Below are 72,089 nucleotides of genomic sequence, written 5' to 3' on the forward strand. Positions count from 1 at the left end.
CCATGATTATGTGTGTGCAAATGATAAGGTCAGAGGCCTTGAGATCCCAGTGATATTATTTATTTATTTATTTATTTATTTATCATAGTTATACCCCGCTCCTCAGCCAAAAAAGGCTCTCGGAGCGGCTTACACTTAGCAAAAAAGACAGTCCCTGCCCTCAGGCTTACAGTCTAATGATATAGGGTGGGATACAAATGTAAAAAATAATAATGCATAAATTAACATGTATTTATTAATTGTTTATTTAAAGTGTGTATAAATTGCTTTTCTGCCCACCAGGGTCCTCAAAGCAATGTACAAAACAATACAATAATACACTAACATCACAAGGACTGCTTTAAAACAGTCCAGTATTAAAATCCATCAAACCTGGTGAAACAATACATTTTTTACTGCCTGTTTGGATACCTGTTTTTTACTGCCTGTTTTTTACTAGTACTTGGTAAGGATGGAGTTAACCTGACTTCATGCTTGGAGGTATCCAAACAGGGTCCTTAAATAGGGAATGGACTCATAATAGATTTCTGCATGCAACTTTATGTAAGGCAGAGGTGGAGAATGTGTTGCCTTCTAGATTGCAACCTCCATCATCCCTTACAAGTGGTTATGCTGGTTGATGGGTGTTGCAGCCCATTGTATCTGGGGGCCCAAATGTTCCTCTTCCTTGTTGTTGGGCAACACAGCAGCCCTTGTTCATATAGTGTGGACCGCAAGCACACACTGCAATAGCTGAGTCAGGGCTATGTGAAATACCGTAAAACCTGTGATTGGTTGGTCTTTTCTTGGAAAGGGAGCATCAGTATAGAAGAGAAACTCTGAAGTCCCTTTATTGGACTCCATCCTTTGGCCAGTATTTTGAGAACCCTCAGGGATCTGCTTAAAGAAGGTTCAAGGAAGTTAACATGTTGCTCAACGTGTATCATATACCATATGCTAGGGTTGCTGATTATGATCTCATTGAAATTGTCTGCATTGGGGAGTATCTTGCTCTTGTTCAGATTTATAACACCTCCTTACACTGTAAAATGACAAGTGACATTGAGAAATTCTGTTGTCAGGCAATGTTAATATTTTCCCTACGTCTTTCACATAAATGTACATAAGCAATTATATTCAGTAAAATGTTTGACGTTTGAATGTCTATAACAATATCATTTTTGCCTACACTGAAATCAGGCAATTAATTTCCTAAAGAATGAATATGTCACACTGAAAATTAAACTGAAGGAAGTATGTTGTGGAATAAAATATTTTTGTTCTATTTATGAATTATTTTAGGTGTGCTTTAACAAAACAGGAGAATTTACTATATATGATATTAGGGATGTGCATCCAATTCAGCTAAAGCCTGGGCTGAATTGTGTCCCTTTGGACTAATTCTGGTACTTCCTGAGAAGAAACAGACTTCACTCTGAAGAAACCAGAACTAAAACTGGACCCTGCATGAGACTTCATTTGCAAATTGGCTTTGGAAAGGCAGACCGTGTCTTTTGAGTATTTAGTTTTCGTTTCTATAAATGAGGGGGAAATAGAAATCGAGAGTGGGGTTGAGTGAATGACAGGCACACCTTTTAATCAAAGGACCACCTCTATGCTGCCATAAATTTTCAGAAGAATGGTCTACAAGGAACATAGGGAGATAAGCACATCATTTTCTAGATAACCCCAAAAATGTAAATGCTATTCACATTATCTGCACCTATTCATCTGAAACTTGGTGAGCTTGATCCCCTCCAAAAAGGCAACTATCCCTGAAAAATTCATCCAATTCTGCCAAGAAATATAATAATAATAATAATAATAATAATAATAATAATAATAATAATAATTTTCAGCAGTTCCCTAAAAAGAAGTATCAAAATATAAAGATGTGTGTATGTATTTTTCTGATACTTGGCAAGCCTGATACCTTCCTAAGAAGTTACAGTGCCTGCAAATATCTTCCCATTCTGACCAAAAAAAAAAAGAAGTCTCCCTCTCTCTGTGCATATTTAAATTTCCCATAATACTCAATAAGAAGAACAAAGCCTTGGATTTTTGAATCTCAATGCGGGCAATGAATTGAGGCCCAAGTCAAATCCTGTGGTTCGTGCACATCTCTTCTATACATTTACAGTGCTGTGCTGAAAATTTTGACCATTCCATTTTCGGCATTTCATAGGGGGTGGGGAGAAAACAGTTGTTGAGGGGGGTCTTCTTTCTTTCGTTTTAGTTTTTTGTAAAACACCCCTGGCTTTTTCAGGAGCCCAGGAGTGCTTACTGGATGCTTACTGGAGAGGGAGAGGTCACTTTGGCCACAGCCAGACCTAAGGTTTATCCCAGGATTGTCCTGGGGTCAAACCTGTTCATCTAAGTGCCACACAGGGCATCCAGCGCTGAGGCAGGGACGAACCCGGGATGATCCTGGGATAAACCTTAGGTCTAGCTACGGCCATAGTCTCCAATAGACATGCACTAGCAATTGCTGGGCTCATCCAAATGCTGGAGGAAGATTTTTGGGTGGCGGGGGTTAACTAAAAGAAGAAAAAGCCCTCAGCAATCAGCTATGCTTTAAAAATGTTTGTGGAAACCCTGTCCCCTCCCCAAGGAGAAAATTCTCTGAATTCCCCCCTCCCTGTGAAAGAGGCAGAAAAAACAATGGCTCTTTAGCAGGGAGAGAGAAAGTTCACGAAAATAGGGGGCAGGTTATGGCCCAGCACTATTATTTAGAGAGAGATGAAATGAATACATAGGAGTGAATATTTTATCATGTGCAGCAAAACCTTACACATGTCTATTCAGAACTAAGTTGAATGGGGCCTTCCCCCGGGGATAGGATTGCAACATAAAAGACAGAAGAACATTCGTTCTAAGGCAGCATCTACACTACTGCTTTAAAACAGTTTATAACAGTAGTGACAACTGTTGGGGCCCAGGACATGCTCCATATACAGTTTTCAAACTGTTTTCAAAGTGTCATATCCTGCTTGGTGTAGATTTGGCCCAGGTGTGTTTAAGGCAAAGTGTTGTATTTTTGATATACTGTATATAATAATTTGATGGCTACAATATTCATTGATGACTTGCACATGCGAATTGGCCTCTACAGATCTGTCATCATAATAAATATAACTTTCACATCACTTGAAATACAACACATTTTCAGGGAATCAGTTTATGTACCCAGCTAACAGTCATCAAACAAGTACAGAAAGCAGGTGAACCAGTATCGAATGTTTTACATCCATGTGGAACCTGTCCCTAGTCACCACCTAAAATGAAGTATTGCTTTGACATCTTGCTACCTAATAAGATATGAAAGAGAAATGTTATTGGTGAAGTACTATGAAAAAGAAACAGTGTAAGTGCATCTGAGTGTTTGCTTAAAATTATGACTGTGTTATTAATTTCAGCTAAGGGTCTTTCAGTCATTTACAGGAGAGGAGTCAAAAAGAAATCGCCCTGAAATTTTTGGAAATTTAGGAGAATGTTTTGGGAGTCAGGGGTTGATGCTTTACAAGATGACTTAACACTGTGTATTCTTCCATTAATATATATATATATATATATATATATATATATATATATAGTGCAGTGCTCCCTGGCTGTTCACACTTTCTGGAGTGCCGTAGGACTATGTTACATCACATGGAATTCCTATGGGCATTCCAGGAAGCCAGACATTTTGAGTGATGCCTGTAAACATTACAATTATTATGCTTATTATGCTTATTGTTATTTTGCTAAAAGGATGCCAATAGATAGATAGACCTACAAATCTCAGAACAAAAGCCTATATAGTCTAGTATTCTGTTCCCACAGCGGCCAATCAGATGCCTATGGGGAACCCACAAGCAGGAGATGACGGTAATAGCTCTGTCTTGCTGTTAGCCCAAGTAATTTGTATTCAGAGACAGGCTGCCTCTGATACTGGAACAAATATATAGCCATCTCGACTAGCAGCCATTGGTGATAGCCTTGTCTTCCATGAATGCGTCCATTCCTGTTGAAAGCTATCCAAGTTGGTAGCCATTGTTACTTCTTGTGATAGTGTATTCTGTATATGCTGTGTGAAGAATTGTTTCCTTTTATCTGTCCTAATTCTCCCACCATTCAGCTTCACTGGGTGATGTATAGGATTGCTCTGCATGTAAGTAATGCAATCACCCCCACCTGAGTCTCCATCCAAACCCACATCACAACACAGGTTCTAGCATTCTTTCTTGACACTAGGGATGTATGGATTTTCTGAAATCCATTCCGCCTGTATTTTACAGATTATCAGGTGCCTTTTGTTCTGTCATCCGCTCATTGGCGGAATGGGATTTTTCCCAACTTTCCAATTCGTGCACATTCACACTTGTGCAAATGCATAAATATATACCCCTGAAATGTGCAAATAGCGACCTACCACAACCACCCCCATGCAAATTTTCATAGTTTAGCCTATGGAGAACATGTGCATTTGGGTTTGTTTGTTTTTAATAATACTTATTTTTCTATAACTACATTGGTGTAAAATTCTGGAAAGTAATAAAACCGGTCTGCAAACCTGCAGAATCTGTGTAATTTGGGAAAAGCTGGCCCACTGCTAAATCTGCAGGTCAGATTCATAGAAATCCAAATTCATTTGATTCTTTTGCAGACTTTTCGACAGACCTATTTGACACCATGCAAAATTTGACACATCTGTATCATGTTCCCCTTTAATCACCTTTCCCCCACAAATCCCCAAACATGTTAACTTTTCCTCATAGGGGAATTGCTCCAGCCTCTAAATCAATTTGGTTGCTCTTTTTCCCCCTTCTTCTTCAACATATGAAACAATGTAAAGATCCAACTGGTATTTTTCTCCTGGTGCTTCTCTTCTGCAAAATGCACAATATAAGAATTCATATTATGAGCGGACAGGAGACTGTGGAAATGGTAATCATTTCTGACTGAATATGTGGGAGAGCCTGAAACCCTTATCCTAGTTCCCAAAAAGGAAGGCGCCAAAGATGATAACTAACTTCTCCCCTTCTCTGTGCCTTTTTTTTTTAACAGCCAAACCAGCTCCCATGGATTCTCTTTTACCTCACGCTGATTGTGCTGTATACTCTGAAACAGTTTCCTTACGTGGCAGATTCAGGGGAGTTGCAACCGATTCTGTAAATTGCCTTTCAGTGGAAGTTAATGATGCAGGGTCATCCTGAGATATTTGAATGTACTGGCATTTAAACAAAATTATACAGAAAATGGGTTTGTTTGAGCCAGTCAGCATGCAGGATGTTATACAGTTACTGAAGCCTAACTAAATATTTCCTCCCTCATGCAATTCCCTGCACTTTGATAGGCTGTGCGCATTTAATTAGCATAATCACCATAAGGTTATCCTACTCCCTCTGCCCGCACTTGCCACCTCAGAGGCTAGTGAGTTTCTCATTTTCACCACGACAAGCATGTGTTCTTCATCATTTCAGCAAAAGACATACGCTTAAGAAGAGAAGTTCAATCATCAGGAAGTTAAATGCATTCTTCCAGTGTTTAGTTTTAAAATGGAAATGGACAATTTTGCCAAAGTTGAGCACATTTTCAAAATCAAAACCCAGCACACTTTGGGGGAACATTCTTTTAAGGTTAATGGGAAAAATATTTAAAATGCACTTTACTGTCATAGCTATTGCCAGTTTCAAAAGTGAAAAGCAAGTTATTTCTGTTTTGTTCCCACAATGAAAGATGCTGTTCGGTAGTGTAGTCCTCATCAATGCTGTGAAATTTCTATTCACACTGAGCAAAAAAGCAGCAAAACCTGTTTACCTGACGTGATTAGACACATACCTCTAAGCACTAATCACTTATTTAGTTATTATTTCATTATTTCTATCCCACATGCCAACAATGCACAATAGTTAAATCCACACTAGAAATATACATTGCAAAATACAAAATGTACTGTATACAAGATCCAACCTGAAACCAATCACTTTGAAAGAACTTTGCATCATCATCATCAACAACAACATCATCATCATATTCTAGAGCTCTGCAAAACATTTCATAGAATTCCTTGAGGTCTTCAGGAGTGAAGAGTCTCCCAAAGTTCAGGAAGAGGAAGGAAATGGTCATCCAAGGCTGTGGGGCCTATGCATGCATAAGATGCATAGGGTCACATAACACATAGCATAAGACATAAGTCCCACTGCGTTCAATGGAACTTACTACCAGATAAGTGTGTATAGGATTGAGCCTAAGTGTTTTATGATGTGGACTAAGGGCTGACATCTTAATTTTGTTCCTTTCTTTTCTTTTTACTTTTAATATGAAGCCATGGCTTGGCTGCACAATAACTGCCAGCACTGCTGCTGCACACTTGGGAAATGGTGTTGCTAACCCCCCTAGGAATATCTCTACATAATCACAGAACACCATTAGAAGGGCACCACATGGATGGTGGTGCTAATGGCACACTGTTGTTAAACTATGGCTTATTTTTACAGGGAGAGGAAGAAGCCACTACCAGCTCTTGGATCACTTCATAAAACATTCAGACTTCTATATCTCTCTGGGTTCCATCCCTTCTCAGGGGTGAAGACAACATTTCCTCTTCTTTTCACATGAGATGGTTTTGAGAGCACTGAACATGCCATTCCATCATAGAAATGGTGAACACATCCACATCACCTAACAAACCCACTACAGAAAAACACCCCAAAAGTAAAATAAATGCACAACAGCACTCCTTAGCATCTTTTAAAATAAATAAAAAGAAGAATCACAGATCAAAACAAAATACATACAACCAGTACCTTGACAAATGAAAGCAAGAAACCAAACACACACCGAGGAGAAAGAGAGATTAGCATTTACCATAAATTTCCATTCTCAGCATTTCTGAGTGAGGGCAATCTTTGCTCTTAGGAAGTATTATTTTATTTATTTATTTATTTAGAGTATTTTTATCCCACCCCTCAGCCAAAAGGCTCTTGGAGCGGCTTACAATGTATCAATAAAGAAGACAGTCCCTACCCTCAGGCTTACATTCTAAAAAAAAGACATGACACACAAGGAAAAGTGTATGGGGAGGGAAGAGGGAGAAAATAAAAAGAAATTAAGGAGACTGCTTAGGCTGGTGGGAAGGCCCTGCTCCGTCCTCTCATCTCCCAATGGAGGGGCAAACCAACAGCTCCTTCTTCCCCACACGGTGAAGATGTTAGCCCTGGGGGGGGGGGTCCAACTGAAGCAGGCTGTATTGTCTTCTGGTCAACAGACAGGGTGTCCCACAACAATGGCACCAAGGGGAGGGGCTTCCCACTAATTGCCAGACTGAGTTGGAGTCTGGAAGAAAACCCCTCAGTCCTAACAAGTGAAAAGTATGCATAAAAACAAAAACATCAATAGTACAGGTGCACTAAGAAGTTCACTTTGAAGAAAAAAGAAACAATAAGACATTCTTTTGACCCAGAATATCTAAGATGGATGCTGCTAGTTCAAAGTTAATATGCAAAACGAACAAACCAGAGGCCACTGGCTCACTTCTCCCTTTGATCATCAAGATCTCTCTCCCCGCCCCCCCCCTCTCTCTCTCTCATGGGTGGGAAGATTGCCCAGCCCAAAACCTTTGGAAATGGAAATGTGTGGAAAGTTCAGGTCTTTCTTTCTCAGGTGGTTCCAGAGTTGGGGTATGCTTTCCTAAAAGAACAAGAAAATAGAGAAACCTAATAAGAAAATAAAGATACCCCTGGTGTGTCTTGATTAATAAAGATGAGAGTGACATGTTGAAAGCATGCCACAGTCATTCCTTAAGGTGTCATTCCTGCTGAGCCAGCCTTTGGTAATATTGCTTTGTACTGTTTTCAGTACAAGTTGCAAAAACTTTTACCGAAATATTTGCAAAGGCAATAAGAAAACCTAAACCATTTGTAATGACATGTTCATCTTTTCAAGGTGAAACTGCTCAGAAGAGGGCACAGCTATGCTTCTTCATCAAACCACTGCAAACCAAACATAAATATGAAAAACCTAAGAATAAGGTGTTATGATTATTGTGATTATTTTATGATTGAATCATAAAGAAGACACCTTCAGAAGTAGAAGAGGCTGAACCGCAAATAGGCCTCTGCTAGTATTCAGTCTATCAAAAGGGAATTTCTGCAGGTGTCATTTGTATATATGGAGAACCTGGTGAAATTTCCTCTTCATCACAACAGTTAAAGCTGCAGATGCCCTTCCCTCTTTTAAATCTGGTCGCTCTAATATAGCTCCTGCACTTGGTGCCAACTGTTATGATGAAGAGGGAATTTCACTAGGTTCTCCATATGTACAAATGACACCTGCTGAAATTCCCTTTTCTATGCAACTGTTAAAGATACAGGAGCCCTGTCCTCCTTTTCATATGGTCACCCCTTATATATCCTGTCTTAGAACAGGGAATAAAACTCAATACCCCATCCCATCATTTCAAATTCTGTGAACCTTGTATTTAATGTAAGAGCTTAACAGCACCACATATATCTCAAATTCAGTTATTTTCAATGGGGTTGGTTCATCTGGCAGTCCTTATGTATAGAGAAATCAAGTTCTAGATGCATCTGTGAACCAGATAGACAACTGATGATAGCTGGATTTATAAATTTTCATTCAATAACATTGCATTTTGAGATGATGTGAATGTTCTGTTGGTGATGTTAGATTTGCAATGAACCCATTCACACATTGCTGTCACAGTCAGTGAAGTGACTGACTGTGTGCAAATCAACCCTATGATTAGTCTCTTCCATACGTGATCTAGAATCATAGAATAGCAGAATTGGAAGGGTCCTACAAGGCCATCAAGTCCAACCCCCTGCTCAATGCAATCTAAAGACCACATAAATAAAATTTACTAACTAACACAACTCTAATAACTAGATTTTTTTAAAAAAGGGGGGGGAAAGTACATGGTCACTACAGAAAAAGGAGATGTGAGGAAATGACTATGCAAAAATTCTATAAAGGGAAGCAAGCAAGAATATGCCTACACATCACTCTGTACATCATCGACATGTCATCCAAACATTCTTCAGCACCTCTTGAATGATATCATTTGGCTTGAAGAAATACAAAAGTCTTTCACTTGCCATCTCTGAAATCATTTTTGCTGCAAGTATTTTTTTTTATTGCCAATTAAAACTGTCCTGCCTGTGTGTGTTGCATATTATCCAATTTCTAGGCTCTCCAAGTTCATTCCAAAGTTTTGCTTTTCTGTTGTCATAACACAACATCTCTCACCCTACCTATTTACCTTGTGAGAAGGGATGAACAATGGGCTCATGTGCTTCCTCTCTCCATGATATGCAATCTTAAACTAGCTTTCCCCAACCTGGCAGCTTCCAGATGTTTTGGATATCCCCTCCCATCAGCCCCAGCCAGAATGGGTAATGGGCAGAAATGCTGGGAGTTGTCATTGAAAACAACTGGAGGGCACCATGTTGGGGAAGGCTGGCTTATGCCATAGTTTTTGACATAATGGGGAAACTAGTTTTGGCTGCATTCCTGCTCACATTTATCTGGAAATAAGTCCCATTGAACTCAATGGGACTTACTTTTAAGAAGCATGCTGTTAATAAATTAGGAAGTCTCATCTGAAGACAGACATGTGAGAGTAGGACAGAAGTGGAAAAGGAGTGCTCCAGCTCTTTGCTCATTCTTCCTCCAATCCACCAATGAATTATAGCAGACTGTTGTCCTCCAAATGTTTTGGACTCCAGCTCCCATCACCTTTAGCCAGCAAGGCCAATGATAAGGGATAATGGGAATTATAATCCAAAACGTATGGAGGGTACCAGGTTGCCTATCCCTGCTATAGTTCACTGGAACGGAAAGGAATATTTGGGAGAGGGCTGCACCAGCCATTTGTTGCAGGATTGTATCACAGTTATCACTAGTGGGGCACATGATATTCACTGGCTTCTGTGGTGATCTCAGTGCCACCGCTCAGTTATACTGGAATATCCCTGACTGTGTTTATTGTGTTTTTTCTGGCTCTCTCGCTTCCATTCCTAAGTATGTGTGCTGTGTGCCCCCCCCCCGTGATGTCATTGCTGTTCATCGCAAGTTGCAGGCTCAGCGAAAAACCAATCAGCTGTGAGGGGTGTGCCCAAGGGTATCGACATGTTTCATTGCCAGCTTTAGCCCCACCCCTCATACAACGATACTCTGCGCAGGAGGGCACATTCGATGGAGTGGTCCGTGTCTCATGTCTCATGAGTCATTAAAGTGAGTGGCAATCATGGAAGCGGGGAACAATCAGAAGCATCCCTCTTCCATAGTGAAAGGGTTGCCGGTGTAGATTAGCCCTAGGTCTGAACCAGGCTAGAATGGACATATAGGTCGTTTCTACAACTGCCTTTTCCCCCGGGATTGTCCTGGGATCATCCCTGTGCATCCAAATGACACACAGGGGATCCTGGGAGCAGGCAGGGACAATCCCTCCATTTGCCTGGGATAATCCTTAGGTGTAGAAAAGGCCATAGTCTCATTTTGCATTGGAATGGAAAAACCGAATTGCATCACTATGATCCCGCACCATATGCCTGACATTGCTAGCTATAAAAAATAACAAATCCCACAGAGATACGGGCCTCAAGTTGTCTGTCCATAAGCAACAGCTGGGAAGTTGTAGCGGCGTGTTTGGTTTCCCTTTTGCAGGACTACAGCCTTTACCTGGAAAACTTTGAGTCTAATCAGAGGTAAATGCAAGCATCAGCAAGTCAAATGGCTCCCAGGAGTACCAGCATCATGCATTGCCATAATCTCTGTGGTACCAATTACCGTCTATATGTGTGCCATCAGTCTGGCTCTGACTTTCTCCAGCAGGTGCCTAATCCCAAGTAGGACATAAGTAATCCTATTGAAATAAATGGCACTACTTATGTGCTACTTAAGATTAGTCGCTTGTATTCAAGTCACTAAGAGTATTTATGCATTTGAAATCAGACACCTGGTGAATTGGAAATTCGGATCTACTTCTACTGCTAAGAGGAAAATCCAGCGAAAATAGAAAAAATGGGATGGAGGGAGCTCAGAGCATTATGATCCCAATGTAGATGTCAGAAAGTTGTGAGATTTCAGCATGAAAGGGCATTTTTCCTCTGCCTCATTTCTCTATTTACAAAGTTAAACCACGTGAGCTCATTGCATCCATGCATTCCTGAAATAGTGGATGTGCCTGCAGCTCTGGACCACAACATGGGCAGGATCAACACTACTGCTTTATAATAGTTTATAGTGATATTGACAACTGTTGGGGCCCAGGACACGCTCCATATACCGTTTTCAACCCGTTTTCAAAGTGTCACATCCTGCTTGGTGAAGGTCATTGCTTTTGACTACCTATTCAGTTGCTTGCAGAGGAGACCCTTTAAGCAACATCAGCGTCATGTTAGTAAGTCATAACAAGGCTGCCACTGTCCAGAGGTCATTCCCAGAGTCTCCTCGGGCCAGTAACCTGGGAGTGGTTGGTTTTTGCTGCCTCAGGGTGTTCATCATTGCTCCCTTTAGGCAGTAGTGGGGAACCTGCAGCCCATGGGGTGCATGTGGCTTGTGCCAAATTTCATGTGCCCACAATATACAGTGTACGCTTCCATCCCACACAAAGCCTTCTAGGAAAGACTGGATGGGCCAGGAGTGTTGGGTGCTGCTACCCAAAGTCTCCCCATGTCCCTTGGCAAGTAGTGCCCAACTGCCTATTCTCTTGCCCCCACCTCGCTCACCCTTTCCCTCTGATTCCCTCACTTTTGTGCCTGCTGTGTACTTGCCTGGGAAGCAAAGAGATCATCCCACTCCAGCTCAGAGGCAAGAGAAAGGCAGAGAAAGGGGTGGCAGAAAGAGGACAATGCAAGGGAGAAAGGAGTGGTATAAAAAGAGAGAAAGTAGGAGTAGCTCCACTCACCAATGTTTGGGTCTGACTTCACCCATTATCCTTGGTGGTTCGTGATTGACTTATTCTGCTGGACTGGTCCTCCATATTAAAAAAATGTCCCCATCCTTGCCCTATGCCATTCTTCTTCATTCAAACCCACACTCAACCCACACCACCAAACTAATGAGCTTCCCATCACCTCCAAACTAATAACACAGGAAAATAGGCCAAAAAGAAATAGACCCCACTTTCCTTTGACCATTTCAGGAAGAGTGTCCCAAAATTCCTACTTCAGAATGTGGGTGGGAAGACAGGTCACTGCCATGTCAAGAAGAGGTCCTGCTGCTGCCTTAGGTAGCACAGCTACACATGTCCCCCATTGGCAGGGTATCAGCAGCTGTTACCCTCATGTCTAGGGTAACCATATTTTGGAAACCAAAAAGGAGGACAACAAGTACCAAGGGGGCGGGCCCACCCGAACATAGACTTGGTCACATGTCTGATTTTACAGCACACATTTAAGACAAATCTGTTCTACATAACATCTTAATGTTAAAATCACTGAAATAAAGAACAAGTGAGAGATTCAATATATCTGAAATTAACTTCACTCACTCCTACTTTTGTAGGTTTTGCTGTACTTTGAAGCTTTTGCTATACTCTGTGTGTTACATTCTCCCCTTCCCTCAAATATCTTTTCTGACTGTATCTTCACTCATTGCAAGCTGCTGTTGTTGTTAACAGGGTTTGCTACTGGCCCCAGATCTGTTTCAAATTTGGTATGGCTAAAGCTCTACCTAAAAGCTATCATGGTGCCAACTTTCAGCTCTTTATCTTTAAAAATGACAATTTAAAAAATAATAATTTTAAAACCTCATTTTTTAAAAAAATCCTAAAAAATCAATGAATGAACGTATCTGTTTCAAATTTGGTGTGGCTAAAGCTCTAAATCCTACCATGGTACAAAGTTTCATCTCTTTATCTTTAAAAATGATGATTTAAAAAATAATAATTTTAAAACCTCAATTTTTAAAAAATTCATAAAAAATCAATGGATGAACGGATCTGTTTCACATTTGGTATGACTAAAGCCCTTCCTAAGAGCTACCATTGTGCCAAGTTTCATGTCTTTATCTTAAAAAATGACGGAGTTATAAGCATTTTTGTTAATTCCCATTAGAGCTGCTCTCCCGGATTTGCCATAAAAATCCAGGCAAATCCGGGCAAATCCGGTCATACGGTCACCCTGCTCATGTCTCTGTGCCTCCAGGAGTGGGGTTGGGAGTGCAATTCCTCTATGTATTGACTGCGTGTGCTGCATGTATGCACCCTATGTTTAAGTCTCTGGCCCAGTCCAGATGCCGCAGGTGCTTACTTTTCTGCTTTCATAACATTCATAACATTCTGTTTTCACAAAAGGACAGTAGCAGGCTTACAAACTTGTGGGAATTGCACAAAGTCACCAATGTTTTGTACTTGTGCCTCCATATCATGCCATATTTAAATGGCTGCCATCATTGTAAAATCATAACAGTCGTACAAAAACACACAACCCCACTGTGATCAAGCAAATTGTGACAACTGTGTGTTTAGGCCTCATGGGATGATGGCATCTCATATGCAATCAGTAATGCTGTATCAGAAATTTCTCCCACATATTTTTCAACCGTTCTCATACAATTTCATAGAAAAGAAATCGCTTTTGAAAAACTATTCAAGGGAGAAGAGATTTTGGAGAAATCAAAGAACACTTTTTGACAATGAGGTAGAAAAATAGAAGCCACTTTCATGGGGGAAGAAAATTTTCAGGAAATTGGAGGTCAGATTATTATTATTATTATTTATTTATTTATATAGCACCATCAATGTACATGGTGCTGTACAGAGTAAAACAGAAAATCGCAAGACCCTGCCGCATAGGCTTACAAACTAATAAAATCATAGTAAAGCAATAAGGAGGGGAAGAGAATGCAAACAAGCACTGGGTAGGGTAAACAGGCACAGGGTAGGGTAAAACTAACAGTATAAAGTCCAGGCAGCATCAAGTTTTAAAAGCTTTAGGAAAAAGAAAAGTTTTTAGCTGAGCTTTAAAAGCTGCGATTGAACTTGTGGATTTCAGATGTTCCGGAAGAGCGTTCCAGGCGTAAGGGGCAGCAGAGGAAAATGGACGAAGCCGAGCAAGGGAAGTAGAGGCCCTTGGGCAGGCGAGATACATGGCATCAGAGGAGCGAAGAGCACGAGTGGGGCAATAGTGTGAGATGAGAGAGGAGAGATAGGAAGGAGCTAGACCATGAAAAGCTTTGAAGGTCGACAGGAGAAGTTTATATTGGATTCTGAAGTGAATTGGAAGCCAATGAAGAGATTTCAGAAGTGGAGTAACATGGTCAGAGCGGCGAGCCAGGAAGATGATCTTAGCGGCACAGTGGTGGACAGAAACCAATGGACTGATGTGAGAAGAAGGAAGGCCAGTGAGAAGAAGGTTGCAGTAGTCCAACCGGGAAATAACCAGCGCATGAACAAGCGTCTTGGCAGAAGAGACAGACAGAGATGGTCGAATCCTGGCAATATTATACAGGAAAAAACGACAGGATTTAGCTACTGCCTCAATATGAGGAATAAAGGAGAGCGAGGAGTCGAAGATAAAGCCAAGGCTACGAGCTTCCTTGACCGGAGTAAGCGTAACATCATTGACAGTGAGAGAGAATGAAAGATGAGGAGAAGGTTTAGGCGGAAAAACAAGCAATTCAGTCTTTGCCATATTTAGTTTCAGACGACGATGAAGCAGCCAGGCTGAGATATCTGAGAGACATGCCGAGATACGATCGTGAACATCAGGAGAAAGTTCCGGAGATGAAAGATATAATTGTGTATCATCGGCATACAGATGATATTGGAGGCCATGAGATTGAATAAGATTGCCCAAGGGCAACATGTATAAAGAAAACAGCAACGGGCCAAGCACCGAGCCTTGCGGAACCCCTACTGAAAGGGGAAAAGAGGAAGACAAGCTGCCATTAGCCAACACGCTGAAAGAGCGACCCGCTAGATAGGAGGCAAACCAGTTATAGACAGAGCCACGAAGTCCAAGGTCATGAAGGGAATCTAAGAGAAGATCATGATCAACCGTGTCAAAGGCTGCAGTTAGATCAAGGAGAATAAGAATGGAATGAAGGCCTTTAGACTTGGCAGTAAGAAGATCATTGGTGATCTTAGTAAGGGCTGTTTCAGTGGAATGCAAAGGACGGAATCCAGATTGAAAAGGATCTAGAGCAGAGTTACTAGCAAGAAAGTCAAGACAGCAAGAGTAGACCACACGCTCCAGGATCTTTGAAACAAAGAGAGCTGACAGCTCCACAAGCTCCTGCAGACAACTGTGTGGTGGACAGTCAAAATGGGGCTTCAGTGACCTCATAATCATTCTTCCCTGAATGCTTTGCTATACTTTGACCAATGGTGAAATTCTTGCTAGGAAACCAATAGGTGCAAATCTTCCTCCTGATCTGAACAAAACATATCTGAACTGATCTGAACAATCCCTGCTGCGTGGGATTGAAACCCAAGTATGTCGTGAAGACCCATGGACTCGCCAGGTGTGCTGTCTCCCTGGAGCACAGATTAGAGATGTGACTGAAGGGTTACCGAAGCTCATAAAGCCCACGGACACATACCCCTTTCTTCTCATCCATGTGGGAACAAATGATGTCGCCAAGCAGAGCTACAAAGAAATCATTTCAGACTTTGAAGTTCTGGGAAGGAAACTGAAGAACTTTGGGGCCCAGGTAGTTTTCTCATCCATCCTCCCGGTTCTTGGAAGAGGATTAGAAAGGGAAAGAAAAATACTCCGGATGAACGACTGGCTTCGAAAGTGGTGCCGTCGTGAGAGTTTTGGATTCTGGGACCACGGGCTACGCTACTTGGAACATGGACTGCTGGCAAGGGATGGGTTGCACCTCACAAGGGCTGGAAAGAATGAGTTCGGCCACAGCATGAAGAACTTCATCAGGAGGGCTTTAAACTGAATCTTGCGGGGGTGGGAGACGTAAATTTTGAGGCAACAATGGATGAAGGCCAATGCACCACAGTACAGAGAACAGCTCCAACAGAGTCCCAAAATAGTGTCTGCAACAAGGTAGGAACAAAGCCAGACTATAAAACACATGGTCTTCGATGTCTATATACTAATGCCCAGAGCATGGGAAACAAACAGAATGAACTTGAACTCTTATTACATGAAGGCAAATACGACTTGATAGGTATAACTGAAACTTGGTGGGATGACTCCCATGACTGGAATATAGCAATTGAAGGATATAACTTGTTCAAAAAGAACAGAAGAAATAGAAAGGGAGGTGGAGTTGCACTATATGTTAAAAATACCTATCCCTGCACAGAAATACAGGCGGATGAGATTGGGAGCCCCGTCGAGAGCGTCTGGATTAAAATAAATGGGGCTAGGAATAAAAAGAATATGATAATCGGAGTCTACTACCGACCACCCAATCAAGGAGAAGACGAGGACGAAACTTTTGAGAAACAAATTGCCAGTGTTTCAAGGAAGTGTGATGTAGTAGTGATGGGGGACTTCAATTACCCTGATATCTGTTGGGAGACCATTACTGCCAAAAGCGGCCCTTCCAAGAAATTCCTGACATGTATGGGTGATAACTTTCTCCTACAGAAAGTGGTGGAAGGAACTAGAGGGTCAGCAATCCTTGACTTGTTATTGACCAATAGGGATGACTTAGTGGATAAAGTGGCAGTTACGGGAACTCTGGGGGAAAGTGACCACGTCATACTTGAATTCTTGATTATGAAGGAGACAAAAGTCGAGCGTAGCCATACACGTACTCTGGATTTTAGGAAAGCTGATTTTAATAAACTCAGAACTATAATAAGTAAGGTCCTGTGGCAAGGGAGCCTAAAAAGAAAAGGAGTGCAGGATGGGTGGGAGTATCTAAAAAATGAAATTTTAAAGGCACAGTTACAAACAATTCCAACAAGGAGAAAAGATAGAAGACAACAGAGGAAACCAATGTGGCTCCACAAAAAGCTTATTGATGAACTGAAAACAAAAAGGGATACATATAGGAAGTGGAAGGAAGGCCAGGCTACAAAAGAAGAGTACAGACAAGTGGCGCAGAAGTGCCGAAATGGCGTCAGGAAGGCTAAAGCTGTGAATGAGCTGAGATTAGCGAGGGATGCTAAAAGCAATAAAAAGGCTTTCTTCAGATACGTGAGTAGTAAAAGACAGAGGAAAGAAATGGTGGTTCAACTGCTTAATGAGGATGGCAAATTGATAACAGACGACAAACAAAAGGCTGAAGTGCTCAATTCCTACTTTGCCTCGGTCTTCTCCCAAAAGCGGATCTATGACCCCCTGGAAAAAGTGAAGCAGAAGTTGAGGGGGCAGGATTGCAGTGAGATTGATAAACAAATGGTCAAAGAACACCTAATTTCCTTGAATGAGTTCAAATCCCCAGGGCCCGATGAACTGCATCCAAGAGTAATGAAGGAGCTAGCGGAAGAACTCTCAGAACCTTTGTCTATTATCTTTGCAAAATCATGGAAGACGGGTGAGGTGCCGGACGACTGGAGGAGGGCTAACGTTGTCCCTATCTTCAAAAAGGGCAAAAAGGAGGAACCTGGGAACTACAGACCAGTCAGCCTGACATCCATCCCTGGGAAAATTCTGGAGCAGATTATAAAGAAGTCAATCTGTAAACACCTTGAAATCAATGCAGTGATTACTAGAAGCCAACATGGATTTGTCAGGAACAAATCCTGTCAGACTAATTTGATCTCATTTTTTGATAGGATAACCTCCCTTGTGGACTGTGGGAATGCTGTGGATGTCATATATCTTGACTTCAGCAAAGCTTTTGACAAAGTACCACATGACATTCTGATTAACAAACTAGCTAAAAGTGGGCTAGATGGAACAACTATTAGGTGGATCCACAGTTGGCTACAGAATCGGACTCAAAGAGTACTTATCAATGGAACCTTCTCAAACTGGGGAGAGGCAACGAGTGGGGTGCCGCAGGGCTCAGTCCTGGGCCCAGTGCTCTTCAACATTTTTATTAATGATTTGGACGAGGAGGTGCAGGGAACGCTGATCAAATTTGCAGATGACACAAAATTGGGTGGGATAGCTAATACCCTGGAAGACAGAAACAAACTTCAAAGTGATCTTGATAGGCTGGAGTGCTGGGCTGAAAACAACAGAATGAAATTTAATAGGGATAAATGCCAAGTTCTACATTTAGGGAATAGAAACCAAATGCACAGTTACAAGATGGGGGACACTTGGCTCAGCAATACTACAAATGAGAAAGATCTTGGAATTGTTGTAGATCACAAGCTGAATATGAGCCAACAGTGCGATATGGCTGCAAGAAAGGCAAATGCTATTTTGGGCTGCATTAATAGAAGTATAGCTTCCAAATCACGTGAGGTACTGGTTCCTCTCTATTCGGCCCTGGTTAGGCCTCATCTAGAGTATTGCGTCCAGTTCTGGGCTCCACAATTCAAGAAGGACACAGACAAGCTGGAGCGTGTTCAGAAGAGGGCAACGAGGATGATCAGAGGTCTAGAAACAAAGCCCTATGAAGAGAGACTGAAAGAACTGGGCATGTTTAGCCTGGAGAAGAGAAGATTGAGGGGAGACATGATAGCACTCTTCAAATACTTAAAAGGTTGTCACACAGAGGAGGGCCAGGATCTCTTCTCGATTCTCCCAGAGTGCAGGACACGGAATAACGGGCTCAAGTTAAAGGAAGCCAGATTCCGGCTGGACATCAGGAAAAACTTCCTGACTGTTAGAGCAGTGCGACAGTGGAATCAGCTACCTAGGGAGGTTGTGGGCTCTCCCACACTAGAGGCATTCAAGAGGCAGCTGGACAACCATCTGTCAGGGATGCTTTAGGGTGGATTCCTGGATTGAGCAGGGGGTTGGACTCGATGGCCTTGTAGGCCCCTTCCAACTCTGCTATTCTATGATTCTATGATATTGCCACACACACAACAAAACCCTTCTATTTTTTCTAATATCGCAGAATATATTGAAGCTTTGTAATAGAGAAGCAGAGGACAAATAGTTCCACCACTGCACATTCTTCACATACCATCCAACATCTTTTTTTCAGAAGAACCTAGTGGTGCTCTTGTATGTTTGTAATTGCCTGAGTGCTCTCATCCACTCCTACACATCGTCTCAGGCATTTCATGATCATTTGCATGCTGCTTCCATTTCCTCTACAATAACTCTTCTGCACTTGTTTCTGAAGCAAGTGGTCTAGTAAACTAACCATAACATTTCCTTTATTCAAATGCAAGAACGTTTAATAGAATGTTTATTCCCACTTATTATGGAGTTCAAATACATTTGAACAATGCCGTATTTCTTCAATTGTAAGACGCCATCGATTGTAAGACGCACACTAATTTCAGTACCACCAACAGAAAAAAAACCCTAAGGCATACCCGCGATTCTAAGACGCACCCCATTTTTAGAGATGTTTATATGGGGGGAAAAGTGCATCTTAGAATCGAAGAAATAGGGTATTTACTATCTGGAATGGCACTTATGAGAAGGTAGTGTGAAGGGAAGCTAGAATCTGTAAGTGCACCATACTCTTTCTTTTTTTTTTTAACAAAGGTATCCACAAAATCTCCCCCAAAGATAAACAAGGAACAAAATAGGATGGTTGCAGAACTCTGCCCCCAGTGCAGCTTCTCCTTGTCTGAGTTGGAGTTTGAATCCAGGCTACTGTTCAGGTTGGGCATTATTACAATCATTCCCATGAGTATTATGGTTAAAAAAAATGGCTGCCCCTGCTGGCAAGTGAGGCGGACATTTTTTACAAACAAGCAATGCACTTGAAATGACACTGATTCACTTCCTATAATAATCCTTTTTTTTAAAAAAAAAAAAAACAAGTTCATCCCATCCTCTTGCTACATCAGTTTTTGAATGTTTTATTAAAAGTCGGCACAAAATTTTTACACATCTTGTGCACACAAAGATGTGTACATGTTTTTAATATGCATTTTTCTCATTATCTACATTTTTTGCAAGCAATTTCCTATCATAATATGCCTTTTTGTACATTATTTCCCCAAATACTCTCTTTTTTGAATGGCTCTTTTGAAAAGAGAACTGCATCGGAAAATTCAGAGAAGTGCAAAAGCCAAAAGGATGATTGTGTTCAGGTTCAGGGAAATAGTTCTTGAAATACAAATTAAAAGCAACCCAAATAAATGTCTCCCCCATTCCTAGGTACAACCTTAGGAGTGTCATTCACATTAGACTATTCTGTTGTTAATGAAGAGGAACACCACTGGAATGCTGCTTATTGCAGCACTTCTTTAAAAATTTTAAAAGAAAAATACTGTGAAACTCTCTACTATCTTATGTTTCATGTTAAGTGGGGAATGGGGGGGTGGCTTACCTGCTCTGCTGCCATTGCCGTCTTTGCATTCAGTGGCTTCCACTGCCACCGATGCATAAGACAGGAAGTAGGCCACGGCCATTGTCTTTCCATCTACATTGTAGAATTTGCCAAGGTCCCATCGGATTGGGTGGATATTGCTTTTGTAGAAGGGAATGCTCCTTGATCACAAATTATTGTTACAGAAATTCAGTTATTTGTAACTAGATCTAGTTTGTGATAATTACATCTAAGAACACAGATGGCCATTCTAACATTGTTAGAATGTTGTTTATCAATTTGAACTGATAATCATGGCTCAAAATGTGTGATGGGTTTTTGTCTTTATGTTTGGGTTTGATGGTTGGCTTCATTTTACTTTAGTTCTGTTTTAGGAAGTCCTTTCATCCCTTCTAGCTAATGTATAAGAATGAAAAAAATTAAAAGATGTGGGGGAAAGACATGACAGAATTATGCTCACACATGTAAAGAACTATGAGATGGGAAATAAAATGTGCAATACAATGTTAAGGGGGAAATAATTTGACTTACCCTGAAACCCTGTCTTTTCCAATAATATCTTTGAAATATCTTATTTCATATTCTCTCAGTCATACATTTCCAAGGGCAAATATATTCATAGAAAGCCTACATATTATTGTGACTTGAAAAGTCTTCTTTCTTTAAAGATATTGCAGCAATATGTGAGGGAAAATAGTGAGGTTATTGTTCTGGGTAGTATACCAAGTACCACCAAATATAGTGAATGTACAGTTCCCAGACTACTCACAGATAACAATGAACATAGCTGTTGTTTCTTTCTTTCTATACATGTGCATTTTTTTCCAGCATGAGTGCTTTCCAACCCATTTCTTTTTCAGTTTGCAATTTTGTTTAAAGTCCACTTGCAAATTCCTATACTTGTTTTGTGCACATTTTCATGTGCACAAAACACTGTACACTTAAACACTGTACACATTTCTGTATACATTTCCCCATAATATATCACTTTTTTAATTAATTTATTTGAGTTTTATAACACATACAATAATCACACTACATCAACTCAATATAACACAGTAGTGAAATTAAAAAACGTATTAAAATAATATAGTAATATCTCGTGCACAAGATAATATATCACTTTTTACAACCAGTTTCTGCTAATATATGCAGTTTTGTATGGGCTTTCACCTAATGTACACATTTTTGTTTTGTTATTGTTGTTATTTAATCAAAGAACTGCATCACAAAATTTAGAGAAGTGTGAAAACTGAAGGATAATTGTGATCTGCCACATGTATTTGTTTGAGAAGTGTAAATTAGCTCAGTTTGTATTAAAATATGAAACAAACCTACTCTTGGAAAGGATTAGAAAAAATGTATGCACTGGATGGTTCAGATGCAATCATCTCAGTTTAATAAACCATGGATTATTAGACTGAGAAAGGCATTATGTCACATGCTCCCTCCTCCTTTCCCCAACATGCCATAATGGCTTAATTAAACCACAGTTTCTTATTACATATGATCTCAGCAGCTGTGATTTAGAATGTAATTCAACAGACTGAAGGCTAAGGCAGGCAAGGTGGGAAGAATGACAGAGTCTGAAATAGCTCCTGTTCTACCTTAAAATCCTCTTGATCCATCTAGCGGACTTACCTTGCTTTGAAGACACCCGTAAAGACTAGTCAATTCTGGGAGGCCTACCCAGATGAATTTTAAACTAAGAATTTTAAGATGCTGTGATAGTTATTTTAATATTGTATTGGTTTTATATGCTCTTTTAATTAATTTTATGAACTATATTGTGTTAAGTGTTGTTCCCCGCCTCAATCCAGAGGGAGAGGTGCATCATCATCATCATCATCATCATCATCATCATCATTTGGATGATGGACAGATTATGGATCCAGCAGATCTACATCTCTGCTTCCTTCCTTCACTCACAGTCCCACCTCCTTTCCACCATCCCAACCCTCATCTGAGGTCACAATAGTGACCTTGGAAGTGGAGCTGCTGTGGAGCTTTCCATGCCAGCTGGGAGGGGAGAATGATGGGTAAGTATGGGAAAACCCACTTTGATTCCTCCCTGAGGTCATATCTATGTCTACAGCCTCAAGTCAGGGGTTTCCACACCATCCTAGCATCAAGCTTATGCATGTGAAAGAAGGGGAGCAAGAGAGAGATGAGGATGAGCACATAGAACAAACAAATTCATGCTCAATCTAATAACTATGTCTCAACCATTAATAACCAATAACTCTTGCAGCCTGGCCACCTCGTGTTCAGGCACCTTGAACTGCTCATGGGAGTGATGAAATAACCGAGGGTGGATCCCACTTCAAAAGGGTTTATATTTTACTATACACAGGATTCTCAAGGCAATAATAAGTATGGAATTTTAAATGATATAGTGTCTTGGAAAATGTTCAGAGAGGCTTTTGATCATTGCTTTCAATCTGGCTGCTCAAGCCTAGAACTGAGGGCAAAGTTAACTAGACTGTGTGCTCTAAGGCAGACTTTAGTCCTTTCCCCTCGAATTTTATGAAATAAGCTCTAGTATTGCATTTGTTTCAAATGGGGCATCATTCCCCAAAGCCCATCATTTCAAACAGGTTGCCCTTCAACTGCCTTGATCACCAAGTTTTCCAAACAAAATGCTTAAAACGTGAAGTTTTCTCACCCAGCCCATGTTTATACATGCACTAATTATTCTAATATGTGTTTAAACTTTGAGGCCAGAGCCAAAGGATGATATTTACCCCAGATTAATTAATCAGTCTGGCGAAACAGGCTGTGATCAGGGGAACAACCCCACAGAGTCCTCTGTTTATAGAAACTGTTGAATGTTCATATGCGTTCCCGTGAATAATTTATATGTTTTGGAAATCTGCATTTGTTATTCTATAAGGGAAGCTATACCATATTCATCGATGAACATTTGATGCAGTTAAAATTAAGGGTTTGATTTTGTTTTATGCACATTTCTGCTAGGAAAATAGGATCAGTAGGTGGGTTGTTGTTGTTTTCCCTCCAGTATTCATACTTCTCCATAATCTCTGTTCTTATTAATTCTTCTATAGGAATGGAAAACAAATAGAGCGGGTTTCTTTTATGCAAGGCTATCTAAAACCTGCTTTCACTCTTCCCATTTGGTGTGTGAGTGCGTGTTTTAAAATTGCCATTTATTCTTTTTTCACTCTTGTTTGGTTTTGAATGCTCAGTTCTGTTGCTTTGCTGCTGTTAAAATGGTCACCATTTGGTCATGATATGACCAAGTCTTTTAAAGGTAATTAACCAATATAGGGCACCTGGCAATATTTAAAGAAGTAGAAACTGAGAGCAGTGGCAATAACAATGGCAGCCAATACTGACACAGGAATCACAATTGGTAGAATAAACATAACGGAAAGGTGTTGCCATGAGAATGGGAGGGACCACGAATGTGTCGAAAACTGGAAGCTGTTCATCACTGGGATTTTTTATTTATTTATTTATTTTTGGCAAACATTGAACTGAACCATCCCTTTGCAGAAAGTGCATAGTTCAGTAGTAGGACACATAATTTGCATGGATAGGGTTCTAAGATGAGTTCTCTTTAGAAATAATCCTAAGATTCAAAGAAGTTGTGGAGGCATGATTAGGTCTGTGCACATGCCCACTGGCATAAGTCCTAAAGGAGGTGCATTCATGATTTAATGTAATTAACTAACCAAAAGTATTCCTAGGCCACCTTTAACAGTGGAACCCTCTCAAAGTGGCAAATGTATGTAGGGTTCTTCATCATGCCACCAAGAATCCCAATTATCCAGGGCTTGGAATTATGTGGATAGCCTATGTGCATTTAGAATAATGTGCATAGGTTCCCACTTCAAAACTCCCACCCAATATGCAAAGAGTGGACCCAGCAGGAACGGTGACATTGAGGTAAGGGTAACTTATCCCATATCATCCTGTCCATTCCCTAAGATCTTACGGGGAGGCTCTTCTCTGCATCCTGAATATGGTTGAGGCATTGTTTGGGACACTTAGGAGAATCTCCTCTGTGGGTAAATTTAAACTGTGAAACCCCCTTCTTTCAGAAGCCTATTTGGCCCACTCTCTCTCGGCCTTCTACCACCTGGACAAGACTTTTAAAGACAGGCTTTAAAGTGCCTCATTAAGCTTTTAATGGCTCATCCCATCACTTTTTTTCCAATTATGTAAGATGAGTGTTGAAGTATAAATCAACGTAGGAAGTTGATTTATACTGAGTGAGATCATTGGTCCATCTAGTCCAATATTGTCAACATTGACTGGTACTGGCTCTCCCTGATTTCATGCAGGATTTTTTTCCAGTCTTACCTGGAGATGCTGCAGATTGACCATGGGATCTTCTGCATGTTCAACCACTGATCTATGGCTCTTCTTTTAGAGTGGAAGATGGGTATTAATTTTCCAAAATACAGAAGAAAGTAAGGAGAGCTCCATCCCCAGAATCCCCAGTTTAAAACATCTTAAGTAGCTGGGCAAAGAAAGACCCCCTGCTTCAGATCTTGGGGAGCCGATGACCTTCAGAGGACACAGCAATGGACTAGATGGAATCAGACTCAGTATGAGGCAGCTTCTTCTGTTTAGGAAACCAGTTTCAGTTTAGCTTCTTGAGAAACTGGGTAAACATCCCCATAGGTGTTTCTTTGTCTACATAACTCTGGCTTTCATTATGAAGTGCAAGTTTGCCAAATTCACATCAATTATGAACCCAGATTTTTTCTGTGTGGCACCCTCCAAAACCATTTCATTGAGGTTCCCAGTGAACATCAGCCTGAGCCAAACAATCAATTTGGTTTCAGTCTGAGATCAGTTCTAAGGATAAAAGAAAAATATATGCAACAATATCAAAGAAACATGTGTCCTGTAAAATTGGTTTAAGTGGTGTACATCTTAAACAACACTTTTACTTTATTGGTTATTGAACGTTTTCAGTACATGATTTCTATCATATCTTTACAACTTTTGAAATCTGTACATATAAAAGATCAGATTCAAAATAACCAATTTTACTTAAGGAAAACCAGTTATTTCACTACATTTGGTTTTACATTTAAGTGTATTAAATTCCTCCTTTGTCTGTACTTAAAGATCATGTTGTATGTAAATGGCCAAAGCAGCAGTGACCCATGGACAAACACCAATGAGCTCAATGAGCTGTGAGTCAATATTGTCCTTTTATGCATTGCTCTGAAGCCATTTAGTGATGTCTAATACAGAGTAAAAAATGTGCAATGACACTAATAACCTGTATTTTAAATGACACAATATATCCTAAGGAAAAGCCACTCAACTGTTTTTATTCTATGATCGCTGGGCGAGCATCCCAGGGACCATACAATTGCTCTGATTTCCCCCTCTGAAGTCAGAGGGCATGTCTACACCAGTCTTTATCCTGAGGATCATCCCTGTGCATCCACATGACGCACAGGGGATCCCGGGATCAGGGAGGGATGATCCCTCCATTTCCCTGGGATATCTGCAGGCCTGTTTCTCCCAGTTTTTCCCACGGTCCTGGGATGATCCCAAGGACCGCAGGTGGTGTGGACAGCCATCCTGGCTTCTTCCCTCCTCTCTGAGAGTAGCAGGGGGTCAGCAGAGGGAAGGAGCTAAGATGGGGGGGAGTCCAGGACCATCAGGAGTGGGTGGGGAGTGGGGTTGGTTTGGTTTTTTTAAAAAATAACTTTTTCAATGGAGCACAAGCACACTCCAGCTCCTCTTCTTTTTTAAAAAAAAATGGTGGGCGCCATGTCCTGCTTCCTTCTTGGACTTCGCGCATCACATGTAAACCCAGGGGGAGGATCTCATGATCCACATATCACGAGATCCTCCCTACTCCCTCTTCTGGTGTAGACATGCCCAGAGACAGCACTACAACCTCGGAAGGGAAGTCACAGATCTGACCTCTTGAGTCTGACTTCTCGCATTGGCTGCTTCTCCGAGGTCGCAAAAGCAACTTTAGAATGGAGGGAAAGGAGGCATTTCAGTTGGCAGGGAAGAGAAGAGGCTGGAGAGGCCACGATACAATTTATCCTGAGCCTCTTCCAGCTTCCTTCTCTACCCCTCTGAAGCACCCTTAGGTGCTTCACCATAGGATTGCACCCTTAATAAACCAAATGTTACAAAATCACAAAAGCAGCATAAAACAGCCATCTAATAAGTTGGGGGGAAAGGAAGGGTCTTTGCCTGATGCCAAAAGGACAATGTTGTGAAATCTGTCTGGGGTGAGCATACACAACTAGGGTGCCATCAACAAAAAAGTGACCTGCCTCACCTTAGATGGTGAGAGCCCCTGCAGGAGGCCCTCCACTATGCAGATAGGTATAATTTCCATCACTGATGATTCTTCAAGTGCCATAGAAACACACAGGGCATGTCTACACCTCCTGGTGTTCCGGGAGGGAGGAGCGAGGATCTCATGGTATTCTGCTCATGAAATCCTCCCCGTTGGACAGATGGTGTGTGCGAGGAATGAGGGATGTTGCACCTGCCATTATTATAATTTACTGAAGGTGAGCACACAAGCGATCCTATGCAAAAGAACATTTTTTTAAAAAAAACTAATCGCGCTCCCCTCTCCCACCCCAGATGGGCATGGAGCACCTGAAGTGCTTAATGCCTTGTGCTGGTTTCTGCTTCCTCACGTTTATTCATGAGGAGGCGGGACAAAACCAGGACAGCCGCCCACACTTCCCGCGGTCTCCGGACAATCCTGAGACCATGGGAAAAATCGGGCCAGAAGCCATCTTGGTTATCCCGGGGAAATAGAGGGATCTTCCCTCCCTGCCCCGGCATCCCCTGTGCCTCATGTGGATGCACAGGGATGATCCCAGGGCGATCCTTGGGATAAGGCATGGTGTAGACATGCCCCCTCCCCCACAGAGAGCACGAGAGAGATTGAGATTAAAGATCTAATATAGTTCCAGGGATGATTTTTTAAAAAAATCTATGATTGGGAGTCACGGAATTGAAACCAGGTGTAATCAAACTTAGAGTAGTTTCTTTGTAATTGATGTGTTTATTCTGAGTTTGATTAAATCTGGATCCAACTCATTTACAGAAAGTCGTTATACATAATTACAAGGCTGTACTGGGTCAGTGGTGGTTTATACAGCACTTATGGTTCAGAAGAAGAGTGTCATGGTGGTTTCAGGATAAGATACGTAGGTATTGTGTGGAGGGGGAGAACCACCTCTTTTCTGTTTTATTAGACTCACTGAAAGACCACTACATCATAAAACAAGGGACAAGTCAGAGCAAACGTTCACAAAATCCCTATAGCCACTTTATGAATTATTGCAGGAGGTAGCTTGGAAAAGCCCTCGGGCTAAAGTAAGCAACAAGACAGGACAAAAGACAAATCTTAACTATGTTCCCTCAAGAAAACAGACAAACAATAAAATTAGCCTTTGATAAGCTGGAAAAAGTCCCTGATGGCTAAGACAAGCAAATACAGTATTACAGGACAGTAGAAAAGAAAAAGCAACAAACCTTTGGTTTCACAACCTCATGGCAGCTGTAAACGTAGTTGCAAGAAGAGCAATTTAAGGTTTTCTGTGTTGGATTTTGAAATGTTGTAGGAACATAGTCAAGTAATGGCTTTCAACATAAATCAAATAACAAGAATCTTGACTTTTTGGAAACTGAGGTGATTCAACGTGGACGAAGGTGAACTGGATGAGGGTGAACAAGCTGAGGTTAAACCCAGCAAAGATGGAGATTTTTTGGTCAGTAGAAAGTCTGACATGGGAATTTGGATTCAACCTACTCTGGAAGGGGGGTTGCACTCTCCCTGAAGGATCATGTCCATAGCTTGGAAGTCCCCTTTGACTCTACACTATCCCTGGATCTTCATCTGATGGTGGTATTAAGGCACATGACGTGCCAAATGCGACCCCTCCTCAGTCAGTCTGACTTGGCAACAGTTATCTATGCCTTGGTTATGTCATGTTTAAACTATTGCATAGTGCTGTGTGTGGAGCTTCCCTTGAAAAGTCTCCAAAATGTATCAGGACCATATTAGACCTGTCCTGAAAGACTTCCACTGGTTGCCAATTGCGCTCCAGGCCCAATTCAAGGTGTTTGTTTTAATCTTTAAAGCCCTAAAGGATTACATGGCCACAGCTAGACCTAAGGTTTATCCTGGGATCATCCAGGGTTCACCCCTGCCTGAGCACTGGATTCCCTGTGTGTCACCTAGATGAACAGGTTTGACCCCTGGACGATCCAGGGATAAACCTTAGGTCTAGCTATGGCCCTAGTCTCACTATGAACCTGCCTAAGTATTAAGATGAGCAGGTCAGGCCCTTTCATGCATGACTGACAAACGGAAAGTCCTGTGTTGCCCTCAGACTATGGAAAGTGCTCCATCAACTATTACAACTGGCCCCCACTGTCTTGACCTTTAGAAAAGGTGTAAAGGCTCCTCTTAACAATTTGGCCTTTCAAAATGTGTACTTTTAATGTTTTGACTGTTTTTAATTTCCTTTTATTGTTTTTTTAAAGAATTTATTGTTTTAAATGGCTGTCTTGATAGCTTTTTAGCAGATAAGGTGGTATATAAATATAAATAAATAAATAAATAAATAAATAAATAAATCTGGACAGTTTTGATAAGCATTGCTGTACTGGATGGCTGTTTCCAACTGCTCCCAGTGTTCAGCAAATAAAGCAAAATGAGATATTCCATAAAGCTAAAATCTAGGAGTCACCTGGTGAAATTTCTTCTTCATCGCAACAGTTAAAGCTGCAGGAGCCCTGCCATCTTGTCCAGATACAAAAGAGAGCAGGTTTAACTGTTGCAATGAAGAGGGAATTTCACCAGGTGCTACATGCACACAAATGACACCTGCTGAAATTCCGTTTTCTATACAACTGTATGAAAAGGAGCCCTGTCCTCCTTTTCATATGGTCACCCTAGTGGTAAGGAGAGATTTAGCCCAAGAGCTTCTTGTTGCTTGCTTACAAATATAGTCTGGCTCTGATATGATAGGAAGGATCTGAAACCAAACATCAGACCTTGCTCCTGGTAAGAACACAGTAAGCCAACCAGAAATAAACAAAGCATCTCTTTATTCACATTTTCTTTCTTACAAATGCTTGAGTTTGCTGAGATTCTCCCAAATCTACTTTGAATCGCTCCCTGTTGAGAAGGAAACACAGAATAAAGCACAGAATAACGACACAGACACCATAGGTTGGGCCTCTTTATAGCTTCAGCTTTCCATGGACCTGCATGTGAAAGTGCACCTAGTTTGTCATTATGGGTGAGCCACTCTCCAAAGCCAGGAGTCGGGTAAAACCGGCCACCCTCTTATGTGACACTCTGTAAGTGTGGGGAGACTGCCCTGCATCACCCCCGCCTGGTGCCAGACAACCCCGAATAGGTGGGGCAGGAAAGTCTCCAAAGGCAAGCCATATCCTGGCACAAAAGTCACACAACTCTTAAGGAGCAGGCCTCCAAATATGGCAATCACCAGAAGCTGCCAGATTGCTCACCATCTCTATTGTAACATCGTGCAAATTCCCACATGCTCCTGCTGATCCAATCCTCCTATTTACTCACCCTCCACTAATCGTAATTCCAGTATGGAGTAGGCAAAAAACCTGTACACAACTGAAAATTTGTGGCAGGTAAAATTCCTACTCAGTCTCCCCTCCCCTCCAAAGAGAGTGACTGGCTAATCCCATGCTAGTTAAAGGGAGGGAGGGTGGAAGTTAGAAAGTGAAAGAGGCTGGGCTTTGGCATGGCTGGCCTTTATAGGCTTAGCCCTGTCCACGCTGCCCACATGCACATTGCACGTACAGCATCTTTCTTCCCCTCTTTCCCACCCAAAAAAGCCACCCCCTGCCCAAGTCATTCCAGCTGGGTGGGAAGCGGGCTTCTTTTTATTCAAACAGGGAAAGTATGTACTTTCCACCATTGGCTAGAGCATTTGAAAAAGGCATATTTTAAAGTGCACATTTCCCCCCAAATATGTATTTTTTAAAGGTGTCTGGAAGTTTGGGAATATCCAAACTTCTTCCAGACAATGTGCACCCATTCGGAGTTGCAAACTTGGCAAGTTGTGATGATTTAATCTTCCACCAGTCTTCATTCTCCCTCCTCCTTTCCACCCAAAGCCCTCTAGTGACAAAATTCTGAAAACAAACTGGGAAGAGACAATGGCTATAAGGAATGACAGTATAACAGAGAAACAAAATAACTTCTGCATGGATTTTGCCTTTTTTCTAAAATTGGGAAACTCTTTGTTGGAAATAAAAGTAAGATGTATACATAGTGAATTCTAATGCAGATTTCCCTCCCTCCCTGCTTTCTAGTTTTGCCTGTAATTTGGTGACTGATTTTGTGTGTCACCAAACAAACAAATCCTTGATAGAGTTGTATCAAGGTAAGCATTTATCACATAAATATTGTATAGACTTAAACTGCAACTGCATTTTCTATACTTGACCATCTATTCATGTCAAATAAGTAACACGAACAGGAATTTTTGTCCAAATTGCAGTTTTAATGATGTCTGATGAATTCTTCATTTCCATGTTTTTCCTAAAATGTTCCAGTTGTGACAGCTGTAGTTGAAAGCTGGATTAACCATCGCTATTATTTCAGATCTGCCATCATTTTCTGCTTAAACCAGGCAGCTTATCAGATATTTCTAACTCAAGAGTATTACTCTGCTTGCAATAAAGGCTTTGCAATCTATGCCAAAACCTGCTTACATTGATAGGTTTACAGCAAGCAAACAAGCAAGCGAGAGAGAGAGAAATAATAATCATGATTTCTGCATGTAGTTGGAGCTCATATTTCTTTGAATCAATTAAAAAGACCTTTGATTTATATTTAAAACAAAATGGAAAATACCTATAGTACTTCTCACTAAAACCATGAATATAGATCAGAATATGAGTAAAACTTGAGTTGGTTGAAGTTCTCCAAATTCTACCTTGAAACTCATTTTGTCTCATGTCCTTATCAGATTATGAAATTTGTTTATTTCTTTTCACATGAAAATCTGTGTGAATTCTTGTACATATTTGTCCAAATGTATGCATTGGTTCTGTACATTTTTGAAATGTATGCATTCTTCTCCCATTAATTATAACATGCATGTGCACATTTTTTCATGTGCCTTTTTCAAATGTATGCCTGCTGTCAAATACATTTTTTGGGGACTGCAAATCACATCGTAAGCTTGAAAATGTACAGACGTCAATCACAGATTGTCTTAGAGCTCATGTGTGCTCCAGAAATTGCAAACTGGTGTTAAAAAAAAAAAAAAAAAAAAACGAGGTCAAAATTGAACAGAGATGAATTTCTCATACATCCCTAACAATGAAAACTTTCTAAAAAAAAATTAAAGTACTTCCTTCCATCTTTCAAGATCCTGGGACATGATGTACATATGACTGAGGCCCTGTTCAGACAATATTTCAGGGACTGTGGCTAGCGAAACTGTGGTTCTCTGTCATTTGCACTAACCACATGGCCTGTTTCCCAGTTTCTTAATCCACATACTAACAACAAACCATTCAGCTGTGCTCCCGAGTCCTCTGAATGCTCCATCTTGTATCCAAGCATCCTTTGCGTTATGAACACCTGAGCAGCCATTATCAGACCGCTCCTTTTGTCCAATTCGATGCTGTTTCCATGAGTGTGTTGGCATGTAGGATCCATTCAGGAATATGTGCGCTGCCCGCTTTCTCCCCAGCAGGATGCTTACCACCAGTTACAAGTGCAACACCCTCTTTCTGTTTCCTCGTGGCCATTTTGATTGGTGACTGATGGGTAGGAATAATAAACTTACGGGCCCTGGGGGTAAGAGCAGGTCAGTGAGAGTGAATTCTGAAGGCCTTTCACTTGGATACACGAGGGATCATAGCAATTAATAGACAGAGGTCCAAAGATGGGCTTGCGAAATGCATGTAGTATGCTGGAATCAGCTTCAAGATCGGGAAATGATGGCCAGTGTAGCTGTAGCAGCATGGCAGGAATCAGCAGCAGAGATCCAGCTTGTCAGCTAGAGTGCCCTAGCCAATTTAGGCTGCTCTTGCCACCTAGCCTATAAACCCTGGGGGGAATTGCATACAATGCTTTAAACCAGGGTTACAGCCACTAACCCTGCTGCAGAACAGGAGTAGAGTTACAAAATGCATCACACATGACATGCTAAAACTTGCTGCTTTACCGAATCCCTTAACCAGCAGCGTTTAGCATGTTGTCTGAACAGGGCCTATGAATTAGGTGGCAGTCAGGTCCACTGAGTAAAGGCCAGTACTTTAAAATACTGAGGGCCTTGCTAGACCTACCTGAAAATCCGGGTGTGTGGAGGGGCCAGCCCGCACTACAAGTAGCACGGGCTGTCACTCCTATCCACACATCAGATGTGATGGGCTACAGGAAAGCCCCGTCACGTCCACCATTTTGTTTTTGACTTAAAGGGCCGGGTGCACAGGAGCACACCACCAGCAACTGTAAGTGTTTTTTAAAAAAGGGTTTCCCACTCCCCCAACCCCTGATTTCCCCACTACCCCCGCGATCTCCGCTTTCCCCCATGACCCCCGCTTTCCCCTGCAATCTCCGCTTCCCCCGCCCGCAATCCCCGCTTTCCCCTCGCAATCTCTGCGTCTCCCGCCCGCGATCCCAGCTTCCCCCGTGATCTCTGCTTTCCCCGCCTGCGATCTCCCCTCCCCTGATCTCTCCTTCTGCTCCATTCTTATTTGTGCAGTATAAACTCTAATTCAGTTGAAGCTCAGTTTAGTGATTAAGGAATATATATAACTCTTTATCAACATGAACTTCAGTGTTTTCTGTAGTTTAGTCAGTTTCATCCAAAAGGTTAACATTTCAGAGGCCAAATATTTAGTTAGGAAGTAGAGGTCAGAAAGTTTAGTCAAGAAGCCAGAAGCTTATAAAGTTCAACAGAGGTCAGAGGAAGGGAGAAAAAAAGATTTGACTCAAAAATAGAAGCTTAGTTTGCAGAAATGCACAAGAAACTAGCTACACTTATGGTTGGTTGGAGTTGGGGAGAGAGAAAACTAATTTTAAGAGATAAAAGGCTGAGGCAGAAAAACAGAGAGGCAGAGACAGAGGCCTTAGCTAGACCTACCTGATAATCCAGGATGGAGGAGGGAAGATCTCTCATTGCGATTAACGTGAGATCCCTCCTCCGTTTACACGTGATGTGCGACGAGGAAGACAGGCATCGCGCCCGCTATTTTTTATTTTTAAAGAGGATGGCGCGTATGAACGCTCGTGCTCTGAAGTGAAGCGTTTTTTAAAATTTAATGTAGTTCCCCACTCCCCCCACCCTAAACCCAATGGGCGCAGCTCCCGGCTCCACACGAGTAATCACGTGGAGCTGGGTCAAACTGTGGGAATGGGCCACACGCAGAAAAAGCAGGCCCAAAGTAGAGGGCTCTATCCCGGGACAAGGGAGGGATGATCCCTCCCTGATCCCGGGATCCCCTGTGCATCATGTGGACACACAGGGATGATCCTGGGGTTTGCCCTGTGATAAAGCCCCATCTAGCTAAGGCCAGAGAAGAAGAAAGAAACAGAAAGAAGAGAGAGTCAGAAATAGAGAAGAAAAGAAGGACAGAGTTAGAGCTCCACATATTTGAAATGTGCACGTTTAAGAAATACACACAAATTATCCATACTTTCAGAAAAATGCACATGGAAATATGTATGCATGCATTCCTGTATGGGGGAAAAAATCAAGCTCGACATTTTTTGTCCATCCCTAGAATAAAGAAGTGGGATCATATGACACACATGTTGAAACAACTGCATTTATGGTGATTGAGTTTATAGCATTTCGTAGCTTAAGACTGGGGCCACAGCTAGACCTAAGGTTTATCCTGGGATCATCCAGGGTTCGCCCCTGCCTGAGCACTGGATCCCCTGTGTGTCACCTAGATAAACAGGTTTGACCCCTGGACGATCCAGGGATAAACCTTAGGTCTAGCTATGGACTGGGATACTTTCTGGTCTACCTGCTCCTGAATTAACCTGTAACAATCTACCCATATACTAAGATTTTCATATGAGTCTTTTTTCCCAGTTGCCCCTGCCATCTGAAGTAAGGTGAGTCTTGACTAGGAAAAGAAACTTTTCAGAGGTGACACACTTCCTGTGGAATACTCACACTGCTGTTGTTTCAGTTCCAGGTGAAGACTTCCTGTTTGTTTGTTTTCTTAGGCTTTGTGGTTAACAGTAGGGATGTGCGAATCCATGTTCGCCCCACTGCCATCTGCAAGTGCTTGCAAGACAGCCCAAGCCTCTCCTGAGGTTTGGCTTGGACCAGCAAGTAATCTTAGCAGCCATCCTGAAATCACACACTTCCCCCTTCCTGCATCAATGGGGGGAGCCTCCATAAATTGTGCATCTTCCCTATGCCAATGGCAGCATTAAAGGCCCCACTGGTGCAAGGGTAAAGGCATGAATGTTCCATTATAATTTTGGGGCACATGCAAGCAGCTGCCGAGCGCTTGTCCAGGTGTTGCAAGCACTTGGGGGTGTCCATCCTCACAAGAGGAGCTCTGCAGTGAGTCCGGGTGGGGTGGGGGAGAGACCCTGGGTCTGACGTCTGGACACACTAGGGCACTCATACAATCATGAGTGTTGGAAGGGGCCTATAAGACCAATGAGTCCAACCCCCTGCTCAATGCAGGAATCCACCTTAAAGCATCCCTGACAGATGGTTGTCCAACTGGCTCTTGAATGCACTCATGATAACCCTACTTTTAAGCTGTTCAGTTCTTGCTTTTATTGGAGTTTTATGTTGTGTCATTGTCTTATTGTCCTTTTATTTTGTCTGATATTGCATTTTTCTCCTGTAAATTGCCCTGGGAATACCAAATGTCTTGAAGGACAGTATGTAAAATTTTAGAAATAAACCGCTACCCTTTTATTGTGTTGGGGGACATAACAATCAGCGACTTGAGCAGTACCTCTGCCCTGCATGGGCAGAAAATAAAATCTTTGTTAAATAGAAAGTCTAAATGCCAGCAATATCACTTGGACTTGTACGACCTTCTTCTCATTATAAAATTAATGATGTGGGGCAGCAAGATGGTGTCCAATGTGGAATCTGGAGATATGACCAGTGTGATGTTTACTTTGTAAACTAAAGTATGGTGGAGAATTGGGGAACCACTGGAAACTTTAGGAACATGCAACCAGTCATATTAAAAACAAACAAAAACCCAGGAATTGGATAACCACAAATGAGGTTCTAACTCTCTCTACTTAAATTATTCAGCACCAAGTCAAATGTTGAGGCATTAAAGGTAAACTTTTACTACAGCTTCACATTTATTGCTCTGATTTTTTTTCTGCAACAGCAAACTTTGACAATGTGGTATATAGAGTACAAAAGAGATCACAACATACCTTATTTGTATTTTTTTTTAAAAAAAGAAAGCTGTTAGATATCTTAATTATAAATTAGAGCCACAGATCTAAACTGCAGGACATGAATCTTTTAAAATGTTACAAATAATTGAAAAGGCTGGAGGCTTTTTAGGACTTCAGCTTTCCGTAAAAGGATCTGGTTCTTATTTGATATTTGAAAAGCTGCATTCCTAGACAAACAGGAATACAGTTTGCTGCTGAAACATGTACATTTCCTAAAATTGTTATGCAGTTCACAAAACGTGTTAAAAATGCATACATATAAAAAAATGTGCACATTTCAAAAAAATGTGCACATTTCAAAAAAATGCGCACAAAAATGCATATATTTGAAGGAATATATACAAAAATAAAGCAGAGGGTGGTTTTTTTTTTAATGACAGAATCCCACATGTTAAGATCTCTGAAAGAAAAATAACAGTATATCTCACAGTAAAACTGCCATACTGACCAAATATTCAGAAATAAATCATATATTGATTAGTTTAAGTTTTTTTTTTACTATAGCATGTATTTGCCAAATTCTAATTAGTATTAGGAAAATGCTTTCAAACAAGGTAGAGTCACTATACAAGCATTTCCTTGATGTACAGATTAAAAAGACAGAACACTTTCTTTAGAAAACAGTTACTTTTGAACAAGTGCAAGCAGAACCAGCAAGGTAGACTCTTAGGGATCATCTACACCAAGCAGGATATTCCACAATGAAAGTGGTATGAAAGCGGTATATAATAGGGATGTGCTCCGCTTCTAATCGGACTGGTGAATTAGAAACGGAGCGGGGTGTTTCACCTCCCCTTAAGGTGGAGGCGAAGAGGATTGGGGGGCCGGCGGAGCGTGGCAAAGAGGATCGAGGTGAAGGTGGATCCTTTGCCTCGATCCGGAGCTCCGCCGGAAAGGTAAGTGGGGTTTACCGGGCCCTGCCGCTGTCGCTGTCGCCCATGCGGCGACAGCGGCAGGGCCCGGTAAACCCCCCCTCCTCTCCCTTACCTGCCTCCGTCCGCGGTCCCTCGGCTTCTTCAATTGAGCCCGCGGTTCAACCAGGAAGTCTAGGCCGCACTTGCAGCCTAGACTTCCTTGTTGAACCGTGGGCTCAATTGAAGAAGCCGACGGACTGTGGACGGAGGCAGGTAAGGCCCCCTCCCCCTTGGTCCCTTACCGGGCTCTGCCACCATCGCCGCATGGGTGGCGACGACGGCAGGGCCCGGTAACCCCCCCGCCCTCCTCTCCCGGCCTTACCTGGCACCACTCCCCTCCACTGCGGAGCTCCGATTCGGAGCCGGAGCTCCGCGGCGAAGAGGAGCGGAGTATGGGCGGAGTGGGCCGATCCGAAATTTTCGGATCGGCCCACGGGGCAGAGCGGGCGGTCCGTGCACACCCCTAGTATATAAAAGCCAGGAGCCACACTACTGCTTTATAGCGGTATTGAAGTGCTCTGCAGGATGTACACTACTGCTTTATAGCGGTATTGAAGTGCAATTCAGGATCTCCACTACTGCTTTATAGTGGTACTGAAGTGCACTGACAACTGTTGGGGCCCATGACACATCTACATCAAGCAGGATATAACACTATGAAAGCAGTATGAAAGTGGTATATGGTATGTGTCATGGGTCCCAACAGTTATCAGTGCACTTCAATACCGCTATAAAGCAGTAGTGTGGCTCCTTCCTTTTATATACCCCTTTCATACCCCTTTCATAGTGGAATATCCTGCTTGGTGTAGATGAGCCCCAAGTGTAAGGAAAGTAAGAGCAAACTGAGACACCTGGGCTCTGTACACCTAGGAAACTCAATGCATGCGAAGTAGTAGTCTAAAGATCCAAAAGATGAAATTTTTAACGATGAAGCTCCTGATTAAGCTGGGTGTTTTTTTATTGCAATCCATTGCATTTGTAATATGGAATAAAAGAAAAAAGAAGCAATGGATGTGGTGGGATTAATTGATGAGTAAACATCTGGACAAAAGTGGCTGATACCAAAAAGCAACTTGCATATATGAAGACAATGTGCTGAACATTAAAAACCTCAAAAAGATTTTTGCAATCAGCACAGAAATATTCTGTCAACCAGATTCAATTCACAAAAAGAAAGAGGAAGTAAACAAAGACCACGTGGCCCATTCAGGGGGCATTTTTATCATGCTGCTTTCCCTGCACACAGCAGGAAATGGCAGCACATTTTGTTTTTTAAAAAAAAGTTGGATTTTTTTTGATGGGTGTCTATTTTGTGATGGAAATAAGGCAAGAAAGTGTGAGAGGATCGCGAGAGGCAGGCAGCGGCATCTAAAGGATGTGTGAAAAACCATGAGTGGACAGTAACAAGTGTGCAATAAAATGCTCATCGTTATTACATTATTATCTCACTGTTTTCCCTCTTGCAAGGAACTGAAGGCAGCTCACATGATCCTCCTCTCCATTTTATCCTCTCAACAACCGTCTGGGGTAGGTTAGACTGAGGCCATAGCTAGACATAAGGTTTATCCCAGGATTGTCCTGGGGTCAAACCTGTTCATCTAAGTGCCACACAGGGCATCCAGCACTCAGGCAGGGATGAACCTGGGATGATCCTGGGATAAACCTTAGGTCTAGCTACGGCCTGATAGTCCATGACTGAACCAAAGTCACCCAGTGAGCTTAATGGCTGATTGGGGACTAGAACCTGGTTCTCCTGAGTCCCAGTCCAACGCTCTAACCACTACACCACGACTGGTTCTCCAGTTATGCATTTATTGCCACTGTGCATAGGACTGAGGAAATCACAACATGACATTAAGTGAATGATGCTGTGGCTGAGGCAAATAGAAATGGGACAAAATTTAATTCATGCAACTGTAAGATTAGATTCCTAAGAACTAGAAGTAAGGAACACATTATCTGCTGTAGATTCATTGACTAGAGTGAACAGAGGAAAAACAGCTTACCGTCTTCTTACCAAGCTTCATCATAATACTCAAAGCAGCTCCCAGGATATAGCTTATATATCCGTATAATTTACACCTTTCTAAAATAGAGCACACAGTACCACAATATAGTAGTGCATTATTTTCTACTTAACAATGGCCCTTCAGGTTCCAGACCCGAGCCTGAAGGGCTATGTCTGAAAGGAATTCACTAGTATATTATAGCACTGGGAGCTCTACTCTGGCTAGCAAAATTGCCTGGCTTATTTCCATAGATATTAATTTCAAGTTAGCAGAAAACTGATGTGAGATGACAAGGTGCTGTCAAAAGCTGCATAGAAACTACTCCAGGTTATTGCCTGTCCTTAGGATGACGGGATGGGAGACCAGTTCTGGCATCCTCTTTGTTAATTGTTTTTGTAAATTTCTCTTGGTTGTGCTTAATGTAAAGTGATGGCAAATGAAGACTGAACATGTCCTTGGGAGAAAGAGGAAAAACCCTAAACTGTGGCTTTATTGACAGTATTCTGACCAAGCAAATTGCCACAGCAGCTATAAGAGATTCCGGCATACAAGACGAACTGAAAGGTGCATATACTTGTGCCCATAAAACCACAACCTCTGGGTGATTTATATGACAATCATACATTGGTGCCTGTAACTATGTTGATCCCACAGAGTGGAATCGATGAAGTGAGTAGGCATTGGTGAGAAATTTGTTTGCTTTGCATTTTAATGTAAACTTAACAAATTTGCAATCCCCAAACTATTACATAGGGTGACCATATGGAAAGGAGGACAGGGCTCCTGTATCTTTAACAGTTGCAGAGAAAAGATAATTTCAGCAGATGGCGTTTGTATGCATGCAGCCCCTGGTGAAATGCCCTCTTCATCACAACAGTTAAAACTGTAGGAGCCCTGCCCTTTTTGTACCTATCAATGGTATTAAGCCAACTACTCTCTTTTTTAAGCAAGCTTTAGAATTAAATCTTTCTTTCTTTCTTTCTTTCTTTCTTTCTTTCTTTCTTTCTTTCACAACCCCACCTCTATTATTATTATTATTATTATTATTATTATTATTATTATTATTATTATTATAGATTCTGATTGTCTGTAAGCTTGAACATGGAACATTTACAATGTGCCCCTATTCTCATTTTATTTCTTGCTCTTCCAAATACCTTTGACTGATGAAGAATACATGGCACAATCATACACATTTTAAGGGTCAGAACTGAGGTGAGGGAACTAGCACAGAACACACTGAACATTTTCTCAAGATGAACCCGAGCGGATAAGAGCAGTGACCACATAATGTGATTCTTAAAGGTCATTTCAAAATATCTGAAAAAATATTGGTCTGAGATCAAGCATGTCATGCTGCCGGTCAGAATTAGAGGAACCGTACCAGCCATTAGGGGCAGAATTGCCCAACTTGGAATTCCCTTGGTGTCTCCCCTCCCCATTAAATTATCTTAACGTTGTTCATTAATTCTGTCAAGAAGCATTTGGCTGTCTTTGCTGTTGTGTTTATCTAGGGTTTAGGCTGCAGTCCTATCGTTCCTGGAAGGGCCTCTCCAAAGGCATAGTGGGAGGCCTCCAGGTTGAGAAGCAGTTCTTCCACCAGAGGCCTCCTTGTTCTTGGCACAGAAACCTCCATTGTTTTTGCTCCTCTACCATTGGGGCTCCAATGTCATTGGGGTGTATTGAGATGGATCTATAGTTGTTCTCTCAACATGCCCCTAATGAGGTTGAGAAAGATATGACAGCTTTGGGTAAGCAAATGAATTCTGTCTTCAAAATGGGGCTAGCGTTATTTTGTCTCACCTAATCATATAACTATTCTATTTCTAAAGCATATGCTATTAAAACATCTAATACTGTTGCATCAAACAGGATGGAGCAAATTACACATTTTTTTCATGCTGCAGGTCGTTGCTCACTTGCCTATATACATATACTCCAATAAAGTCAAAATTTCCATGGTTTAAAAAGACAATTTTATTTCCATTTTGATTGTAGATATTTCTTAGGTAATATAAAACTATTTTTTCATGTCTAAAATTTGTATTATTTCTATAAGCTTTCCATGCACAATCAAGACAGTCACAATTATCTGAAATTCCTGGTTGTCCAAATTAATTGACATAAAGCTATACAGGAAATGTGCAATGTGACCTATATATATATAACTTATATATATTCATGAGTTATTTATGAGTCATGAATAAGTACTTATCATTATGCTATATTTTACCATCATGGGCTTATAATAATGCACACCCAAGTGGTCTCCAGTAACCCATGACAGAAAGAAAGCCACAACCTCATCTTGCAATTCTTAAAGTGAAGATCTTTAAAGACAGCAGAATTATGCCGTCCTTTGGATGCCTGTGTCCCATGTAAGCTACATATTGTCTTAATTAATCAATTAATCAATTAATCAGGGCAGTTCAAAACAATTAAAACCATAACATACAACATGATAACATATAACGTAAAAGTTTAAAACTACAGTCTAAAATAAAAATAATAACTAAATAGAACCTAGCAGCAGTACAAAGATTAAAAATACAGTAGCAGATTTTAAACAGAAACTGGAAGACTAAAATGACTGGAGAAATAGGAAGGTCTTCACTGGTGCCAGAAAGAATACAATGTAGAGGAGCTCATTCTTTGGGGAGCTCATTCCACAACCAGGGGGACAAAACAGAAAAGACTTCGCTTCCTTTGTCAGGGGCTCCCAGAGAAGTACAGTTAAGGATGGTTTTAGGGCCCAGGCAGGTGTTGCCTGGGCCCTAATGGGAGAAGGTGTTCCTTTAGGTAGCCTGGCCCCAAGCCATTTAGGACTTTGTATGTTAACTTAATATAAGCACTTTGAATTGGGCCTGGAAATGGACTGGCAGCCAGTGCAGATGGAAAAGTACTGGCGTGATAGGATCACTTTGGCCAGTCCCTACTAACAAATTCACGGCCTTGTTTTGGAACAGCTGAAATTTCTGGACCATTTTCAATGGTATCCTCTCAGGTGATACATTGAAGTAATCCAGACAGAGCATAGATAACTGTAGCTAGGCTATATCTGTCCAGATAAGGACATAATGGGCATATCAGTTTAAGCTGATAAAAGGTTCTCTTTTCTGGATGCTGTAGTTAACAACAGTAGATCTACGGCAGGCCAGAGCAGCTGCCCTGGAGGAGAGGGCAGCTTGCCGGCATGAGTGGAGGCTTCAGGTAAGTCCCACAAGCAGTTGGGTGGGCAGTTGGGTAGGGGTCAGTGGCTGGACATTTGGCTGAAGAGATGCAAAGCACTTCAGCTGCTTCAGGCTGAGGTGGCCCAATCTGGTTCCAATTCAGGGTTCAGGAAACTAGGCGAAGTACACACATAGTTTATTGACCCTCATCCTGTCCATTACTATGCCCAGGCTGATTCAGAATATCTACTGCCTCACCTGGATTTGATGAAATCCTCTGGATAACCTCCTCCAGCTGTTTCATGTAGATGTTGAACAGCATGGGGACAGAATAGAGCCCATGGAACCCCATAGTATAGCTGCCAAAGCACAGACCAATAATCTCTAAGCACCACCTTCTGGAAGCGTTCATCCAAGTAGGAGTGAAACCACTGTGCAGTGCCTCCAGCTCCCAACCTAGAGAACCTATCCAGAACTATACCATGGTTGATGGTATCAAAAGCCACTGGGAGGTCCAAAAGAATCAACAGGGACACACTCTCCCTGTCCTTCCCTTGGCAAAGCTCATCCCACAGAGTGACCAAGGCAGTTCCCATTCCAAAACCAGGCCTGAAGTCTGATTAGAATGGAACTAGACCACAAGTTGCATTCAAGCATGCCTGGGGTTGACCAGCAACCAGCCACTCAAGCACATTGCCCTGGAGGGATGTTGGCTACTGGTTTGCAGTTGTTGATACTATCCAAATCCAATTTTTTTCAAGATGGGCCAAATGAACATCTGCAGTTTAATTATTCCCAGTTTATTAGATAATCTGTCCATACTAGTTGATTGTCCATGATAATGGATGTCTCACTCACAAGTCATTCTATATTCATTTCACTGGGCAGGTCTATTTGAACCCTGCATCCCTCCATTGCAATGAATTGAGATGCCTGTGTGCATATGTGCACTGTGGAAGACACAGAGAGCTCTGGAATGAAATATGGAGCTGTGTTCCCTGCATAAAATTAAGAATACATTAAATCTCCTCTCTCTCTCTCTCTCTCTCTCTCTCTCTCTCTCTGTGTGTGTGTGTGTGTCTTTGTGTTATAATTGAAAAATCTCATGAGAGTGGATGTTCACTGCTCTCCTGAAGCATCTAATATATTCCACAGGCTGGAAGTGTGAACTGTAAATGTTCTGGTTTTTAAAATGCATCCTGTTACTAGTTGTTCCCGCAGGTAATATGCTAAACCATTAATAATAATGAAAATATTAATAATTAATTATTGTTAACAGCCCTTGAGTATTTGTAGACTATTATGACCTACTTTGTTGTCACATAGCCAAGCATTAATATCTTCTTAAATAATTTCCTTTCTCCCTCTGATCACATCAGTCCTGTTTTTACCTGCAGCTCTCGGGCAGTCACAGGAAGAATTTCATTTTCCCTTGTCACAAACAATGATCTTATGTTGCTTCCTCATCCCCATGCATCAATGCTTATCATCACACATGTATAGTAGCTCATTTAAATACTTCCTAATTTGATTTCATGCTCCTGACCACACCATGATTACTTTATTTATAAGCCCAGTCACAGTGTCATCATCACCAAGCATGGTCAGGCAAATGCTCAGGTCAACATACTCTGGAGGATTGACCATAGCTAATGTTGGCCTACCCCTATAAGAAAACAACACATTTTATTTTTATAAGAATTTACCTCTTTCTCCAAGTAATTAAAAATGTTGAAGAGTACAGGGCAGAGATCTGTGGCATCCCACTCAGAAGCTCCCTCCAGTTTGATGAGGAACCATTGATCACCATTCTTTGCGTATGGTTCTCCAGACAGCTGTGGGTTCACCTAGTAGTAGTGCTATCCAATCCACACTTAACTAGCTTGCTAATCAGAATATCATGGGGCTCTTTGTTAAACGTCTTGCTGATGTCAAGATATATTATGTCCACAGCATTTCCCCAATCTACTAAGGAAGCTATCCAATTGAAAAATGAAATTATATTATACTGGCAAGACTTGTTCTTCAGAAATTCATGCTGGCTTTGAGTGATCACTGCATTAATGTCATGGTTCCTACAAATGGAGTGGTTTTTAATCTGCTCTAGAATTTTCCCATGTATTGATATCAGACTGGCTTGTTTATAATTCTCCAAATCTTTCTTTTTGCCCTTTTAGATTTGCCCTTCTCCAGTCCTGTGGTACTCTTCCTGTTCTCCAGTGTTTCTCAAAGGAGGGAGGGAGAGAAAGATGCACCAGTTCCAGAGTTAATGTTTAGTGCTGCACCAGGCAGCTGCAGGTGATATGTTCTGCTGTTTCTTTATCTCTAATGACTTGTTCAGGATGGGGCTGTTTACCCTCTGATGCTTGCCCTCATCCCTATACACCAGCTGGTAAGCTTGAGGGGGGCACAGGGAGTTACTTGAAGGCTGCTGGAGGACACCTGAACCAAGGCCCCATCAAATCTGGTGCCAGTATGGCTCAATCTAAAGCCGTAATTTACTGTGACTTCCAAACAGAAGGGTCAGTGCAGATAAGGGTTGAGGAACACAAAGAAACTATTTGCTATCACATGTACAATCACATCATGATCTTCTTTTTTCAATATTGCTTCAATGGGCACATCTACATCAATAATATAGGGTGTGTGTGTGAGAGAGAGAGAGAGAGAGAGAAAGAGAGAGAGAGAGAGAGAGAGAGAGAGAGAGAGATGCTCTAATTCCAGAATTAATGTTTAGACATTTTCCTAGTTAAACTAGAATCCAGAAATAGTGGAATGGCAGAGGGGAAACCATGAAAAAGGTAATCCTCACTAGAAAGTGAGAAGAGGCAGCTGCCATGAATTATCCATCAAAGGGCATGTCTAAACCATGCATATATCCTGAGGTGGTCTCTAGGTTGGCCCTGTGCATTCAAATGATGCACAGGGGATCCCGGGGTCAAGCAGGCTTTTCTCAGGATAATTGGGACCATGGATTTCCCAGTTTTTCCTACAGTCCCAGGACACTCCCAAGGACTGAAGCCAGTGTGGTGCATGATCACAGGTAGACCCTTCTTCCCCGTGAGTAGCAGGGCTGTGGAAATGGGCATGGAGCTGCATGGGGACAGTCTATGCCCATCGAGGGTGGCAGTGGGGATCAGTTTCAAGGTTGTTGTTTTAACTTACTTTGTGGTGGAGTGCAATTGCACTCCCATCTCCATTCCACACACAAAATAAAAAATGGCACCCACAATATCCCTCCTTACTTCCAGGATGACACACTGTCATTTGGACACCGGGGGAGGATCCTGGAAGCCAGAAAACCCAAGGTTCTCCTGCTCCCATCCCAGAAGGCCTCAAGGTATAAATGAGGCCAATGTGTTTACCTTAGGAATGAATGTAACACATTCATTTTGATGACAGAAAGTGAATTTCTACTCTCAAGGAAACATTGAGGTTGTATCAACAGTGTCAGAAGGCAGGGGAACAAATTTCCTTTCCACTTAATGAAAAAAAAATGGTGTCCCCAACGCAGCTCACTTATTTCCTGCTACAGAAACCAATGTGTCACATGAGAGAAATTAAATGGGCTGCATTTGAGGACACAGTTCAAGGGGGGGGGGATGTCTGCCCCCTATTCCTGAGGTCAACAGGAAACACCAAACACTTATGAATTAGACAGAAACTTCTGTTAATTCATGCAATTTCATGGTAATTGAATTATTTAAGCAAAAGCATTTCTGGCATTTTACCAAATGTACAGTAAGTGTTGTCGATTATATCACATGTGGTGATACTTTGTTGAATGGATCTGTTGTTTCCACATTAGGCTTATAATCCCAAACATTGCAGGGCGATGTGTGTACCTCTGAGTTTCTATATTCACACTAGTTCTTTTTAAAATAATTTAGGTTGTGATGGATGAATTCTTCTGCAGTTGGACCGTGTCATTTTATATGGTATTTTTTTAACCATAATTCCATCATGAATTTGAGAGAAAAATACCTTTAAAATACATTTTTAATAAACATACATTTACATTACCATTTTATCTGAAAGTATGTATTCACTGCACACAACATTTAGAGAAATGCACAATCCCATGGACAGCTAAATGCTAATTGGCATTCTGCAGTTTAGTCCAAAAGGTGTTTATCAGGTCATTACATAAAGGAATACACAGAGATCAAATTCCTTAAACACCCCTAATTGTAGCTAAAATAATTCTCATTGTACCAGCTATAGTCAAGCCAGTATAAAGATAATGCATTATGTGCAGCAATTGAATTATTGAAGGTAGAAGCCATTTGCCCAAATTCAGTTCCTTAAATACAGGATATTATTCTTTCTTTTTTTAAAGCTACATTTCTTCAGAAGAAGTATTCCCAGCTGGCTTCCACTACAGGTAAAGTAGAATTTTACACCATACATGTGTGAAATGAAATCCATTTATGTTTCTAGTTGCTACTTTTATGTTAAAACATTAGCAGCTAGAAGAGGATTCATTACTGAAATTCTTCTGGTCCAGTAATCCAATTATGTACAGTGGTACAAATCAGAGAAAGGAATGTCTAAGTAAAATGACTAAAAGGGGAGTCTATTAGAGAAGTAAAAACAATGAACACATTCTACATTTAAGATAGATCCAGAGGGGGGGTTCTTTTGCTTTGCTCAATGATGGTGATGATGGCGATGATTTGATTCAAGATGCATATAGCCCTCTGCTCAGCCTTTATTTCTGAGACTGCTCACAACATGAATTAAAAGTCACAATATAAATCAGAATAAAGTAGTAGCATTTCAGAAAAAAATAAAAGTTAATTATTATATCCGGTAGTGTGGGCAGCCATGAGTTGAATGGATTTTGCTTTACCTATAACCCCTTTCCTCAGTTTGCTCCAGAAGGTTGGCAACACTCCGGAGCAAATTTTGCAGGACCCACAAATAGGAATATGTAAATCAGCAAAACCTGAGCTCAATGAAGATCTCTGAATCAAATTCCATCTCAAAGCTCCTTCTGCTTACGAACTTTGTTTTTGTAGAGTGACCAGACACAAAAGAGGGCGGGGCTCCTGCAGCTTTAACTGTTGCAATGAAGAGGGAATTTCACCAGGTGCTGCATGCACACAAATGACAGCTGCTGAAACTCCCTTTTCTACACAACTGTTAAAGATATATGAGCACTGTCCTCCTTTTCATATGGTCACCCTATGCAGAAAGGCATCACAAGGCAAACAGCTCCCTGGAAACCAGTTCTCCAGAAAGAACTCAGGAAACAGCTCTCCTGCATCCAGAGGAGTTTGCACCAGAATCTTGTGACTCTGAGGACCTAGGCTATGAGGAAACAAGCATGTCACAGCCACTCCCACATCATCACAGGCTGAGATTCCTAAAGTAGGCCATGTCTTTTTAAAAGAAAATGCTTCAGTCAGTATGGAGGTGGGGCCAACCAGCCTAAATGCAACCAAACTCTTATTTAATGCCCAGTCTTGCCTGTTCCTTGTCAGAGCAACATATAGATAACTCTGGCCTTAGCTAGATCTAAGGTTTATCCTGGGATTGTCCTAGGGTCATCCCTGTTCATGTAAATGACACACAGGATATCCCGGGAGCAGGCAGGGATGATCCCAGGATAAACCATAGGTCTAGCTAAGGCCCAATTGTTTTACAAAAAAACTGATTCTGTCAATGAGTGGAAGAGAGAGCAAAAGACACCTGACAATCCATGAAACACAGATGGAACAGATTTAACAAAATCCATCCATCTCTGCCTGTGGCAAAAGACAAGATGGGCAGGATCTACACTACTGCTTTAAAGCGCTTTATTACAGTTTTGACAACTGTTGGGGCCCAGGACACACTCCATAAAAAAGTGTAGCGTAGTGTACCATAAAGTAGTGTAGCTGCGGCCTAGGTATCACTACGCCCATTGTGCATACAGAAACAATTTTCTGTATGCACAATTTCAATTTTACTGTTGAAGCTAATCTGAACATATTTAGTTGGGTATTTCTTGCATGATGACAGAGAGAAGTGTTGCGGCTTCATGTTCATGTCTGTTCAGATTTGGAATATGATTCAAATAAAATCAGAGAAGAAACAATGGGACATTTATTGATCCCAGGTTGGCATCAGCACCTTGTGCCGCTGCCCATGGGTTCTGGCGACCTGCTTTGCCCCTGCCCACATATCCCTTGTCATGGCGTACCTGGTTACGGTGGTTGGGTCTAGGAAGTTGTGAAGAAATGTCATGCATTGAATGTGTTATTCAGATTGGGAGCAGTTTATTGACACTGGGCAAATTAAAATCCTATGTGTGGGGACAAGAGTTGGTGGTATAAACATATTCTGTTTTAAGATAGTCATGGATTCTACATGTAAATAGCACATTCATTATCTAGAGGGGAGTCATCTTACTCTTAGCCTATTGGAACATTGCACACACAATCCTGGAAGGAAAGACTGTATTCTGTTTGTTTATAAGTGTGCGGAGGGGAGTTGTGAAGAACTGGCATGTATATAACTGTAGTTGTGCTGTAATGTTCACTTTCTATGACCGCCATTTTATCCTCACAACAACCATGCGAGGTAGGCTGGGCTGAGAGTCTGTGACTGGCTCAAAGTCACCCAGGGGGCTTCCATGGCTGAGTGGGGACTAGAACTCAAACCTCCTGACTCCCAGTCCATGGCAGTATCTACACTACTGCTTTAAAACAGTTTATAATGATATTGACAATTGTTGGGGCCCATGACACACTCATATACAGTTTTCAAACCATTTTCAAAGTTTTACATCCTGCTTGGTGTAGATCTGGCCCAACGCTCTAACCATTACATCACACTGGCTCTCTTGATGGAACTATATGCACAAATAAAATCACCCTTTTTGTGTGTGCAATGTTTTATCATCTACACATGCACATTGGTAATGCTGAATGTGGAAAAGACATAAATAAACTGAAAGAATTGAAAGCTGTAACAAATATGCAACAATTAAGAATTCCTAATACATCAGTCCAGCTTCAGAAAGGAGACTCAGTAATTTGCAACTCCAAAATCTGGGGAGAAATTCAGATGGGGAGAATTTCTGAGATGGACAAGAACGTCTGGTGGAAACTGTACTCAATCTGAATATAGCTGATCATTGCAAACTAGGCAAATTCTTATACCAGATCAAGTAATTAGGAATTTTACAATGTCAATATTATTTGTTATTAATTTTATTGTTTTTATTATGAATGTTCGCCACTCCAGGTGCCATTTGTTCAGCAGAGAATGTAGTATGAAAGTATGAAATAAATGAATATAAAGAATCCTCCTTTTCCTTGCTTCTTGCACAAGTTATTTAATTATATATAATCCCCTTGCCCTGGCAACTTGTTTTGCTTTATTAAATTATTCTTTCCTTGTATATGGCAATGTCTAGGCATTATCCAGGATGAGTGAATTTTAATCTGAAGTGTGGACAGATCATAAAGATTTATTTTTTGCTTTAAATTTTAGGAAAGAAAAAATATTGCTATGGTATCTTCTGATATGGCAAACTTCGGACATCTAACAGTCAGAGCTCTGGAACTTCATCTTTGATTGGCTTTGGGACATTTACCCAGAAGGCAATGAGGATAGTCTGAGCCCACTTCTAGTTTCCCCCTATTTCTGTTGTCCTAAATGCATCTCTGCCTGCTTGCAGTCCTCAGTTCACTCTTACTGATTATCAGAATATCCTTCTAGGCTTATTGGCATGCATTGTGGAAGCAGAACATCAGATTTCTGAGCTAGAACCACAGGGATACTAAATCCCAAGCAGCAAAGAACAGTAATAGCATTAAGAGTCTTAAAGCTGAATTAATTGAATTGGATAACCATACATGGCAGTGTAAAATCAGGACTATGGTGTCTCTGAGGGGGCAGAAAGAGATAATCCCTCAAAATGTGCTACAAAATTCTTGAGTTACTCCTTTGCGGGTCCAGTATCAGATAGACTACATTATAAACCTACTGGTTCCTGGTAACAGTCATTAAGGCATACAATAGTCATGGAGATTGTTACAGAGTTCTTAGGTTGATGCTGCCTTGCAACCAAAAATCTTACTTCTCCCAGGCAAAACAAACTGGCTGCCAAAGACAGAATACTACAGAGAAGGAAACAAAGTAGGAACTCCTTTTTCACTGTAAAAACTAAAGCTTGATGAAGCAAATTTGAAACAACTCTGACTGTTCCCTAAACCTTATTTCAAATCCAAAGATCATGCCATTTGGCATTCCAGATTAATCCATTTAGCTTGAACTCTCTCTCTCTCTCTCTCTGTGCTGTTTTTGCCAGCTGTCAGGTGTATGTCAATAAACCTTTAAAAGACACCGGGATGATGAACCACAGTGGAATATTGAGTTCAATATGGAACCTCACATGCTTCTGAACTCTCATGTTTAGTTGTTGGACGACACATAACCCAACAAGTACAGGCAGCCAGTAACAGAGAATCCTTGGAATGCAGAGAAAGGCTTCCTTGCTGGGTTGCCGCAATAATTTCTACAATGTCAGGAGTTATTTGCTGTTGTTCTGTTTGATGGAATAGCAGAGTTGGAGTGTGTGTGTTTTAATCGTCATTCTATTTGAGCATGACTTTGGGGAAACGGTAAGCTTTAACTTGGGCCAGAGCCCCTCAAATTCCACATAACAGGGGTGGGCACCTCACCATTGGCTATGCAGGCCCAGCCTGATGGAAACTGTAGGCCAAAACATCTGGAGGGCTATATATTGCCCAACATAAGAAGTGCCATGCTGGATCAGACTGAGAGTCCATCTAGTCCAGCACTCTGTTCACACAGTGGCCAACCAGCTGTCAACCAGTGGCCAACAAAGCAGGACATGGTGTAATAGCACCTTTCCACCCTTGTTCCCCAGCAACTGGTGCACACAGGCTTACTGCCTTGGATACTGGAGGTAGAACACAACCATCAGGGGCAGTAGCCATTGATAGCTTTCTCCAGGAATTTATCCAACCCCCTTTTAAAGCCATTCAAATTGGTGGCCATCACTACATCTTGTGGTGGTGAATTCCATAATTTAACTATGCGCTGTGTGAAGAAGTACTTCCTTTTATTTGTCCTGAATCTCCCACCAATCAACTTCATGGGATGACCCTGGGTTCTAGTATTTTGAGAGGAAGTAGGAAGTAGAAATTCTTCAATGGTTGCCTGTAGCCTACATCTGATGAAAAGCACACCATTTTCATAATCAAATATAACATCAACTGCTGTCAAAATGATGTTTAGAAATAATTTCAGCACATTTCATTTCAATACCAGTTTATGCATCCATAGCTTTATAGTTTTATTTGTATCCAGACTTTTCTCCATGGCAGTGAAGACAACAATAAGGAAATTATTAACAGAAGAGGAAAGACAACTCCCAATTCACACTAAAGGGTTAATGTGACATTAACAACCACTAAAACAGTTCTTCCTCATGTTCCTCCCTATACTATTTTCATGCTTGAAAGTCCAAACCCACGGTTGTAAGTTGGGCAATGTTGCCGAAGCCAAATGTCTCCAGTGTTTGATTGTCATCACACTAGTATTCAACAACTGAGAAGCTTGCATAAATATATTTAGCACAATCAATGCCCTATCTTCATATGCATGGCTTTCTGTATAATTTAGCCATACAGTTATTGACAAATATCATGCCTCTGGACTTCTTCTTCTTCCTCCTTTTTACCTTAGAAAATGCTAAATAACCTGGGAGTAAGGTTGAATGGAAGCTTTGGAAATCCTCACTGCTGTCCTCTGAAACCATGGCATGAAATAAGCCATCAGTAATCAGATCAAACTGAACAGTTGTCAATATGTTTCCCCCCCCCCCCAATATGGCTTTTCATTGTGATTCCTTTAGTAAGAGCGCCATCATTCTGCATAGCCATGAATCACTGGTAATTATGACAAATTTATCAGGGAAACATTGAAGATTTTTCAAGAAACAGAACATTTTTTTTGGCATATCTTCAATTTTATGTCAGTATTTGTCTGTGTCACATTTATAGCCATGTTCTGTTTTGTATTGAAATTATATGGGGTATTGCGTAATATGATATGGAGATCACAAACCATAACTTTAAAGAATAGATGGCAGGTGAAATATAAACATTATTAAAAATATGAATAATCTCTTGCATCATCAACTTTTTGCTAGCCAAGATTTATATTATAAAGGATGTTCTACATCTGTTTTGTTTGGCCTGTTCTTGAACACACACCCCCAAAAAAATCCCCATTTCATTATTATTCAGATAATAACAGAAAAGGTGGGGGAAGAAAACAGTAGTCTTTTCAACATTCATTTATTCATTCATTCCAGGAATGTCAGAAGTGACAGCTTTTTAATGATTGATTCATTTGCTTTCTAAATAAATCAACACTGTGAAATCAGGATAAAGCTTTAAGGAATAGATGTGCATATTAGACAATTTTAGTATTCACATGTAAAATAAAATACAGAAGTTATTATACCATTTCAGGTTGGTTTCTGTTGATGCCCTGCACTATAGACCAGTTTACACAGGTCTGCTATGATCCAGTCTTGAACAGAGGTCTGAAAAGGTCAGGCGTTTCTATTTGCACTAATTCATATGTGTGCTAATCCGCTAATCCACATTAACTATAAATTGCCCACAGGGATACACCATGCTCCAACACTGCAGGCTTTTAAGAAGGCCCTGAAAGCATATTGTTTTCACCTGGCCTTCCCCTAATATGATTGCTGTTTTTATTGCTGGCATTGTTGCTGTTTTTATTGCTGGTTTTGTTGTTGGTTTTATTGCTGATTTTATTGTCCTTTTTATTGCTGTTTTTATCATGTGTTATTGTTCTTAACATCATGTAAGTTTTATGTGTACACTACCTTTGGAGGGCTTCTGCCTTGAAAGGTGGACAAGAATTTTTTTTAAACAAACAAATAAATAATTACATTAGTTGATGCAGATTTGTGCAAATCTCCCCAAAAGAGATTTTTTAAAAAATTGTGAATATCAACAAAACAGAAAATACATTGCGAAAATGGGGGGGGGGGGAACCATGCATTACGTATATGAGATTATTGTCATTTTCCATCATATGTAACATTCATTTTTTAAAAAAAGAAAAAGGGAAAGAGTTATACGAAGCTTTCAAGAAAAGTAGACCAGATATCCGTATATTTATCCACATGCAAGTTGTGTATATATAACACCCGTTCAAAAATTAAAAGATTTGTACTCTCCTATTATAAGGACAAATCTACACCTCACATAACGCAATGGATCGAGGACCAAAAGAGGGGGGGAAATTCACAAATCCCCTCCCCTGCTCAAATCCACATTTTCATGCTTTAGCCTTTGGAGGAAAACAGCATTTTTGTTCAGTTTTTTTCCCCTTCATATTTTTGTATGACTATATTTATGTACAAATCCCAGAAAGTTAAAAAAACAAACCAACATATTGCAAGCCCATGGAATCCTCATGACTTCAGAAAAAGCTGGTTTGCTGCAGCATCCATGGGTCAGATTCTTAAAAATTTGAACCCACTGGAATCTATTGTGGATTTCTGACATCTGTTGCCCCACCCCTGCCCAAATGTCTTGGTAGAAGAACTCCAATTCTATGAAGGCTTTTTCTTGAGTTCAGTCCGATCTTGGTGCGACAGAGAGAAGGGCCTCTCTGAAGGATTTCAACATGTAGGCAGGCAGGATATTATCACCTCCTCCTATAAGAAAATTACTGGGGGCTCATCTACACCAAGCAGGATATTCCACTAAGAAAGTTGTATATAAAAGGCAGGAGCCACACTACTGCTTTATAGTGGTAATGAAGTGCACTGACAACTGTTGGGGCCCATTGACACATCTACACCAAGCAGAATATAATACTATGAAATTGGTACGAAAGTGGTATATGGTATGTGTCAATGGGGCCCAATAGTTGTCAGAGCACTTCAATACCACTATAAAGCAGTAGTGTGGCTCCTGCCTTTTATATACCACTTTCATACCACTTTCATAGCAGATTATCCTGCTTCGTGTAGATGAACCCCAGCCTAATCTGCACCAAGCAGGATATTGCACTATGAAAGTGGTATATAAAAGGCAGGAGCCACACCAAGCAGGATATAGTGGTATGAAAGCGGTATATGGTATGTGTCCATGTGCCCATACCATTATAAAGTGGTAGTGTGGTTCCCGCATTTTATATACCGCTTTCATAGTGCAATATCCTGCTTGGTGTAGATTCGGCCACAGAGAGAGAGAGGCCTTACAAACTAAAATGGCAAGACACACAAGAGAAAGGAAGCAGAAGGGAAAGGCGTAAGAGGAGGGTCATTTTCTTTTCAAGACCAGAACAAGCTGGTGAGCTAGAAGCAGTCATTTAAATGCAGTTCAGGACAGTCTGGTTTTCCATTGCTGGTCTTCTTGCTCTTCATCCTTTGGTCAATAGATGGGGCTGGGACATTCTTTCCCTTTCTTTCTGCAGTCCCACAGCAACTATCAATTGGAGTCCAGTCTACTTTCTAGCAGGGAGGGAAAAGTGAAGCTCTGTTCAACTGCTGCTTCTCTGGCTGATGGATGGGCCAGGTTGGTCTCCCCATTGGGTTGATGTTACTTTTGGCAGAAGCAAACAGTCTTCTTGTATTTTGTATTAATTGGGACCAACCATTCTGCGCTACCCAAGACCAGACTTCGGGAGAGTGAAAGCCAAAAGACAGCTAATTGTCTTTCCTGAAGGGATATGACATTCAGGAACATTTAAAGTATACTAGCATGCCAGACCAAATGACCTTATCTTGTCCAACTATTCTAAATGTCCTTATGAGTTGTGTTGTCTCATGTTTGTATAATTTTAGCTGCTGTGGCAGTGCTGGGGGACTTGTTGAACTTCCAACACAGTTGACATTTCCATTAGAAGAGCTGACAACTTTGAAGGTTAAATGACATATAATTGAACCACAAAGAGATCCCTTTCATAAAAATACAATTTAGCTTCAATCTTGAGTGACACCTGAGGCCCTGCAGTGTCTGGATTAAAAGTTTCTTAAGACATATAGTGACTGTTTTATTTTACAGTTCCCTCATAGGCAAAGTAACTGTAGCTAACACCTGTAATGAAACAGATCTATGTGAAAAGATGGTGCAATTTATTAACCTTTGATATAATCTAATATAATACAATACATACATTTTCAAAACTGTATCCTGTTATATTTGGTTAAAATATCTTAATTTCCCCCAGAAGTGCTTTAAAAGGGTGTTTTGCTATCATTGTCTGGATGACAGATTTTGAAGTATGTGAAGAAGTGAGATATGAAAATAAATCATGGGCAGCTTTGACTAACACTGCATTTCAGAGAAATCCATTTCAGTTCTTTTATCCAGTTGGCACCTTTCACACCAAACATGGACTTGACAAAACCTGTGATCAAAATCTGTACATTTCCAAGCTTGCAATGTGATTCACAGACCAATAAAACTGTGTGTTACAGCATGCATACATTTGAAGAAGAAAAAAACTTCACAAATATACAGTAATCTCCTCCCATATGTAGCTGCCTGGACACTAAGATCAGCTTCAGTGTTCCTTCTCTGGGATTTCCTACCAAAGGAAGGGAGGCGGGTGGCAACCAGGAAGAGGGCCTTTTCTGCTGTGGTACCCCAGTTGTGGAACAAGCTTCCCAGAGAGGCTCGCCTGGTGCCCTGCCCACATTGTTCTCTTCCCAGTGCCAGGTGAGGACCTCCCCCCACCGCCCAGGCATTTTAGGCTTTTAGCTCTGTTACTTTAAAACTGTTGTATTCTGAATCTCTCCATTGCTGCTATGGTTTGTTGTGATTTGTACTTTTATATTGTAGTTTATAGTTATATTGTAGTGCTACCAAAAAATGATAGAATGATCTCAATTCGAATTCAGGGTAAGCCATTTAACATCACAGTGATCCAAATATTTGCCCCAACCACAGATGCTGAGGAAGCAGAAGTAGATCAGTACTATGAGGATCTTCAGCACCTACTGGATAATACGCCAAAAAGAGATGTTATTTTCATTACAGAAGACTGGAATGCTAAGGTGGGTAGTCAAATGACATCTGGAATTCCAGGTAAGCATGGTCTAGGAGAACAAAATGAAGTGGGACATAGGCTGATAGAATTTTGCCAGGACAACTCACTGTGCATAACAAACACTCTCTTCCAACAACCTAAAAGATGGCTTTATACATGGACTTCACCAGATGGTCGACACTGAAATCAGATTGACTACATCCTTTGCAGCCAAAGGTGGTGGACATCTATACAGTCGGTAAAAACAAGACCTGGAGCTGACCGTAGTTCAGATCACGAACTTCTTATTGCACAATTTAGAATCAAACTAAAGAGAATAGGGAAGACCCACAGATCAGTTAGATATGAGCCCACTAATATTCCTAATGAATATGCAATGGAGGTGAAGAATAGATTTAAGGGACTAGATTTAGCAGTTAGGGTCCCAGAAGAACTATGGACAGAAGTTTGCAACATTGTCCAGGAGGCGGCAACAAAAATAAATGTATAGAAATGTAATAAATAAATAAAATAATCTGGTTGAGCTTTTATATTGTATTTTATATTATGGTTTTATACTGTTGTTTTATACTTTGAACGTTTTTAATTTTTGTGAACTGCCAGGGAGCTCTGGCTATTGGGCGGTATAGAAATGTAACAAAATAAATAAATAAATAAATAAATAAAGTCCCAAAGAAAAAGAAAACCAAGAAGGCAAGATGGCTGTCTGCTGAGACACTGGAAGTAGCCCAAGAAAGAAGGAAAGCAAAAGGCAACAGTGATAGGGGGAGATATGCCCAATTAAATGCAAAATTCCAGAGGTTAGCCAGAAGAGATAAGGAATTATTTTTAAACAAGCAATGCACGGAAGTGGAAGAAGACAATTGAATAGGAAGGACAAGAGACCTCTTCCAGAAAATTAGAAACATTGGAGGTAAATTCCAGGCAAAAATTGGTATGTTCAAAAACAAAGATGGCAAGGACCTAACAGAAACAGAAGAGATCAAGAAAAGATGGCAGGAATATACAAAAGATCTGTATAGGAAGGATAATAATGTCAGGGATAGCTCAGATGGTGTGGTCAGTGAGTTAGAGCCAGACATCCTGAAGAGTGAGGTTGAATGGGCCTTAAGAAGCATTGCTAATAACAAGGCAGCAGGAGATGACGGTACCCCAGCCGAACTGTTTAAAACCTTGCAAGATGATGCTGTCAAGGTGATGCATGCCATATGCCAGCAAATTTGGAAAACACAAGAATGGCCATCAGACTGGAAAAAATCAACTTATATCCCCATACCAAAAAAGGGAAACACTAAAGAATGTTCAAACTATCGGACAGTGGCACTTATTTCACATGCCAGTAAGGTAATGCTCAAGATCCTGCAAGGTAGACTCCAGCAATTCATGGAGCGAGAATTGCCAGATGTACAAGCTGGGTTTAGAAAAGACAGAGGAACTAGAGACCAAATTGCCAATATCCTCTGGATAATGGAGAAAGCCAGGGAGTTCCAGAAAAAACATCTATTTCTTTTTTATCGACTATTCTAAAGCCTTTGACTGTGTGGATCATAACAAATTGTGGCAAGTTCTTGGTGGTATGGGAATACCAAGTCATCTTGTCTGCCTCCTGAGGAATCTGTATAACGACCAAGTAGCAACGGTAAGAACAGACCATGGAACAATGGACTGGTTTAAGATTGGGAAGGAGTATGGCAGGGTTGTATACCCTCACCCTACCTATTCAACTTGTACGCAGAACACATCATGCAACGTGCTGGGCTTGATGAATCCAAGGCTGGAGTTAAAATCGTGGGAAGAAACATTAACAACCTCAGATATGCAGATGACACCACTTTGATGGCTGAAAGCAAGGAGGAGCTGAGGAGCCTTATGACAAAGGTGAAAGAAGAAAGTGCAAAAGCTGGGTTGCAGTTAAACCTCAAAAAAACCAAGATTATGGCAACCAGCTTGATTGATAACTGGCAAATAGAGGGAGAAAACGTGGAGGCAGTGACAGACTTTGTATTTCTGGGCGCAAAGATTACTGCAGACGCTGACTGCAGCCAGGAAATCAGAAGACGTTTACTTCTTGGGAGGAGAGCAATGGCAAATCTTGATAAAATAGTTAAGAGCAGAGACATCACACTGACAACAAAGGTCCACATAGTTAAAGCAATGGTATTCCCTGTAGTAACCTATGGCTGCGAGAGCTGGACCATAAGGAAGGCTGAGCTAAGGAAGATAGATGCTTTTGAACTGTGGTGTTGGAGGGAAATTCTGAGAGTGCCTTGGACTGCAAGATCAAACCAGTCCATACTCCAGGAAATAAAGCCAGACTGCTCACTTGAGGGAATGGTATTAAAGGCAAAACTGAAGTACTTTGGCCACATAATGAGAAGACAGGATACCCTGGAGAAGAGGCTGATGCTAGGGAAAGTGGAAGGCAAAAGGAAGAGGGGCCGACCAAGGGCAAGATAGATGGATGATATTCTGGAGGTGACAGACTTGACCTTGGGGGAGCTAAGGGTGGTGACAGCCGACAGAAAGCTCTGGCGTGGGCTGGTCCATGAAGTCACGAAGAGTCGGAAGCGACTGAACAAATAAACAACAATTGTAGTTTTAAGGTTGTACAATTTATATTGCATTTTATTATGCATTTTGTTATTTTTAATTGTTGTGAACTGCACAGAGAGCTTGGGCTATTAAGTGGGATAGAAATGTAATAAATAAGAACTTACCAACATTTGCTGTTTTTTTATAAATGGAAATGAAAGAAACTGAGGTTGTTGTTTTTAAATGAGTATAAGCCAAATCAAAACTGACTAATTTTAGTGCTTAGTTATAAAGAAAAATAAATAAATTTAAAAGAAGAATGCATGCAATTCAAACATGTGCACAATTGATGCATACATTTGGAAAAATGTGCATCGACATACGCATGGATTTTCAAGCGAATAGAAAAAAGAAAGCTCACAAACTCATATGGATTTGAGTCAGAATAAGCTTCAAGAAGGAATTTGGAGAACTTTGGCAAACTCAGGTTTTGCTGATTCACACATACGCCTTAAACACATGCCCAGCGAAGCTTGGGTGTGGTGAGGCTGTTGCGGGTGGGGGTGAACACACGAGGCATGGAGGCAGGCCATTGATGGCCTCCCATGGTGCCACCAGGGATGGGAGGGGTTGGGAAGGCTATATAAGAGCTCTCACCCCTCCCCTCCTCCTTCTTCTTCGAAAGTGGCTCCCTCCCTCCCTCCCTTCCCTGTAGGCAGTGTGGGTTCACTGGTCATCTTTAGGAGACCAAGTAGGAATTTTTTACTCATTACCTATTGTTAAGGTCATGAGTTTTTTCGCCTACTTCACACTGCAAGACAGGCAGGCAGTATTAAATAGGTTGATTGGTATTTATAATTTGGTCACATTGGTTGGCAGGGAAGTGGACATCTTCACATGGTGAGGATTGGTGATCATTCCAAGGCACTCCATGGGTAAATGTCTGAGGCTCCATGGGTATGGAGGAAACGCCTGAGCATTCCATGGGTCAACGCCTGAGGCTCACCAGCTGTGAACCCAGCAGTCCAGCTGGTGAGATGGTTACCCTTGAGGCTGACCTTTCTCACTCACCCAGAGGCTGGCGTCATGGGGAGGAGTGACACTGGAAGGTCTCCCACCCCAAAAGGGGGAGCCAGGGGGTGGCGAACTGAGTATTGCCACCCTATGGCCAGGAATGACTCGCCCTAGCAGTTTATGGCTGAAGGCCGTTGTAGAGATGATGTCCGCTTAGGTTACCCTTCTGCAGATACGTTTAATAAAATGTGGCCCAGTTTAAAACCCAGCTACTTGTGTTGCCTTGTTATTTCCACACTCTACATTCTGCAACCCTACTGCAGTGTCACCAGTTGGCATCCATCTTGAATATCTATACAAGAACCAAAAGGGACATATTAAAGAAAATGTTGGAGCTAGATTTAGACACGCATGGAAGAGGTCAAATTAAACCAACTGGACTTAATCATGAATAAATAAAGTCTCATTGATTTCAATGGGTGGGTTTGCTCAATGGGATTTCATTGGGTCTACTTCAGGGGACTTAGTCCAGAGTCATCCAAAGTGTACAAATGCCATTACAGGAACAAGATTAAACTCCTAACCACTAGCTCCTCCCCCCTCATCTTATGCCCATCCTCTGTCCCTCATTTCTCAGGCATGTGGTTGGATTCAGGCTTAGTCATTCTTAGAATAAACCTATTGAAATCAATGAAACTTGTTAATTATTACTAACTTAAGTTCCACCGATTTCAGTGTGTCTCTCTTAAAGATGATGAACCTGTCAGAAAAGAAAAGAAAAGTGGCAATACTAATTTAGTACCATGAATATGTTTAAATGTACATGGATGGAAATACAGATTTTTAAAACTAAGCACTAAAAGTGGTCAGTTATATTTTATTTATACTCATTTTTTAAAAAACAAAAACACAACTCAATTTCTTTCTGTTCCGTTTATGGGGGGAAATAGCAAATTGTTCTTATTTTTATTTATTTTTTTAAAAAAGAACCACACAATTTTTTACCCATCTCTAGCATCTAGACTAGGGGTGTGCACGGACCTCCCGATCTGCTTCTCTTCCAGATCTGCAATTTGCGGATCGGGCCGCTTCGCTCCGCCCCGCTCCGCCTATAGTCTGCTCCGCTCCGCTGTGGAGCTCCGGATCTGTATCGGAGCTCCGCTTTCCCCCCCGCCATAGGCTTGCATTGAAATACAAAAAAGTATACAACTTTTTTTCTGTTAAAGTTAGAAACCTCATGTTAGGCACCATGACACCTCATGGACGTATACACACACATGCTAAGACTCAAGCCAATCCCAGCATCCCCTGATTTTTGGGGAATTTATGAAAATCGGACACCCCATTTTCAGACATGGGCTTTTCTCCGACATTTTGACAGATAAAAAAAATTGAAGTGGGCACCCCCACAGATGCCATCTAGAGCCACGTTCATGGCAAGACTCAAGCAAATCCCATCATCCCCTGATTTTTGGCGGGGCTCTAACCTCTAACGCACCACCCATAACCCCAATTCACACCACTTTCGATATCGCCGTCAATTTTCATGTTAGAAACCTCAAACTCGGCACCATGATAGATTATCCAGGGATACACATGCATGCCGAGACTCAAGCCAATCCCATCATCCCCTGATTTTTTGGGAATTTATGAAAATCGGACACCCCAGTATCTCAGGGATTTAAAGCTGCAGACAGCTCAATGGGCCCATTTCAAAGGAAAACCCAACATGCCATGAATTGGGGAGTAGAGATAAACCTAAATATGAATCTTCTTCCACACTTGAAAAATTGATTTGGAACTTCCAAAAGTCTAAGTGAGCGCAGGAAGGACTTCTCCCCTGAGTCAAAGCAAGACACACACAAACCATCCCTGCGAGGCGGGCAGGGGAGGAGGGAGGGAAGGCAGGCAGGCAGCAGACATTTCTGGGGGCATAAGGAAGTGAGCCAAGGATAGTTTCAAAGCCAGTAATGCATATAAAATGGAATAAATAAATAAATAAATAAATAAACAAAGGAGGGGTGGAATTAAAAGCAGCAATGTTGCTGAATAAACAACAAGAAGAATTTTTTTTAAAAGGCTATATCTGTCTTTTACCAGTAAGAGGGGAGTGGATGTGCCCAGGGGGAGGGGGAATCATTGCACAAATTTTGACTGTCCCTGTCTAGGGACCAGTCTTTAAGAAGCAAACGTTCACTTCAACTTATGATAGGCATTCTCCCCACGGGTTAACCTTTGGAGGGCTCTAATGGCCTTCCAAGGACAGGAGAGTGCACTGGGCACGTCCACATGCCCTAGGGAACCTCATCCCCTTGCACCACATCTATTCAGTTGTTCCCCAAGGTTATGGTAGGTAGCAGTGCTGTGTTTCCTATCTGTTTATTTGCTTAGTATATGATTTCAGGTTGTGTTTGTGCATTTGGTGGAGCTACTGTTTTAAAAAAAACACTGGGAAAACTCTATTCAGAGTAGAAAGAGAAGTTTCCCATAATCCCAAGTTACCCGTTTTGCCTATCCCCTCCTCCAACTTTGGGATCATGTGATCATGACCGGGAGTTGACTCTACCCCTCAGCCCTTCGAAAAGGTACCTTTTCCCGCTGTTTTCAAAAAATTCTAGCAAGCGAACCGCAGCACGCAGAGAGCTGAGAGTAGGCTCAAAATGACCCCAGCCATGACTCTCTAAGCACAACAAGTTTCAGAAAGATAGCTTAAAAAACAACACAGTTATCCCCTATTCTTTTCCGCAATGCAATCCTATGGGCGAAATTTTTCAAAATGGCAATCGGAGCGCTCCGCGGAAAGAGAAGCGCTCCACCTATGGGCACTTCTCTTCACCTTGCTTCTAGGGGGCAGCGGTTTGCTTCTACTCCACCTCTGGGCAAGGCGGAGCAGGCCAATTTGCTTCTGATTCTCCGATTCTAATCGGAGCGGAGCACATCCCTAATCTAGACACTCTATAAAGAGGCAAAACATTAGTTTAATTAGATTACCATGGGCCACCAATGGATTTGGGGCATGCACCAAAACTGGAGTGGGGATAACAAAGAAAGAAATATATAACATAAATTTAAAAGTATAAGCACATTTGTTTATTAAAGAACAATTTGTACAAATATAAAATAGTGTGCCTTTTGTGATGGGAGATATATATATATATATATATTTAAACATACTTTTGGAGTGCTTTTACTTCAAAGAGACAGAGAAGAAAGCAGGAACCATTCCTTATCCAGCTTTTACATGTCTGTAAATATTCTTCCAGTATAATAGATTCCAACATTTTGAGATTTACTCTAGTAAACACATCCAGCATAGCAGGTCAGAATCCTACATAAATCCAGAAGGAACATCACTACTCCAATCCTGTATATCAAATTTGTGCTGAGGGAGATCTCATATATTCCCCCTTGTGTTTCCTTGGGTGGCAGATCAAAACCTTAGCTAGACCGGGCTTTATCATGGGACGAACCCCGGAATCGTCCCTGTGTGTCCACATGACGCACAGGGGATCCCGGGATCAGGGAGGGAAGATCCCTCCCTTGCCCCGGGATAGAGCCCTCCCCTTTGGGCCTGTTTTTTCTGTAGTCCAGGTCTGAGCCCGAGACCACGGAATGTGTGGCCTGTTGCTGCGGTTTGACCCGGCTCTGCATGAGGAATCACATGGAGCTGGGAGCCACGCACGGGGCACAGCACTCCTCAGGAGTGCTGGCCCATTGGGGTTAGGGTGGGGGAAGCAGGGAAACTAAATTAAATAATTTTTTTAAAAAAAACTTACCTACAGTGCATGACCATTTGTGCGCTGCTTCTCCTTTAAACATTTTTTTAAAAATGGCGGGCACGACGCCTCTCTTCCTGAGGTCATCGCACCTCATGTGTAAAAAAAAGTGGGATCTCGCGTTAAACACAATGTGAGATCTTCCCTCCTCTGTCCTGGATTATAAGGTAGGTCTGGTGTTACGTGATGCGCTCTCATTAGACCCATGTACAAACTTGCACACGTTCTAATGAGACGTACACCTGCTTATAAGGAATCTTTTGACATTGGCAATAGAGCATCGGTGGCTAAGTAAGCCGATTCTTACTCAAGAAACTTATAGCACTGAAGGGGATAACACCACAATGGCACATTTATTGAGGTTGAAAGAAATACAAAGGCACAAGCTAGTTTTGGGGAAATTAGCTGAGCAAGTAGAGGCTTAGAAGCAGTTTCAAGACTGAAAAATAGACTTTTTGAGACTTAAGAGCATATACATAGAGGAGAGGGAATCTTTAAAGGCAATATACCTCTCCTTGGGCTGCAGCCCTTTCCTGTAGAGCAGAACTGGGGAGCATTGCAACTCTTGGTCTTAGGTGAAGAGGAAAAGAGTACAGCGAGGCAAAGTACTCACCCATGGCAGCTTGCTCTCGCAAGCTGGAATCTGTAGTATGCTCTGTGTTTCTGGTTTAAGAGAGAGAGGGAGCTATCCTCTTTCTCCCCCCCCCCAAAAAAAAAACTTGAGGGTCCTTAGTCCTAATAAAAATCTCTAAAGAAAAGCCATCATCACAGTGCTCATAAACACTGGGAGATGTTACTTGTTATGGGAGAGAGAGGCATAACAAAAGAGGGTGATTGGGGATTGATGGCTGTACTTGTTGACAATATTCTCTTTACAAAAGATGATTTTCGCCTAGAGTTCAGCAACAGGGCTACATTAGCATGTGTATGACTAGGTAAACCTCTTGCCATTCAGCATTCATATTCTGCTTAACTTTACTCCCACCTTTGTCTCTGGGGAATGCATTTGAAGAGGTCTATCAGGAAATGGTTACTTGACCTAGGCCTTCTGTGAATGCTCTCAGTCTGTAGGTGGGGTTTTGGGTTGCTTCAAAATGGAGTCAGTACTGCTCACAGAAGCTACCTTGTAACACTAGCTAAGGCCCTAGACACACCCCTTTAAATCTGATACATCATCCTTCTCCAAACTAGTACCATTCAAATGTTTTGGACTACAACTCCCATCATCCTTGATTATTGGTAATGTTGGCTGGGCTGATGAGAGTTGAAGCCCAAAATATCTGGAGGGTACCAGGTTCGAAAAAGATGATATTCAGGGTGCCTCTGGTTGTCCAACAGCCTTCTTTCTCCCTCTTCTCCCATTAACTAACCACAATAAACATTTCCTTTAGATCCTGTGAAATGAATGGGGGAATTGTATCCTCTCCCCATGAAGAATTACCCATGTCTACCAAGCCAAAACATGGCCCACAAGCCTATCAGGGGTTGAGCCTGTTCAGACAACACACTAAGCCCTTTTGCAGCAAATGGTTAGTTTAAACCATGGTTATGTAGCTACCATGGTTCAGAATGTTTCACATGACACGCTAAGCCATAATGTTTAGCTCCAAATGCTTTAACCCCATGGCTTAGCATGTCACCTGAACAGGATCATTGATAAATAAATTATTCTATAAACTGTACTGGCAATCAAGGTATTTAAAATTCCCATTGATGGGATCCAATATTATAAATAAGCACTCATACCATTTAAGAATAACCATCAATTCCAGCTGAAAAATAAGGAGCTTGATTGCTGAAGATAAAAGTAGAGCTTTATTAAGCGAACAGGAGTGAATATTTCAAACTGGTCAAGAATGTGGCGTAAACGCACTGTTATCAAGCCTACATTCCATTTCCTCCCTCTGGTGACTGTATTTCGCTATGGGGTGAAGTGAGGTCATGTAGCAATTAATAAATGTATAAAGCATTTTGGGGATGAAAGTCTCTCCATTAATGTAAGATCATTATCATTACTGTATTCTCATAGCCTTTGTAGTCTTGTTGAATTTTTTAAAAAAGCATCTCTAAACTTCAAAGTAAGTTTGATCTGACTTTAAAGTTGCATTTGCATCCCAAGATAACTTTCAAGTAAGTCGCTAAACCTTTTAACCTGGCTGGCTTCCATGGATAGTTCATCTCCATTCCCTACTCTCTGAAATGAACCTATCATGTAAGCCCTGCTCTGAACATTTCTGTTTGTTTATCATCTTAGTACTTTCTTTTTCTTTTTCAACTGCATATTCCTCTGAATGGTTTCTGAAGCAGAAGTTTTATATTCAGGCTGGTTCACAGATACACCTGGTATGAGCGCTCCTAGAAAAAACATTCAGTGGTGTTACCACCAGGAAGAGAACTCCTTTCATTTACTTTGGTAAGCATTGCTTTTGATCAAGAGAATGCTCAGCGCATACTTCCCAGTGCAGCCATTTTGCACTTTAACCAGATTCATCATTTTTAAAATTTATTTATTGCATTTATATCCCACATTTTTTCCTCCAAGGAACCCAAGGCGGTGTACATAACCCTCCTCCTCTCCAAGTTATCCTCACAACAACAACCCTGTGAGGTAGGTTGGGCTGAGAGTATGTGACTGGCCCAAAGTCACCCAGCGGGTTTTCATGGCCGAGTGGGGACTAGAAGCTGGATCTCCCAATTCCCAGTTCAACATGTTAGCCACTACAAAACACTTACTATTCCTCATGGTCACACAAAGACTGTCTGTTGGAATCTATTGGCTACTTACTGGGAGATATTCCATCCCTATCTTGTCACTTCAGTGTTCTTCAAAGGACATAGATCTCTTACATGAGTTCAATGGGACAGCTCTCTCTCTCTCTCTCTCTCTCTCTGGCCTTAGCTAGACCAGGCTTTATCACGGGGCGAACCCCGGGATCGTCCCTGTGCATCCACATGATGCACAGGGGATCCCGGGATCAGGAATGGATCATTCCTCCCTTGTCCAGGATAGAGCCCTCCCCTTTGGGCTCGCTTTTTCTACGGTCTCAGGCTGAGCGCGAGACCACAGAACATGTGGCCCGTTTCTGACCCGGCTCAGCGTGATCACTCACGTGGAACCAGAAGCTGCACATGGGGTGCAGCGCTCCTCAGGAGTGATGTGCCCGTTGGGGTTAGGGTGGGGGGAGTGGGGAAATTAAGTTAATTTTTTAAAAAACGAAAACAAAAACCTTACCTTTAGCGCACAAGCATTCGTGCGCTCCATCTTCTTTTAAAATATTTTTTAAAGTGGCGGGCATGACACCTCTCTTCCTGAGGTTGTCGCGCCTCACGTATAAACGGAGGAGGGATCTTGCATTAATCGCAACACGAGATCTTCCCTCCTCCGTCGCGGACTATCAGGTAGGTCTAGCCAAGGCCTCTCTCTCTTGATGTGAGCAACTTTGGGAAACTACAATTGTCTGAAAAGCAGGATGAAAATAAAGTAAATAAATACATGTCAAGATGATCCTGGATTTCCTTCACTCCTGGGCCTGAACTGAAACCTTAACAGCAATAGCAGCTTTCCAAAGTGCAACTTCCTTCCCACAGCAAATTATAACTGGGACTGTGGGCATGTCTACACAGGGCAATATCCCAGGGATCGTCCTGGGATCGTCCCTGTGCGTCCACATGACACACAGGAGATCCCGGGAGCAGGAGGGAAGATAGCTGCATTTCACCAGGATATTGCACTACACTTTCCCCCTTTTTCCCCCATGGTTCCAGGATGATCCCGAGACTGCGGGATGTGTGGGCAGCCATCCCGGTTTGTCCTGGCTCCTCACAAGTAACCATGAGGAGCCAAGCACAGGGTACAGAGCATTTCAGGAGCACCGTGCCCATCAGGGGTGGGGTGGGGGAAGCAGGATTTTTATTTGGAAAAAACACACACTCACTGTTTGATGGAGCGCTCATGCGCTCATTTTCATTTTCTCCACTTCAAGGAGAAAGTTGCTCGTGCTTGCTCAGAACTTGATGCCACAGTTATCGCAGAGCCTGGGGAGGTGCACAGTGCCCGTCTGGTCATGTTTCTTAGGATCAGTTCCAGTTGTCGCAGCCTGATGATGTGGACAAGACGCTTGAATCAGTCCGTCCCACCACATGTAAGCTTGACCCTTGCCCATCCTGGGTAATTCAATCAAGCAGAGGTGGATTGGTTGGGTGGGTCCAGGGCGTGGTAAATGCCTCCCTCTGTCAGGGAGTGGTGCCTGCTGCCTTGAAAGAGGCTGTAGTGCGCCCTCTCCTGAAGAGGCCCTCCCTGGACCCAGAGGTATGTGAGAACTACCGCCCTATTGTTAATATCCCCTTTTTGGGCAAGGTGCTTGAGCGTGTGGTGGCTGGGCAACTTCAGACGTTCTTGGAAGAAATGGATGATCTGGACCCATTTCAGTCTGGTTTCAAGCCAGGGCATGGCACTGAAACAGCCTTGGTGGCTCTGACTGACGACCTACTCCGGGTGAAAGACAAGGGGAGTGCTAACCTATTGATCTTCCTGGGATTCTCAGCGGCTTTTGATACAATTGCTCTGCTGATGATACTCAGCTCTACTTCTCCTTGTCATCAGAGTGAGCTGGGGCTGTGAAGGTGCTGGACCAGTGCCTGGAGGTTGTAATGGGCTGGATGAGAGCTAATAAATTGAAGCTGAATTCTGATAAGATGGAAGCTCTGTGGATGGGTGGTTCCCGAGTCTGGGAATAGGGTAAGCAACCTGTTCTGGATGAGGTGGTGCATCCTCTGAAGGAGCAGGTGTGTAGCTTGGGAGTACTCCTAGATCCATCTTTGTCACTGGAGACCCAGGTGGACTCCATGGCATGGAGTACTTGGGGTCCTTCCTATCTTTCCTCTCTCATCTTACACTATTGCCCCGCTCGTGCTCTTCGCTCCTCTGATGCCATGTTTCTCGCCTGCCCAAGGGTCTCTACTTCCCTTGCTCGGCTTCGTCCATTTTCTTCTGCTGCCCCTTATGCCTGGAACGCTCTTCCAGAACACTTGAGAACTACAAGTTCAATCGCAGCTTTTAAAGCTCAGCTAAAAACTTTTCTTTTTCCTAAAGCTTTTAAAACTTGATTTTGTTCTGACTTTTATACTGCCTGTTTGGTGCATTCTCTTCCCCTCCTTATTGTTTTATTATGACTTTATTAGAATGTAAGCCTATGCGGCAGGGTCCTGCTATTTATTGTTTTACTCTGTACAGCACCATGTACATTGATGGTGCTATATAAATAAATTAATAATAATAATAATAATAATAATAATAATAATAATAATAATCCACCGTCCTTGGCCATTCCTGGACAGGGGCAACCTAGCCACAGTAGTGCATGCACTGGTAACTTCCGATTAGACTACTGCAATGCACTCTACATGGGGCTGCCCTTGAAGACGACGAGGAAGTTGCAGCTAGTGCAAAATGCAACAGCTGGACTGCTGGCGGGTACATCTTACAGAGACCACATAACACCGGCCTTAAAGGAATTGCACTGGCTGCCTATACGCTTCCGGTCAGGAATTCAAGGTGTTGGTAATGACGCTTAAAGCCCTAAACGGCCTGGGACCTCGATACTTGAGGGAGCGCCTCTCCTTATATATGCCTGCCCGAGACTTGAGATCTGTTGGAGGAGCCCTTCTCCGCATCCCACCAGCACAACACATTTGCTATGTTGGGACAAGGGAGAGGGCTTTCTCTGTTATGATACCCCGACTGTGGAATGCCCTTGCCTTTGAGACCCAACTGGTGCCAACGCTGATTTTATTCTGGCACCAAGTGAAAACATGGCTTTTAAACAAAGCTTTTAATGGTTGAATTTGTGATAGAACCCTTTATAGTCTAGGTTCTCACGGAAGCCACACAACACTCCAGAGATAGGGACCAAACACTTTTATTCTTCACACTACACACTCCCGTAAGGGTCCACACATTAAGATAAACATGTAAGAGGTTTTGGGGGGAAACACGGTCCAAGGAATGACACACTTAGGACAGCAGGGACTAATACCTCCCCCTCCCCCTTCACACACTCAAGCCAATTAAATTCACACTCTCTCCCCACTTTACCACCCACCAGCTGTAACTCCGGCAAGGTCCCTTGCCAACTTGTACCCAAACCTGGACTAAAACAAAACAAACATTTAACTCTGTGACTCAACCCCTTTGTTGCTCACTCCGACTTGACTTTACGCCGCTTGAATTAGAACTCCTTTCCTCAGCGGCTGCGTGGCGTTTCCGCCATCCAGCCGGCCCGGATGCTCTAACTCACCACGCACACACTGGACTCCTGACACCCACAGGAAAGAGACCGGACCCTTGGGTGCCTAGGCTTTTTATCCCTTTCTGGGACCCCCTTGTCACCAGACCCACCATGACCAATAGAAACCCCATAGCAACCCACACCTCTCCCAAAGGAAGGGGGGAATGCTCCCAGACATTGCACAGCTGCAACTTGTTACTTTCCCCCGGTTCCAGCCTGGGGAGACGTTATCAGATGCCAGGCGCTTCTCGCCCAGCGCGGCCTTAGCATTTCACTTGCTACTCCCTTTTCAGACACAAAGAAACCCTCCCTTGGATGAAGCAAAAGATGTTCTCTTAAAGGGACCATGGGCTCAGCCCATGACAGAATTCACTGGGCACATTGTTTTAACTGTTTTAATAGTTTTACTGCTTTTAAATTATATATTGTTTTAACTTGGTTTATGGTTTAAATTGTTTTTAGCTGTGTATATTTACTGTTTTTATACTGTATGCTTTTATTTGTATGCCCCCCTGAGATCTTATTGATATAGGGCAGGATATAAATGTTTTAAATAAATAAATAAATAATAATAAATTTTTTAAAAAACCAAAAACCTTAATGGCATAGGTGAGGTCCTACTTCCTTCCGGGACATCATGCACCTTGTGTGGACTGAGGGAGGGATCTCACAATTAGCATATTGTGAGATCGTCCCCCCTCCCTCCCAGAAAGCTAGAAGGTCTAGACATGCCCTGTGTCACTCCTGGGCCAGATCTACACCCAGCAGGATATGGCACTTTGAAAATGATTTGAAAACTGTCTGTGGAGTGTGTCCTGGGACCCAATAGTTGTCAATACTGTTATAAACCACTTTAAAGCAGCAGTGTATCCTGCCCTGCACACCACAGACTGTATTATGATCAGGCCCTCTTTGCAGCTTTCTTAAAACAACAATAACAGCAACAACAAAATGGTATGATAAATGCAATCACTCATTTAATGTAGTGTGGTCCTAAAGCTGGGCTTTACCCTAATAAGCAGCTGTGAATGATCTGAAATGATCCAAGACCCTTTTCAAGTAGTAAACAGAATAAGAGTGTGCAGCCTCAGCCCCAATGTTTGTCAGGGACAATAAAGCCTCTAGACTGGTCAGGTCTGGCATAAGTCCTATGAACAGATTTACCTTGTTGCCAGAACAACTTGCTTTGCTCTTTGGACTCTAGATTCTAATCCATCCAAATTATAGCCCAGGATGCTGCTTTTGGGGAACCCTGAGTTGGAGAACACCCCTTTGGGTTTGGATTTGTGTATGGGCAGCCATGCAACCACTCCCACTTTTTTATTATTATTATTAAATCATTTTCTTACCAATAGCTGGGGTTACTGTGAAATAGGCTGTTGGATTTTCTTTCTTTTTCTTTCTTTCTTAATCATGGATTTCATTATTATGTGTATAAGTCACTTCAAGACTGTTCTCCCTCCCCGAGTGGGAAACAACTCATACATTTGCTTGTCAATGGGCCCCTGTTGGGGTGTGGGGCCTCAGCAGTTGCCCAGACATTCCTACCTTTGATGCTGACCTGGCAGAGAGAAGAAGAGGACGAATAACTCCTGAAAGAGAAGGAAGCATGTGGATCCTGTCTTGTTCAGATTGCAGAAGTGACTTTCTTATAAGAGCCACAAGGCAAGAGAGAGCAGCAAGAAAATGCTTTTGTTGAGCTCAGGAGCAACTCAAGTCAATGCCCAACTCTGACACAGAGTCAATCATTTCAAATGTGGTTAGCTACAATAAAATTGACTAAAGCATCTTCATATTTTTGTGGGCATCCACTGTCAATTATTAATGAAAAACCCTAGTTTCACAATCCGTGCTATCTCCTTGTCAAAACAGGATTGTATCCAGTGACATACATTTTAGAATGTTCTTCATTCTAGTTTTGATTATGTCTCTCTTTCTTTCAGGAAATGAATTCATATTTTAATACAGGTCACTGTCAGGAATAATTCGGCTCCCCACCCCACCCTGACATGTATCTTTGTTTTGTTATCTCTGGGCTATAATAGCCTTTTTTTCTGCCTCCAACTGCATTTATTTGCCTTAGGGACTACATTTTCTATGTTTTATGCTTTCTGATGAAGGTAAGAAGAAAAGAGAAAGGATACAATAATGACCTAAATTAAATTGTATTTCATTTCCAAGTATGCTCTTTCCTCTACTCATAAACTTTGAAATGTAATAATTTAATAGTAGTGCAACTGAAAAGCATGTGTTGTTTTCCCCCAGCAGGAAACATCCTCCAAAATTATAGGTCAAGAACTCTTCTGTTAATGCATAAATTTATTGGCTAACCACCATCCATAAGTCTTTCAAATTACATTTAATTACGTTATGTACAATATTAGTTCTTCTTTCACCCTCTCTTAGTGGTAGGATTAATTTTACTTGTCACATTTGTAACTTGCCCTTGCTTTTCTGGTACACCTGGGCTTTTTCCCCCTCATTTCCCCCTCTCAACAACTAATGTGGGCCAAAATCCCACCCACAGGTTCCTGATCCCCCACCTCTATGAAAAGCTAAGCTAAATCTACTGCTTTGGGG

This window comes from Elgaria multicarinata, chromosome 4, assembly GCF_023053635.1.
Source record: "Elgaria multicarinata webbii isolate HBS135686 ecotype San Diego chromosome 4, rElgMul1.1.pri, whole genome shotgun sequence".
Lineage (NCBI taxonomy): Eukaryota > Metazoa > Chordata > Lepidosauria > Squamata > Anguidae > Elgaria > Elgaria multicarinata.